At 27.8% G+C, this 60,948-nt stretch overlaps 1 protein-coding gene across 1 annotated transcript; it reads left to right on the forward strand.

Annotated features, from left to right (window-relative positions):
* The first annotated feature begins 5,416 nt into the window (after nucleotides 1–5,416).
* Nucleotides 5,417–50,310, forward strand: LOC107451332 (uncharacterized). Its single transcript, XM_087149916.1, has 5 exons — nucleotides 5,417–6,570; nucleotides 42,952–43,155; nucleotides 45,585–45,647; nucleotides 46,646–46,744; nucleotides 49,739–50,310. The coding sequence occupies exons 1-5, from the start codon at nucleotides 5,697–5,699 to the stop codon at nucleotides 50,158–50,160; spliced, it is 1,662 nt and encodes a 553-aa protein (XP_087006042.1). The 5' UTR covers nucleotides 5,417–5,696; the 3' UTR covers nucleotides 50,161–50,310.
* Nucleotides 50,311–60,948: the final 10,638 nt, after the last annotated feature.

The raw sequence follows: 60,948 nt of genomic DNA on the forward strand, positions 1-60,948 counted from the left end.
GGGCGAGCGTTCTTTTCCCTGAGTTACCACGGCAGTAAATTTATGTTATTAACTTGACCACCATGTCGTGCAAATGTCTAAATGTTTAAAAAAAACTCTTGCCAGACCTTCTTTGTTCACGAGGAAAAGAGTAGAAAAGTTAATGCTCAGGAAGTATTTAAAAATTGGGCATTATTAAAAACGCTTTGTGAATTGGAGGTCAGTTCGATGCCAATATTTTTAAAAATCATGTGTGGATTATATTGCTAAATCTTATATTCAGCATTCCTCACACATGACTCTTAAGATAATGCACATGTTAACATCATATTTTCTTTTTTATCTTCAATTTGTGACTTTAAATGTGTTGATTTTCATAATTGCTTTTTTTTTTCTGTCAAGGACTTAAAAATATATATTATAGGAGGTAATTACAGAATACCTGAATATTCTGTATTTAGTTTGTTCTTTAATTGTTATGTTTCATTTTAATTTTAGTTTTAAAAAAATGTTTTATTATGACCTTTTTTGGCTTATTATTTATGTATTAAATTTATGATTAAATATATTTTAATTCGGTTTTTAAATTCTTTTTTATCTGGTAACAGTTGGAGATCACTCAAATTATGTTTACTAAATTGATATTAATTTATGCCATTGAATGTTTTATGCATTTTAATTGATGTTCTTATTGTTTCTGTCAATCAGGTGTTAACAATTAATTAATTGTGTGGGAATGCGTAGATTTATAATTCGGTAAATTTGAAATTGCAAACTAAGAATTTTTACCCTCCATAAATATGTGCTCGAACACCCCTGAGTTACACGCGTGTAAACTATTGTATTCTAAATAAATATGAGCTTTTTATGCGATGTTTTGTTATTCAAAAGTAAAAAATATCATTTGCAATTAAGATATAAATTGTAAAAAAAATTCACTATCCTGTAGAGAAAAATTGCCGTAATTAATCATACGCGCTAAATTTTTTTTATTTTTTATTTATTTATTTTTTTTAAACAGCTATTCGTGGTGACTATTTGGCAATGTGTATTCCATTTATATTCTTTGGAGAGGAATTAATTCTTGTATAAGCTTGGTACCTTTTTCTAGGTTACGTACAACTTTTTTTAACTAAGTTTTATTCTTTCTAAAATTTTAAGAATGTGGACATAAATCATACTTAAAAATAAATGCAAAAACACTGAATCGATTGAAAAATCTTATTTCACGCAAAGTGATAACATCAACGAGATTTAGAAAAAATTAATAAATAAAATAAAGAATGTAGTATTCTAAATATATTTCTAATTTTTTAATTCCAGTTTCCAAACTATATTCTTTATCCAATTCATGCTCATCGTGTGGTAATAGTTTATGGTAATAGTTAGTAGTTAAACTTCACTTCTTTTCAAGATTTACGAAAAAAAAAATTTTTATTTAAATATTCTTTTAATTATTGGTACTTTTAATTATTTAGTATCCAATAGATTTTACTAATTAATTAAAGCTTCCACGAATTTATGCTCTTAATATTGAGCTAATTCAGCATTTTCAGCATAGAAAAGATAGATACTCATTAAGCATCTATCTCAGGAAATTAATCTATGAAAATGAAATTTTTCGTATGAGGCTGGCTTTTGCAATCCACTCAGCATGATGTATCGCGTCTTAAATATACTTCGTCTCTGAAGAATATTTCGGTTTCTGAGACAAATATTTAAAATATGAAGCACATTCACACGTATCCTTAATATTTTCTCCAGGAAGTTGTGTTTTGGGCTTTGCAGTTGCACAGAAACACTTGCATAGTAATATTTTCGTTTTCATAAATTTTTATTTGGCCATCTCATCATGAATCTCAGATTTTTATTGATTGATGTGAATTTCACGTGAAGTTACCTTCAATCATAGAAAATTTTAAGGCTAATAATTGATTCTATTTTTAAACCAAAAATTGGAGCCAAATATTAAACCAAATATTATAACCGCCGTTGAACAGTTGACCCAATTCTGAGTTTACGAGTATCAATGCTCAAGTGCAAATGCTCAAATGCTCAAGTGTAATTTGATGGCTCGCACTAATTTGATGCGTCACATGCACAATCATAAAAATCTTATCTTTTTAGCTGTAGATTATACGTGAGGCTAAAGCAATCCAAACTTATGAAGAAAAATATATTTTTGTAAATATTTCATATAACTTAAAAATGGATTTTTTTTAATATTTTTATAAAGAAAAAAATTTATCCAACATGAAATAGTTAGCACGTACCCTGAGCAAAAACTGCATTGTTGCAATTATGTTTAATAAGGTGGAAGAAAGAAATTAAGTAACAGAATTTAAATATTTTAATGCAATATACTTTTAAACTTACCTTACGGTATATTCCCACAGAACCTTAACACTATAAAAACTGAACATAGACCTAGAAAGACTGAAGGGGCCAGCTTGGAGAACATTCGATGAGGACTTTTTGATGGAACTGACCCACATTTACATTATATGGAGAGGAAAGACACGAAAATCTCGTACGGTTTGTCTGATGGCAAAGGGACTCAAACCCATGATTCTTTCTACCGCTGTTGATATTTTTACGTCAGCACTATGGTCTTTGTGAGCCGGATGCAAAATTCTTATCGGCCAGCCATTGCAGGGATTCGAACCAGGGCAGCCTAGTAACGTTATATGTCTAGATATAAGTTTCCAAGAGTTATATGTATATTAAGTTATGCGTATATGTCGATAAAAGCAGCAAGAAGTTCTTCAAATTTACTAGTCGGAGACTTTTGCACGGCACTGAATGTGCTAGGGCTTCTTAAAGGCCCATTAACGAAAAAGATAATAGACTAGAAAAATTAATTTAATCTGATTTTATTCACATTTTCGTTTAATCTCTGACATTTTCTACCAATAAAGTATCAAAACTATTAGCATCGACATTAGTTGAGCCACGATAATTACGATAGTTATTACAATTTTTTTAAAGTTCTTAAAAAAATTGATTTTGCTGGTAAAATCATTTAAAAAAAGTCTTTGAGCTTTCCGTTTACGAACAAGTTTTAATTATAAAGGATGAAGTTACAAATATTAACATTAAAATAAGTCTAGATAAGTCTAGTCTGCAACAACTTTGGGATTTTATAGCGAAAAATGTGTCATTGTTTACCTTTTGACTCAGAATTTTTATTAAACGTATTTTTCATGATTTTTTCATTATTTGGCAGTAATCTAGGTCAAAATAATTGAAAAATGTTATATTATAAATGTTAAATAGCATTTTAATAATTTATGGTTATGAAATACAACAGGAAACACCTGTGTCTTTTTCTGCTTTAAAAGTAAAATCCTCAAAATATGGCTCAATTTTAAACAATAATTTTTCTAATTTGCTCTTTTTTGCCGTTATTTGATCTAAGCGAAACAGTTATTCATCATTGAAAGTTCTTTAATTTGCAAAATTAATTGTTGACAAATTTTTGAATATGAGCAAAAAAAATAAATTTTTTTTTTTCATACTTATTTTTTTGGACTTTATATTTTAATACAAATATAATTCCGATAATTCAGCATTTTTTTAATAGCAATTGGATCGGTTTTAATAATTAAAAAACAACAAAATATATTTTTGCTTGTACTTAGAAAAGAAAAAATACACAAAAGGGATACCGATGCATAAACAGTTTTTTCTTTTTAAAAAATTATGTTTCTCCTTCCATGTTCATTTTTTTTTAAATATTATTCTAATATCTTTCAGAATATTACTTTTACATCTTATAACATCTTTTTATGGGTTCGATGAAGAAAAAATAATTTACCTACATAAACAAAAACCACCCTAGTAAAAGTTTTTTTCAAAATTCATAGCAGGTTAAAAGTGAAACTTAACTTAAAAATAAACTTTGAATTAAACTTTGAAAATTAGACTTTGAAACTTTTGAAAAACAAATTCCAATACTATGATTCCATTTATATTTAATTTCTAAGTATTAATCAGATTGTCAATACTATTAGATTCTATTAACTATATCATCTGTATGGCATTAATTATAATTATAATATTTAGACTTGTGCAAGGAAATGTGGTTTCAATTCTATTCATTTTTTTTTCTTTTTTCAGTCATCACACTTATTAACAACCACTTTCTAACCTCATTACGAAGAAAAAATATGTAAAAAAAATAAAAGCAGCAAAATGATGTGAATTAGCATTTGTCTCTCATTTGTTGGGAATTACCGTAGTTTTCCCAGTTTAAAGAAACAATTTTTAGGGTTACAACTCCTACAATCATTTTCTCTCAAAAGAAAGAACTATTCCTTAAAAACTTGTTTATTGATAAATACCTGTATATCATTTTTTTTTCTTCTTTTATGTACCTTTAAGTTAGTCATAGTCGTTGTTTTTGCACATTCAATTTCTTTTTCTTTTATTTATCCAGATCTATCATACTTTTTGGAACTTTATTTGCAAAATAATTTTAATAGTTGTTGAAAGCAAATTAACAAATTAAACATGCATTATTTTCAGTTTTTCTTTTCCTCATATGTCTGAATTAAGTCTTTAATAAAAAATCTTTTTCTCTTAACTTAGTCAGAAAAATTTAAACTATTTATAAGGTATTTAAATAATTTTTATTATCGTAGTGATATGTTCATAATATGAAACTAACAAATAGAAAATTATACAGAACTTTCAAAATTAAAAAATTTAACAAATACATAGTTTATGAAAAAATTTAGAAATGCGAAGAAAAAAATCTTGCTTTAAAATCAATAGTGGAAAAAAAATGTCTGCAATTTTAATCCATGGATTTTAAACATAAGCCTTTTTCTTTTTTTAATCATTTAAAAAACCATTCCTGAGTTAATTAGTTGAATAACTTTTATATGCAATATATTTTTTGTTTTAAAAATGCACATGCGAAACATAAATGAAAAGTTGTAGCAAAGAAATTGATCAGCTATATTTATATTAAATAATTGTTTTTTTCTTTCTTGCACATACATCTACATATTTTATATTTTAGTTAAAAGTTTAATAAGTCAATTTTGCATCAATCTATGTAAGCAAATGAAAAAATAAAACTATTAGACTATTTGTAATTATAAATTCTTTTCTGCGACGCTTTTTTTAAATTAATATTTCTAACAGTCGCTTCGAAATAAAAGAATGGAATAGATTTTAGATAATACCGCCAAATCGGGCGATTTATTGCCAAGAAAAATGAATAACCAACTTGATCTAGTAACTTCAAAGAGGGAAAAAAAATGATAATTATTGTCAAAGGGTAAAATGAGCTGAATGGGGGTGTTGCAAACTTGCGGTAGAGGGCAGTCAGAAGATCACCTTTTCTAAACCGAATAAACAAACCAATCGGGAGCCTGCTTTACGACTTTCCCCCCTCAGGGCTTCATAGTGCATTTGAGAGGGGTGCTTTATTGAAAGGTCTTTTTTATTGGTAGAATGCCGGAATTGACTTCATTTTCTCTTCTTCGTACTCCCCTTAATATTCCTCCTCATATATTGATATTCGATTTTTATCGCTTGACGTGGGTTGGAACTGTTTTGAGAAAATGTACTCTTTTTACTTTAAAATTTATTAGTGTTGAGGCACTTTAATTTTACCTAAAAATAAAAGTTAATCAAACGGAATATATTAATACTTCTCGCATGGATTGAACAGTATTTATAATATTTTATTACACATCACCTGAAATATGGAATCATCCACGTATTGCCAGAATGATATTAGAAATTATGCAGCCCTTTTTTCATCAACTGAATTTACTGACTTTTATTCCAGTTTTGAAAACTCTTTAAACATGTTTCAAGAAACTGACAGGACATTTGAAATCAACTCTCAAACTCAAGCAATGGAGAAAAGGAAATACGATTTTACAAATTACGAAGTTTCAAACAATAGCAATGACTTTGAACTTAATAACTATCCGCAATACTTACCGCCTCTTACGAATCAGAACTTTTTAAAAGAAATAAACGCGGTTTCCCAGCGATGCTTACCATCAAACACAGAAGCTGTCTTTACGAACTTAGACGATTTTAACTTCGAAAAAACATCTCATCCCTCAGTGAAAGAAAATCAATGGTCAAGAACAGTGGGCAGTCCGGATTGTCATCGAAAACGTGGACCACCTCCTCCTTATCGACCTCTTCATAAAGAACCGCCACCACCTTACGCAATCACTCAATCTTGGATCGATAGTTGCAATAATTTTAAAAACTCTATTAGAGATCAAGACATGGAAATAATTAGTGATGACTGGGCTACGGAGGTGCAAAATTCTGACTTCTTTTCATCGGAAAATGATTCCGATTTCCACGGAAGCCGCAGCGAGACGCCCTCACCCTATCTAACCGCAAAATGGAAAGATTCGAAAGCGGGTTTTTTATCGTCGACCGTCGCCTGTGATCCTACTTCGAAGATGTCTTGGAAAACCCCACACTCATTTGTGGATGAGGCAAGCTCCGATTCCGTTCGAGAACTCTCCCCGCCGTCCAAAAAACACTGCTATAGCTCTGAAGATGAGGGATGGAACTATAAAAATAGCCAAATTGTACAGCTTCCTAGAGGTAAGATAGTTTTAAAATATTTCATATTTTATGATATTCGACATCTCGTTGTCTATAACATTTAGCTATATTTTTCGTTATCATAACATTAGTATAGCTAAATGTTGTAATAATATTTAGCTATATTCACATTTGTCAAATTAAATGTTAAAGAAATGTAGCCAAATACTATTTAGCTATATTTCTTTAACATTTAATTTGACAACATTCATTACTTCCGTCATAGAAATCAGTTTATAACTTTTTTTGTTCTAAAATGTTCATTTTATTTTTAATCAGAACTCCCTTTTTTAAATTAATAAGTCAATTGATAAATTAATTGCCCTTAAATTGATAAATTAAATGCCTATTATTATTCAAAAATATGAGTAGACATAATACATAACATTTCAAGCTTATTAAATGTCAATTATAACTGGAAAATAATGCAGTTTTTCTATTTCGATTATTATCAAAATCCCCGAAATTTCATACGTGTGAAATATTTAATACATTATACCGCAATTATCAGGACATTTATATTATTTTGTAAAATCTCCGGAATTTTTTCCAACCTCTGTAGGCAGCTATGCAAATTGTACATCTATCTCGAAATGAGATAATTTAAAATGTTTAATAGCTTATGAAATTCGGCATGTAGTTGTCTACAAGCTTAAGTATTTTTCAAACACGTATTATCAGGTAATGTTTTGATTTATACACATTTCATTGATGAATGCCATTTTTTCGTTTCATTATTTAGTTTTTCAAATTGTCTGTTAATATCAAAAACTATTTATAACTTCATATAGTCATCGTTATCGAGGCAAAGATTATTAATGTGTAATACTCTACATAATTGCGTATATTTCGAATCTCTGCTTCGTCAAAATGAGGAAGTTTAGTTTCATTGGTGCTAATTTGTATTATAATAACTGATTGATGGGGAATTAAAGAATCTAAATAAAATAATTTTTCCAAACTTTATTTTTCGAATTGATTCTTATAATTGTATCCGATAGCATGCAGCGCTTTGACCAAAGTAATGAAATTGACTTATATTATTGACGTTTTTGTGGCCTTGTACTGATTTATGAGATTTAAAGAATAGGAAAATTCAATAGATTACGTTTTTAAGAAATTTTTTTGTAAAGGCGTTAAGATACGTTTTTAATTACTGTTGTATTTAAATTTAAAGTAAATATACATAACAGTGTTTTGTAAAAATAATTCAGTTTACTATTTTTTATGTCATATTGTAATGCTATAACTAATTAACGAGGATTAAAGAATCGAATTAATATTTTAGAAATTAAATTTTAATCACTTTATTTCACATATTGATATTTGTAATTCAGCATAATTTCCTACAATAACAAATAGCGTTTTCAACATAGTGCGGATTAACTTTTATTATTGACATTTATACGGCACTGTTCAATTGATTCATGGGATTAAAAAAAGTCTTCAAGGTCAATCACATATGTTTTTAAGAAGTTTATTATTTATAGTGAATATAAATAATTAAAATTTTGAATAATGTCACTGAATAAATAGTAGTAATTCATTAAAATAATGAAGTTTATTTTTTGGTGCCATATTGCATTGCCGTAACTGATTGATAAAATAAGTATTTAAGCACTTTATTTTAAATATTCATCAGTTTTAATATTTAAAACTGCGTATAATTGCATACAATAGCTAATAGTATTTGATTGTAATGAAGCAATTTACTTTTATTCGTGCTACTTTTGTCAGTATTGAAATTGATAGATAAGGTATAAAGAATCTGTAAAATCAATTAAATAGCCTTTTAAATATTTTGATTAACAGTTAAAAATAATGCAATTGTGTTGAAAAACAACTTTTATGGTGACGCATGAATGTGTTGCTCAAACTGATGGATGAAGTTAAAAAAATAATAAAACAAATTTTTAAATATTTTATTTTTTACAATTATTGAAATTAAGGTGTTGTATATAGTATCTAATAATGTCGCTTTAAAATAATGAGAGAAAAAATAAAAACAATATGGTCAAAAAATTAAAATACATTGTAATAAATATTAAAATATAAAAGTATAGCCAAAAACTAACTGAATATGGTAAAATTTACCGTGTTTCTGACTCGATATAAATACCAAAAAGGACGGTGATTCTTACTAGAGTGCTTTAGTATTGATTTTGAAAAAATTAACTATGTGATATATGGTTTTATAATATGTGAAAAAAATTTGGAAATTTTAGCATATTATCTTAACGCTGCGGTTCCCAATTTTTATGTATATATATAGATATATTTTTTTTTTTTTTTTTTTTTTTTTTTTGTCTGTGGAACAATAAATAATTAACCATCTTCTGGCGGAACCACAGATAAATTTCGTTAGCAACTCTGAACATATTTATTAAAGGCTATTAATTATCTGTCAAATATTTAATGATCTAAATTTTAAGTATTATTTTGAAAACATTTAGAGATGCACGAAGCTTGAAAATAAATTTATAGAATTTAACCATAAAAACTAAGGGAAGTGTGAGTAGTTATTTTTATGTAATTTTAACTTACTCCAGTGTAACATAATTGTTTTATAGGTCCTTATACTTAGAAAAAAATTATAACAAATAAATTATTTAAGTTCATTTAAAAATTTATTTTAACATCTTCTAAGACAATTTCTTATTGTTTTGGAAGCAAACGATAATCTTATTTTAAATTCCTAAATATAATTTCAGCGTATAAAATTATACGTTTTTTGGCCATCTAAAAGTTTTGATGTACGGCATCATGTAATAAAAAATGAATATGAAACCTCAGGCACTTTATGAAATCACCGGGAAAGGTGTTTTTTTATTCCAATATTTTTAAAATGATACAGTACATACAATTAAAACAAAGAATTAATTTCAAACATCGCTTGAATTTGTTATTTAACTTCCTCGAGTTGTTATTAAAACTCGTTAAGCTTAATATTGTGAAATTTAGATAACTTGCATACATTGTATATAGTATATTGTACATATACTAGACATATATTGTACATACGTACATCCATTCAATCGATAAACATGTATTGCATGTATATATACATGCAATGTATGTACATCAGTACATATATTGTACAGATGGATATACATACATTTAACATACATGTATTGTACATATGTACATACTTTCAATGAAGATACATATATTGTATACAATTGCATAGCACATATATTGTATACAATTGCATAGGACATATATTGTACATATATGCTTGGGACATACACGATACAAACAATGCACGTATATTCGTACAAACAAAAGCAAGTACATTGTATATACATACGTACACATACACACGTACCCGCGTAATAACGATTATTTGTAATCGAAGATTTCGGCCATTTGTAACCACGATTCCCTGCTTTTGCTTCTTTTATGATTACAAGTAATCATAATCACTGAATTAAAATTGTTCTTACTTGTATAACTGTGTCTTCGTAAACATGACTACATGTAATTTTTTACTATGTATTTTTCATATTTTTCATTTGTATTTAATCACAATTGTAGACAGTTAAAGTATTCAGCGCCTTTTTCTGTAGAGCAAAGTTATTCATTTATTTTTGACTAAAATGATTGAAAATAATGAATAATTTATTCTTTATTCAAGATATTTCTGACTAATGAATGAATCTTTATTCATTATTCAAGAAAAGTTTGACTAATTATTCATTATTCTATTTCTCTAGAATAATGCAATTTTGTTGACAAAGCAACTTTTATTAAAATCTTCACTTTTAAATTTGTATCACTAAAAAACTTTTGTAAACTTTTCTGGCCTTTCAAAATTAGATATTTTTATTTCAAAAGTAATCTAAATTCCTATTATAAATTTTTTTTTATTTTATATAATTCTTAAATTCAGTTGCTTTTAAATAAAATTGTATATATATTTAAAAGTTTTTAAGTTTTACCTTTTTATTTATTGTTTAATCCCCCATTTTATTATTTATTCATTAATTTACAATAACACTATTGAGGTAGGATTTGTAATAATTACAGATAAAAACATTATTTAATTATTATTAACTTTTTTTTAGTTTATGAATAATTACCTCAACCACTTAAAACTTAGTGTGAATTTGAATCAATACTTAATGTGAAAAGGTGATGGGTAGTTTCTATAATAAATTCCTTCTTTAGTTTGACGGGATTTAGAAATAAATTAATGCTTCCTCTCTGTAAGTATTCTTTTTAACAATGCAATTTTTGCACTCGTTTGCCTCCTTCCCCCCACAAAAAAAAATTTTTCTACTCTCGATCAACAGAAACATCAATTTCCTTTCAAAATGCATTTTATTTATTAACTTCAGTCAATTATTTACAGCTATTGAAAATAAAATGTGTGAAATATGATAAAAAATTAACTCAATATTTAAATTCAAATTCATGAAGCTACTTAGTTTGCCGGTTCACATTATTCAGAACATTTTCAATGTCTTAAAATTTCAGAGTCTTGATTTACTTATTAAACTGTTTGTAATAAAATTGGCATTCTCTTAAATGTGAAAAATAAGTCAAATTACAACTGTAACAAAATTTTCAAAACATTTAAATGTTACTCTCACTTTGATTGTAAATTATATATAATTTAAAGTTAAGAAAATAATTGCGTATTTTAACATACAGTAATCGAATGTTTATTATATTATAAATTTTTATATTAGATATATATATTAAATAAATTAATAGCAATATAAAATTTTAATTGCTTCTAATTGAGTGATTTTATACATTTATTTTGACTAACTTTATGTATTTATTTATTTAACATTTCGTTAATTTCTTATCATTAATATTATAACACTTTTTTTCAACTTTTTAATTCTCAATAATTTATTGCCCTTATACTATTCCTGCTGTTTAAGTTTGTTTGAAATTAAAACAAAACCCATAAGAGTTAAAACTACAATTTCATTAATTCTTTGAATATTTAAACACATAACTGAATTTCGTATGTAAAATTTATTAAAATAATGTTATAAATCTTAAATTTTTAACTGCTTCTCCAAATGTTGTATATGACACAAAATATTTGAAAAGCTTTTTAAAGGTCAAAAATGTGTTTTAGAGTTAGAATTCATAAAAAAAGAAGATAATAGAAGAAAAGGAAATATTAAATGGGATAAAATAATAAAAATAAGTTAACAAAAAAGTTTTTCCAACGATCTCATATTCATCTTCTCAAGGCAAATATCAATCTTGCGAATTGTCGAATTTTTTTTAATCAAAACAGTATACAATACGTAATTAAAAATTATTGAATATTTCAATATTACTCGAACATATTTTTACAGTTATTAGTCAATAAAAATCTAAAATTATTGCTGAAATACAATAACCTATTTGAATTCATAGAGGAGAATTTTTTTATAGTAATATAATTAATATAGGAAAAATTTATATTTTGAAATAAATTTAATTATAAACTTTTCTCCAAGAAAATATTTTATCGCCTCACTAACTTTTTCATTCGATAAAACTCATAAGTCATCGAAATAATAAGAATATTTTTTTTTAAATATTGTCATAAAACTAAGAAAATATTGAATTCTTATTCAAAATGTTTATAAATAACATATTGGAGGTAGCCGCAGTCTAGGAAATATGGTCCCCATAGTTTGGTCAGCAGAGCGGTTCAAAGATTGAGCCCTTTAATGTTAATTTTACTTTTTTTAATATTAATTTTACACTTTTCACCATATCTCGAGAACTTTTTAAGCAAATTGAAAAAATTTTGTACAAAATTATAAAATTCGTTTCCCCAAAGATAATTCCACGCGAAAACTAAATTTCAGTTTAGATATATTATTTTTAATTATTTTATTTAATAATAGCCGAAAAATTTTTCAATAGTAAGGTACACAATTTTTTACACCATTTCCCAGAATGAAATTTTAAATATTTAATTTTACATAGCAAAATAGAAAACTTGGGAAAAATTGGTCGAATAGTTCCTGAAAAATCAAATTTTAAATTACAACTTTTTTAAAATTCCTCAGTAACTATTCAACCGCTTTTGCTCAAATATAGATAACGCCTCTATAACACACTGTATGTTATAACTTATTTCACTTAAATTTTTATCTAGTTTATTTAAATAATAATTCGTTTTTATAAATCAAAAAGAAGCTTTTCATATTTATAAATGACTTAAATCCCATCACTTTTTATTAAATAACGACAGCAGAGTCCCCATCTTTCAAAATCACCATACAGAATTTTTTTGTCAATAACTAAATTTTTAATCAAAACATTAAATAACTTTTAAAATATTCACCATATGACAAAACGATTATCTCCCTATCACGGATAAATGAAATTTTTGGATAAATGAAAAAGGTATTCTTACATTATAAACTTGTGGATATTTTTAGAACATAATTCATATCTTTAGATCAAAACATTTGGAAAAATGTAAAAAATAATATACGTTGCTTTCTTCCTCATTTGACAATCTAAATATTGCTATAAAAATGCAAATCATTGCTGTTATTTTACTTTAAATAACATGTGTATCTATATAACATAAAATCATAATGGTCTGATACCGTTTTCCATTGTTGTCGGCGCATTTTTATTGGCCGGAAAATCACGTGGTAGGATCCAGTTTTCCCCCATTCATTTCCATATTGTTTAGGTTGTCATCAGCATAAAATAAACAAAATTCGTAAAGGTATTCGCGATCGCAACGAACTATAGGGGGCGTTGTTGTATGAGACGCTTACCTGCGATTTCTATATGAACCGTCATTCAGTTACTCTGGAGACGTCGTTAATGTAGCGTGTAGCATTGCAACGTTCCTTCTTTAATGTGGCTTATTAAATTTAAAAAAGAAAAATGCTTGATATTCTTTCTTGTACAACCGAAAACAAAATGGTATCTCTTTTTTATTAGAGAAGGAATATCCAAAACACATCGGAAAAATATTTGTACATTAACAGAAAAAAATATGTATATTCTTATGAGAGTTAAAACCTAATGACCGAGAAATAGTATTACTAAATTTAATGATATAACATGAAAGGCCCATTTAAACTTTACATTCTATAGTTTTAAGAATCATATTACTTCAAAAATTAAAATGAACAAAAAGTATACATAAGCTTCATAATTTTATGAAATTTAATTTTGTAAACAAAGTTTTTTGACAACAATTTTTATCAAAAAATTTCAAGTTTCAATAAAAATCATTATTTAGAAACGAAGAAACGTAAAATAAAGATTGCTGACGAAGCAAAAACAAAAAAACAATTCTTTTTTGTCGCCATTTTTAGTGCTACGAAAATTCGTCTTTGGGATTTGCCAAAAACAAAACAAGATGCAATTTTATTTTTTCAGGAGGGAAATATTTTACCGAAAAAACGAAAATGTACCAATTCCCACAACATGAAACTTTATCTTGGTAAAAGTACGTTTTGGAAATGTTATTTCATTTGGAATCTTATTTATCAGAGTTCATATGGCGATATGATTGTTTTGAATCTATGCTAAACTCTATATCGGCTCATTTTCCACCGAAATCCGATCGACTATTTTGATTTTAAATAAAGTGTTTTATTTTATGAATTGTGCAAAAATTTTAAGTGTAGATTGGCGGCACTTAAAAACCGCCAAATCTGTAGCGGCGGTGGCGTTAATATGTAAGTACCGAATTTTTATTCCATACTTTTCTGAATCATATTACTTCAAACATTGGAATATACAAGAAGTATACATAAACACATAATGTTATACCATTTAATTTTTCAAAAAAAGTATTTTGAGAACAATTTTTATCAAGAAATTATAAACTAAAAAACGGAAAATAAAGAATTCTTAGGATAAAAAAACGATTTTAAGAATTCTTTACATTGAAATAAAAACTTCCATATTGTTTCTTTTTTTATTATTCTTATAGTTCTTAATCAGACGTAAAAAACCATTCTGTAGAGAACCATCATCAAATGAAAAAAAATATTTACAAGCAAATTTTTTATTGTAAAAATCATTGCACTTACCTGATTTATAATTCCCGGAGAATTCCAAAATGATAAGTTCCTTGTTTGAAAACTTTATTCTCAAATAATAGATACATAGTTTATCCCTTCATTACTTTTAGATAACATACTACACAGCAAAATTTTATAATTGATATGAATTTGAATATGTATCTTAAAAACAGAACAGCTGAATTCGAGTTGAAATGATCTATTCTTTCAAAACTAAAAAAAACTTACCAAGAAAACGATTCAAATTAATTAAAAATCAGCACAAATGGCACTATTTCAAGTAACTTGGATAATTTTTTATTGTTGTTTTCCGAATTATATGGAGACAAAAATATATACTATTCTATAACGAAGAAGAATATGCTATAACTATTACAATTCTGTATGTTCTGAATTCATATTTATTCACTGGAATGACGAAAGCAATGTTGACTTCACTTTAATTCGTAATGAATTGAAGACAGAAGAAATGCATTTTACCTTAATACACACATCTGTAACAGTATCCGAAATCGGAAGTCATCAGTTGCAAGTTTGTTGATAATAGAAATAAAAAATTATTGAGGAATTTTTCTTCAAATGTTTGGCATGTTCTGTTCCTGAAAGATTTACTAATATTCTGGAGATTTTTTTCAAGTTCTTCGGCCTTTTCCTTAGGGAAATTTTGCTTCTTATTTGCTGCTAAAAAATGGCGTCTGATTCAGTCAATGACTTTGATGGAACTAAATGAAAACGTGATAAATTAATGTCTGATATTTACAGGCTCCCGCTAGACGGCGTACTCGAGCGTTGCGATCGCGAATTGTTTTCCCTTAAATATTTTTGTATCTCTAATTTAAAGTTATTTTTCAGTACTGCTATTATTAGCGAAAATTTTAAATTATGGTTGAGAACTCAACAAATTTGTTTAAACAATATAATGTATTAAGAATATAAATGCTATTTAAAAAAAATTATAATTAAAAAAAATCACTTTTGTTCACCAAGAGATCTAAATGTTTAATAGATAGTAATATTTGGACGTGGGAAGTAAAGGCGCAAGAGCTTAAGTAAGCAGAATTCCTTTTAGTACATAGATGTTAAGTGAATATATTCTTACTGTTTAATAATATTCTTACTGTTCGAAATCTTACTGTTTAACTTGCATACCTATTTTTCTATCCAATTGTTGATGCAAAAATTTTCTATACATGACTGCCTTATATGGTAGCGTTTTCTAATTTTCAAAAATAAATTTGTATGGTTATATGTATATAAAAACACGTCTGGGAAAACAACCATTTCTCATGGTTATTCTTTACGCTACTATACATATACCTACATAGTATACATACATATACCACTACCAAGTTGGTGTAATTCTCATCACAATAACAATTTTCCAAACTTCTCATAAAATTTATCAACTCAAAGTTTTTCTATATTTTTCATTAGAAAACTAGCAATTCATTGCACTAGCATTTCATTAGCACTAACTTTCTGGTAAAAAAGAAAAGGCTTCTACCCCCGCCATCTTGAATTTTAAGTAAAATTTTAGATTAGCATTTACTTGATATCTTTTAGAACCAACAATTAATAATATGATATACAACATAATGATTGAATTGATTCTCTTACATTAAGAAACCTCTACTCTAGCCATTTTGGATTTTACGTACAATTTTTAATTTGTAATTTCTCGATGTTTTTTGTATTTAACTTTTGATGACATAGTATTAGATAACACAATACCTTTCAAGAAAGGCAGAAAATAAAGAGATTGTTTTATAAGATTAGGAGAAATAGCGCTACATTATTTTTAGAGCTTCGATTTGTTGTTTTAAGTTAGTAATTTGAAACTACTCATTTCTCATTTGTCAGTTTTTAGATTTTTAAGACTTTAATTGTATCGCAGTTTAAACTGAAGGAAGCAGATTTTCTAACAAAATTCTTATAACGTTAATTGTGCAAAAACAAAAATATTTATTAAAAATCTAGAAACAGATAATTGAATACAAATTAAATACTTCCCAAAATCTGTTAATTTCAGAATTATATTATCACAATTTTATAAAAATTCTCAAATACTGATTGGATGATGCTTTGGTATTTTTCATGTACCGAAAGGTACTGCAAAACAGTGTAAATATCCACCATTAGTTTAGTGGGGAAAATTAAATTAAACGGATTAAAAGCATATTTAAAATTTATTATTTTATTACAAACATATTGAAAACTTCTATAACAAAATATATTGCGCATGTGGTCCGTTGGAAGACTTATTGAGCGATTTTTTTTATGCTCAATTCTGACAAACTAAAAACCGCAAAAAATGTTTAAATCGAGTAGGATTAAAGTGTAAATGGCGCCCTTTATCCTTGGAAAGAACAAGGAAAAAAGAAAATTGCTTTACAAGTATCTTATTCTTATAAATAACCTATGGCGACTACAGGTGAAATTGTTTTTTCTTTTATAAAGATCAATGCCAAAGTGCACTTAAAAAATATTCGTTATGTGTCATTAACTGTATTTCAAAAGTTACTTTTTTATAAACAAGCTCTTGTATTGTAAAAAAGACGTAATTATTATCTATAAGGTCATTTTACGTATTTTTTTTCTTTTTTTTACATTCCTTAATGCAAATCTTCTTTATTAAACTTTTCCCTTTGTGGAACCCTTTTTTCCTATTAACTTGACACTTTTTACACAATTTCATAGATCTAAAAGAGGTATAAGTTAATGCATAACTATCAATATCTGTATGTGCACATCCATTTGTTAAAAGTTTAATATGCTTATTCAATTTTTAGAGAAAGTTTCTAATGGCCGTAGTATTTATTCTCTACTTTTTCTCAAATGAGTAAAATCATAGCAAAAGGATTCTACACTAAAAAAAGTTACGCAAAAAAATTTGAACATACTTTAAAAGAATTTGAAACTAAATTTTGTGAAGAATTTTAAAAAAAATTCCCACTTTTGCAAACTCACAGCATAGAGCCGTGATGGCTCAGGGGATAGAGCGCTTGCCTTCCAATGAGGTGAACCGGGTTCGAATCCTAGCAATGACAGGTCGATAGCAATTCCGCATCCTGCTTGCACCGACCACAGTGCTGACCGAAAATATCCTCAATGGTAGCCGGATCATGGGTTACAGTCTCCTTGCCGTCAGGCTAACCGTAGGAGGCTTTCGTGGTTTTCCGCTCCTTGTAACGCAAATGCGGATAAGTTCCATAAAGAAGTTCTCTACAATAGCAGATTCCTCCTAATACTTGATCCAGGAGTTCCCTTGTCTTCGAATTGGGTTTAAAACTGTAAGTGGAGTTAAAATTGCAGCTGAGTTGAACTTTAGTAGTCATAAATTCAAAATTGGTTAGGCTGATCAACGACGGTTATTAACTTATACTCACTTATAAACTTATACATGACTTATATTCGACGCAAATAAACTTATAAATAAAACTCACAACAGCTATGAAAATAGCATATTATTCGCAAAAAGTTCAACACATTTTCCCCTAAATTTAAAAATATCTTGTTCATTTTAAAACTTGTTCACTCCTTCATTTTCCTTACATTTTAAAATATCTTGTTATATAAATTAACATCTTTTTTCTTAGAAAATTCAATTTTTACAGGTAGAAAAGTCCTGAGATTTTGCTCGGATAATTTTTAAATATTGTTCTCGTTTTTACCGAATAGATTAAGTAAACAAATTTCAAAAAGAAATAATTCCGGAGCAGGTTTAATTAGAAATGGTGTTGAGCTCTTTCTTCCACAATTTTTAAAATTTTCGATACATTTTTTCTTTTTCTTTTTTGAGTAAATAGACAACAAGTTACAATCAGTAAATAAACAACAAAAAGTACGTACCGACACCCTGTGAACTGGTACTGTTCACCGTAATTCGATCCAGAATTTTTTGAAAATTGTGAGAAACTAGAATTCCATAAATTTTAAGAATCTAATTCATTTTTATCAGTTAAATAAACAAAATTTTTTAACAGAGAATACCACTTTTTGCATCCAATTTTTATTAAAGAAAACTTATTCTTTAAAGCAATATTTTTTTTTATTTTATTAAAATGCTTTTTTTTCCTAATTATATTTCTAACCGATTATTTTCGTCGGTATCCTCTAAGAATAACACTTTAATTTATTGATGTTAATAATTTTATATGATTAAATAACTTATAGCAATTATTTATTTAACTCTTTGTTACCCAAATGTTACTCTATTATACAAGTTTCTATAGTTTAATTTTTTGAAATTAATTATTTAGTAGCTACAACATAATTTATTGTCAAGTTTATAGCATTGCTGTTACATTTAAATCTTTGAAGTTTGAGGACTGAAAATTAGCAATCAAAGATTTACAAATACTTTAAAAAAATAAAAATTTAAGAATTTGAAAGTTAAAATGCGAAAGTTTGTTGCATATTTATCAATCGCTTCATTCTAAATTAAAGCGAATGAGTTATTGCTTTTCTCAAAAAGCACTTCACAAAGCCTTTTATTCATTGACTTGAGTCTGGTGTACATTTTCTGAGTTGGGTTCATAAATAAAAAGGTAAACTGTTGAATCGAAAAAGTTTATGAAAGTTAAGAAGTTAATCTGTAAAATTAAAATTAAATAATTGTTTCAACAAAAAAAAATTTGTCATCACTTTTATCAATTTTATTTTACAGTGCTAGTTTTATTACGCTGTTAATAGTTTTGGAGCTTGTTGATCTACTTGCATGGTTCAAATTTACTGCTCATCAATATGGCGCTAAGTTGAACTATATGATCGTATTTCTTAAAACTTTATTACGCGATGATTTGGTCAAAATTAAGTAGAAACATAGTTCAATTTAATACCTTATTAAAATTGCATCAAATTTGCACCGGGTTATGATTAAAAGTACCAATATTATGGTTCAGAATTGAACCTAAGTTTCTATGAGGGTAACATTTTAAAGAAATCCGTGCTCAGTGATGCAAATGACACTGTCATTTTAATTTTTTTATTTAATCATTTTCAAACTACCTAGTAGAATGTGACAAAAAGATAACAAGCGTGAGTCACAGACAGATTAATAAAAAAAGACCAAAAATTTTTTTTCGCTAACAAATTTAACTTTCGTTTTTCAGAAGCCCTCGAAAACTTATACCATGAGTCACGGTACAAAATAACTGTCTTTAAGCTCGGAATTTAAGTAAACAATAACAATTGCCGGTTAATAACACTTTAGTGGGCGTGAGAAAGGCCCCACAACTTATGAGGAAACGGATGAAGTTCAACACGTTGTTTCTTTCCTTTACATCACCATTGCGCAATACCTGTTCGTTTTGTTTGACAACGCTAGAGAATCACCTGGAGAAAAATGACTCTGAATGACTCATCCTGACATCATTCTATTCATGGTTGAATGGATTATTAAGCATTACTTCTAAGAATGAAGACCATAATTGACAATATTAAGAAGATTATGTTATGAACGTGTGAATATTTCCTTCAATTATTAATTATGTTCTTATTAATTAATATTCCTTGATTCTTTAATTATCATAATAGCATTATTATTATAATATAATGTTATAATATAGTGTTATAATATATTGTAATAAAAACAATAATAATTAATTATTATTAATAATAATTAATTCATTATAACTTGATAATATTAATTATATTAATTAAATAATTATTGATATTTTAATGCTCTATTATTAATTAATGATAATTAATTAATCATTGTTATTATTAATAATAATTTTTTATCGTTATTACTGAATTTATTATTTTTCATTCATTAAATAAAAAGGGCAGTTAGCTGTGTTATTTAAAAGGAAGTTTTTTGTGAGTAACTTTTCTCTTCTATTAATTTTTTAAGAGTGGAATTTAAAATAGTGTAGTGAATTTCTAACATTAATATATTAAAATAAATTCGATTCATTTATTACATTCAAATAAATTCAAAAGTTTCTAAAATGACTTTGGCACGATGTTGGCGAAAATAGTCGGCAAGATAATACATGAATAAGATGGGTTTTTTTTTTTTTTTTTTGTCTAATATTTTTTTATCGGAAAAAAAATTCCCCAAATATGCAATATTTCTTTCAAACGTTCAGAAATTACGTCTGTAAATCATCACCAAATTTTTAAAAAAGATTACATTAAAACTAACATATTGACTATGCGAAGTAAAAACTAAATGTATTGAAGGAATATTTAATCAAAATCATTATTCACCTAATTTTCCTAATTTTCACCTAGCCATTTACTGATTATTTTCATTAAATTAATTATTTTTTGGGGTACTTACGTATTATCCCGTCACCAAATCTGTAAATAAATTTGGAAATGATTGGTTCAAATTTAAATATTATATCATTTTCTGTATCTCATTTTTGTAATCAATTATTATATTGAAATAAATTCAAAAGTTTCCAAAATGACTTTGCCACGATGCTGGTGAAAATAGTTAGCAAGATAATACGTAAATAAGTTGTTGTTTCTTTTCCTAATATTTTTTAATCTGAAAAAAAAATTCCAAAATATGCAATATTTCTTTCAAATTTTCCAAATGATGACACTGCCAAAAAGGCATTGATAGCATTTTATAGTCATGAAATGGAATTATGTCTGGAATTAATTTTATTTGCTCATAAAATATTTTGATCTATACTTAGCTTTAATTAATAGATATGTAAACCTTTAACTGAGAAAAACTGCATTCAAAATTTCCAATAATGTTTCGGCTAAATAAAAAAATTTTAAAAAAAATTATTCGATGGGGAAAGCGCTAGAAAAAACATGTAAGACAATAAGATTTTTTTCTTTTTCTGAGGCTGTACTTATCAGTAGGTTAATATAAATAATATGATGTAAAGGAATCATACCAATAAAAATACATATTAAAGCCAAATTGGTATTAAAAAAAGAGATAATCCAATCAAATAAAAAATTATTTATTATGATTTGATACCAAAATAATTTATTAAATAGATTTGATAAAAATTAAGGGAAATTCATTTTTTTAATGTAATAAATAAGTGCATAATCAATCTAAAACAAAAAAAATAATATTACTGCTATTAAATTCATATTATTAAATTTAAACTATTTTCCTTTTTTTTTTTTTTTTTTTATACGGGATGGAGTAGAATGTTTTCCCTTTTATATAATCCGAATTTTTTAAACTTTTATTGAATACATATGTATTTTATTTATAAAATAATAGCATTTGATTAGGAGGGGGTATAAAACATCATTGAATCTTAAAAACTCTCCGATTACACAAAATCCCTTCCCGGTAGAAAATAATTGTTGTTTTAATAATTTAAAATGCAGGTAGCTATCGAAGGAAATTAATCAACAACAAAAAAAAACATTATAATTTGATGATAATTTGTGTGTATATATTTACAAAAGTGGGCACAAAACAAGGTCACAATTATGTAATTTTCTAAATATAAAGGTAACTAACAAACAGTTTTTTTTTTTAAGGTCACTGCTCTAAATGAGAATTGTCACCGCAAAAATACGTGCGCTAACTCTTTTTATATGTCAGCACTTATCAATATAATTATCATCTCACTACAGTGACTTCCTGTATATCGTATATTTTATTAAGTTTCCTTGATTTAAAAATAAATAAAAAATGATAAAAATCAATCTCGCCATGTTTGTAGCCGTGAGCGAATTCTGAGTCATTTTTAACCTGAGTTACGAAGAAGAGACTAAAACATAATGACTCATTCCTAAATATCTGAAGTAAAAAACCAGGTGTGCGTGAGAACAAATGATCATTGTTAACTTTTACATTAAACTGCGATAATTTTAATTTTTTTTTGTTATTATTAATTTAAATATTTTAATAATTAGATTAATGAAATTATTTGGTTTAATTTTTATTTCTTGCTTCATTTGTTTGCTTTTTTACCCAGAAAAAAAAATTTATATATTCGATGTTAAAATTAATTCTTGAACAAAGCAATGTTAAAATCACTGAAATCAGTTATGAACCGATAATGATTTATTCTTGCTTTTTCGTAACTACGGGTTACGAAAAACCAACTCTGTTATTCGTAATAACTATTTGAAATAAATAATCAGGAGTTTAAAAAAAATGAAGAAAATGTAAGGACATGACAGTTAGCTCATTATTATTAGAAAAATTGTATGGAATATAATGAAATTTCATTTTTTGTAAAGAATTTGCTCAATTCAATACAGTTGCGATATTTCGCGAAATAGTTAAATGTAATTAGTGTAACGCTGACTTTGAAAACATGATGGGGGTTACGAAGTCACGAAGTCAAAATTCAGGAGAAGCATATGAGAGGTTTGACCTACCTTATTTTTTTCATATTTATTAATTTTATTTATTTATTTTATTTACTTATTTTATTTATTTGCTTTATTTACTTATTTTATTTATTTATTTTATTAATTTATTTTATTTACTTATTTATTTTATTTATTTATTTTATTTACTCGTTTTATTTATTTGTCTTAATTATTTGTTTTATTTATTTTTTATTACATTAATTTATTATCTTTATTTTATGTTTAAGCATTTATTTAGTAAATAAGTATCAAATTACAGAATGGTATGAAATAGTCACATGTTGTTTATGCCTATCATTCATTTAGAACAGTGATTATCAACCTTTTTTATGTGGCGGCACACTTTTAACGATTTCGAAATTTGACGGCACACAATGAAAAAAAAAATAGTTTAAAAGTTGTTTACTTACCTATAATACACTGTGTTAAATAGACTGTGATAATAATTTTGAATGTGAAATAAAATAATATGTACTACAAAAGCACTTTTATTAAGGGATTAATTATTTCTTTCGACAAATTTTTTATTAGTTAGTAACAGTTATTTTTTTTTGCCAGTTATTAATTGTTAGCTTGTTTTTTATAATTATTAACTGTTAGTTTTTTTACATTATTTATTATTTTTTTGTGATTTCTTGTTAATTAGTTTTTTTCTAATTATTAATTGTTAGCTTATTTTTTTGTTAGTTATCCCTTGTTAATTTGCTTTATAACTATTAACTGCACCGTTTACTTTAATGATTAGCTTTTATTTCCGTTGGAAAGTTAATATTTAGCTCGTTTTAGCCTTTGGTAATTATTTTAATAGTCATTAAATTTCCTACTTATTTTAATATTTTTTAACATTGTGTGTCAAAGACAATTTAAACACTTCCTTCTTATTTTTGCTTATTTTAATATTGTCAGAGGTTCGCGCTGTTGTAGCGCGGAAAAATTATAAAAATATATATATTAAAAATTATAAAAGTATAAATAATATTATGTATATAATATTATATATATGTGCACTGTTCTTTGATTTAAACTTTACTCGTAATAAAAGAAAGCATTATAATTTTTATTGCATCATTTCTAATATTTGGCGGCACATTTTAAGAATTTGGCGGCACACAAAAGTGCCGCGGCACAGTGGTTGAGAATCACTGATTTAGAATTAAGTTCAAGCAGAAATCCCTTGTCATATTATTTACTTCGATTTGCTTTATTACTATTTATTATGTAAGATCTATTCACGATATTAAAAAAAAAATAATACTTTGAAATTTTTCCTCGCTTGAAATTGAAAAAAGGAAAAATTAGTATAAACTAAGATCATCAAGAAACAAGTAAAAAGTCGATTAATAAAGCTACCTTTTGATCAATTCAAACCAAATTGGTTTTATGATTTCAGTTTAGATTTGTTATTTTTAATTAATTCACAAATATTAAAAATGTCTTAGACGCAATTTTTGACTGCAAAAAATTTTTAAGCATTAAATTATTGCTATGTAGGTATAACTCTTTTAATTCTCATTAGTTTAAATCTCCCTCATATTGAACCTTTCTCGAGTAAGGAGATTCGACGCAACTGTTAAAAAAAAATTGATAAAAGGGGTAAATTGTAAAGTAAGTGAAAAATAAACAATAAATAAAAAATAATAATTATTTTAATAGATGATAATCATAAACATCTATAAACTTATAATATAAAATTAATATTAGAAAAATTATTTTATTAAGTTAACACAAAAAAATTGGTGAAAGCGGGTTACATGTTTCCTCAATTTCAGAATAATTTCTTCTCCAATGAAATTTATGGAAAAGAAATACACAAAAGTAATTTAATTTATTATTGATTGATTATTCTTCATGTTGTTACTAAGGACAAATTGACAAATAATAAAAGATAGCTATTGTATATAAAGTGTTTAGATATTGTAAAAAATGTTAATTTTCATCATTTCAATAAATATAAATATTTGCATAAGTGTCTCAATTTTAAAAATTTAAAGTCAAAATAGCGGGAATATTTTTTTTAAATCAGAAACTTATTATTGCTTCCCCTCCCCCCAAAAAAAGTAATCGTTTTCTTTTTTAAAAAAATTGAAGAAAAAATTTTTAAAAATACAATTTTTTTTTCTTTTTTTCAATATAAAATTTATTTATATTTATTCCTTAATTTTTCTTATTTTCTTTCCATTTTAATTTGTGTGTGTAGTATGGCTAAAAATACAGTTTGAAACTTAAAACTCAATTATACCTGAAGACTATAGAATATTCAATTTGAATTAAAGAATATTCAATACTGAATATCACCTTACAACTTAACAACGTTATCTTAATTAAAAATTTAAAGTTGAAGTAGTTGAAATATTTTTTTTTATGAGAAATTTATTATGAACCAAAAGAAAGTGATTCTTTTCTATTTTGAAATAAAATTGAAGAAAAAAATCATTAAGAATTAAAAAATTATTAAAAATGTCTAAAAAGAAATTTAATATTTTTTTCTTCTTTTACTTAAAATCCTTTTTTTTTTTTCTCTCTTTTCCCTTATGAGTGTGCATCATATTATAGCTGAAAATACAATTTGAAACTAAAAAAACTCAATCAAACTTATAAACTTAAAATTTTCAATCTGAACTATACTGTGTACAAATGTCACCTTACTACTTAACAACAATAACTTAATGGAACTTTAACAACCGGTTCCAAAAAAATCTAAAAACGTCCCACTACGTTCGAAAACTGAAGTAAAGTATAAAGAAAAAGAATCATACGAATTCCATACTAATAACACCTCAACAACATTGTTGAAGAGATACTGGCTATCGGTCTTCAGTGACGTCAGAAAAAAAAAATAAGTGAAACTACTGTGGGAGAGTCCGTCACGAACAATGCAGATTCTACGCGTGCCGAACATACTTGACTTCGAACCCCCCAACAGAACAGCTCGCACTCTCTCTTTCTTTTTTTTAAACTAGTTACCTTGGTAAGTAGAAGACATTGCCTTAAATAGTAGCAAATTAGACTGCCCCCTGGTCATTTGTTACCGATTTATGATACGCTTTGAGATGGAATGTGAACAACAGTGTTGAAAAAAAGCATATTTTCTTATTTCGAATTTTGCTATAGCATTTTGTGGAATGTTGATAATCCAGAATCCAGGATAGTCAGTTTTAGAACATCTGGAACCTTTTTATTATGGAATTCTTTTAATGGAACATCAGAATAATTTAAAGTCCCGAAATTTTGGTTTTTAAGTTGATTTCTGACTCTTTGGTGTAATTTAAGTAGAAATCCTCAATCGTGTTCTACATTGGTTTATTGGATTGTTGAATTAACAAGACTGGCTAGTGAAAATGTTTTTTCAAATAATCGTCTGATTATAGTTTTCACAAGGGAGAAACTATGTATTAAGAACTCTAATTGCTTGTAAATTATTATTAAATCTATTGCAATTATGTTAGTCAATTGAATGCCACATAATGTCCGATTATAAATACATTATAAATATTCAATTAAAAAATAACTTCAATTTGATCTAAAACTGTTTTAAGCGTACTTTAAAATACTCCAATCATGCTTAAAATGGCTCAAATTATTTGTTGCAATTCACTTAAATTAAAAGAAAATGATGAATTTTTATAATTGAAAAAAAAAATTTTTTTTTGTTTGGTACAATTTAAAAACAGTTTAATGTAAAGGAAAAGATATTATGTTAAGATGATTGTTAAGAAAAACATTGACGTCTTTAAGGTGATTGTTTGAAGAAATTTTACAGTCTCAATCTCTGTAAGAAATATACCATCATTGAAGTGGTTACTAACAGACAATTGACATAAAACAATTTATAATTCCAGGTGATTTTTGGTTATCAACACTTGTTTAAAAAAATAAAAAAATATTGCATTTGTCGAATTATTTGTTTAAAAATCTATAATAATAAAATCAATAGTTTATCCGTTCTGCTTATGTGTCTCTCTTATTACTCCAGAACCGTTGTTTTTTTCACCCTGCGATTTCGACAGCGATAAGAGGCAAATTTTGCCCCAGATCCTAAAATTCGTTCGAAATTTCAAATTAGTTCGTCAAGTTGAGCCCTTTGAAAAAAGGAATTTTTTATTTGTTTAAAATTTGCCATTCATGAGAATGAAACTGCAAAAGATTATTTGCTTTTGCTAATTATGCTTGAATAATTTCGGTGATAAGTACTAATTAAAATTTTTAAAAATAAGCTACTTACTAAAAAACAAGAAATGGTAAAAATTCATTAAGAAGATGTGTGCACCATACAACTACTGATCGAAATAATGCTTAATTAATTTTAGAAATAGTTTCTAAATGAAACAAGAAAAAAGGCTTGGTACTGAAAAGCAAAATTAATGAAGAAATGGTACTAATCCGTTTCGTTTAGGCAGTCAGCAAATATTCTGTATTTTATTTATTTACTTAACTAATTTTAGTGATGGGTAATTGAAATAAAAAAATCAGTTATGTACTAAAAAGCAAAATGAAAGGAGAAATAGTTCTAAGTTGTTTGAGAAAAACATAAAAAATCCCCATGCTATGATTGACATCAATGATGTTTAATTAGTTTTAGTATTAGATACTACTTTAAACAAGATAATAAACCATGTAGTAAAAATCAATTGGAACTATTTCGTTTAGGAGAAACGTAAAACATCGTCATTTCGTTATTGGTGCCAATGATGATTAATTAATTTTGTTAATAGGTACTATTGGTATTATTGTGAATGGTGCAGTTTTAATTGGTTTCAAAAATACTAGCATAAGTATAATTGGTGCACATTAAAACGGCATCAATATTATGCAGTTTTAATAGAGGTACTGTGGAAAGGATTTTTTGCGGCCCTCGAAAGGGATAATTACCAGCGAAAATCGCTTGATGGTAGTAAATTTTGCCTATCATGAGTTGACACTGAATATCGAATGATACTGAATTCAGTTAATCTTTATTTTTATAACATGAACTAGTTAAAACGTGTTTTACTTTATCCAATAACGTAAATCCAACAGGAAAAACAAATAATAATAATAAATAAATAAAGTTTTAGCTCTATTAATTGTGTTGGTGCATGTCTTTCAATTTTTTGCAGAGTTGTTCGGTTCTGATTTATTGATTGTTTACTTTTTTTACACCCCGTTCGAATTTCGGGGATTCAGCTAGTAAATGATTTCAAGTCTATGATAGGTATAAAATAAATTATATATTTTTGATTTCTGTAAGTTAAAAAAACATTATTTATTTTATTCTAGTTTTCACGATGTTTAACTTGTTAATATGTTGGAAAATACTTTTGTAGTATTAAATATTGAATGAGTCTTCTTTTTTTTTTTTTTTAAGTTGTATCATTTGCTCAAAATAACAACTATCAATTTTAAAAACTTATAAAATTATTGTACATTATGAAATGCGTAAGTAAATTCACTCTATACTTAGTTCAAATTATATGAAAAAGAGCACTGGCTGAACGAATCTATTGAAGACCATATCACGTGACATTTGATTGTATTTGTGAAAGATCATCCTTAAAATGAGTATTAAAAAAACACCAGCTCTAACTCAATTTTAACTGAAATATAAAAAAATTTAATTAAGTACTTAAAGCCCGTTAAGAAATACAATTATTCTATTCTATGTGGTAATGTCTTGCCCATCTCTTTCAAAATCTAAAAAAAAAGACAAAATAAATAGATAAACAAGAAATATTCTCACACGTCAAAAGAATGCGTCTCTATCTTTTTGCCGCCAGAAGTGAGTAAACAGTAAGTGACAAATAAAATCTTCTCCTTCTCAGCATGAGTAGGACCCCAAACACCCTTCAGGGGGTCCCCAATCCCAGTCATCCAAAGTGGATGGAATCAAAAGGAAAAGAGCCGCTATCTTAACCCATCCCCCCCTAAGCTGATAAACAGTGTTAGTGGTGACAAAGGTAAGGTAAAAATACCTGTGTTATTGTCCTTTTTTTTGGAAAACTCTCCAGTGGGAGGTCCCCTTTACATCCTGTTTCAGGGGACCACACCAATGCACTTCCTTTGTGTTGGAGGAAAAATATCTTTCTCTTTTGCGTAAAAGTAGCGGATGAGTTGTTAGAATGAGATGTATTTTGCAATCTTTAACATTAGTTTAGTTAAGAGCACTTTTTATTAAAAATTTTCAGTTGATAGCTAAATGAATATCTCAGTGGAGAAAGACCGCTTTGCATGAGCTTACAATTCAGTTATTACTGTTACTTTTAAATGATTTATTTCTTAATACCAGTTCGATGAACTCTAAATGAACATATTTATAAAAGTTTTGCTAAAAATTGTTCAATGGAGCTATTTAAATATTGCGTGTGCGCATTGAAAATTGTAAAATCTTGAACAAAGATACATAATGTGTTTTTGTTTATCTTTCGTGATTAAAATTCAAAATCATCCAAAACGTGCTTACATCGTTATTTAAACTTCCTACTTACCTGCATTACAGGGTTGTAATGTCATATTACAGGGTTGTAAAAATAGAATGACATCGAATACAAACTATTTCAATCAAATACACTGTAACAAATCACGATCAAATTACCACTACTCTTTCAGGTGATTTATACCGTAAAATTCATTTTTACCGGAACTTGTTGCAGAACAAAAAATTTGCCCGTAATTTTTACAATAATAACTACTGTGAAATCATTGAATCACTCTAATTAAATTAATATTACTGTAAAAATTGGGGTATAATATTTTACGGAAAAATTGGATTTAACGGATAATGCATCCCAAGTGCCAGTACTTTACTCGTAATTTTTTACAGTGCAGTCAGCAAACCTTAAATTAATACAGTGTATAGTAATTTATGCTTCCATGCTTGAAGCGTTTTAAAAAAAATGATTTTTTCAGAAAAAAAAAATCATTTCAAAACATATTTTTAGGTCTAAACTGTTGTATAAGCTTCTTAATCTACTTATATCTAACCTTTTTTATTTTCATAAAATTTTTATTTGGAATTCCAATTTCTTTGTGAAACTTCTTGACAACAGATGTGTCTACTTCAGTAACTATAACTGCGAAACATACAACATACCTTCTAACAATAATGGTAACATTTAGTGTAAAATAAAACAATATTGAATATTTTACTTACTGCTCATGAGTCATTCCATAGAAAACATATAATGGTTCTTGTAATTTTTCAGTTTATTTCCCACGTAGATTTAATTTATAGGACAAGAGAATGTTCAAATTAAGTGTATAAACTATGCCTTGTGCTCAACGTAGCAGTCATCACTGTAAAATGTATAATTATTTAAGTATGACATTTCAAAATTTATTTCAAAATTAAAATTTTGTAAAAAAAAAAAATTTAAAAATGACAGAAAACGAATAAAATAAAAATTTATTTTGATTTGAAAGTAATTTTTTTGTTTTTCTGAGAATCATTTACAAAATATATAGAAAGTAAAATAAGCATTTTAATTATACATCGGGTTTGTTCTCATTAAAACTAAAGAAAAAGAACTATGAAACAGTTTGTTTGACTTATAACAGTGCAAGAATTTTTTAAGGTTAAAAAAAGTATATATACATATATATAAATTATTAAAAAGGCGGAAAACAAAATGATGAAAAGATACCATCTCGTCATCAGCTCACACGATTACATCCGCAAAAAGGAGTGCTTTCTGGTATTGTGTTAATATAGTCATGGCAAAATATATCAATCCAATAGAGTGTGGAGCCCTCAAAAAAAGTGAAACAAGACTAGAAAGCATTACGTAAAAAATTGCGAAATAAAACAAATCGAAGCATAAAACAAAATAAAATGCAAGAAAAATACAGAAGAAAACACGAGTCTAATCTATAAAGTGAGTAGCGAATTCAAATGAACTTACACGTATCGGAACCTTTCAAAAATGATTTAAAATATTTTCGTAACAAGATTATATATACATATACGAGGGTTGTAAATTAAATAGTGGCAACTTAACCTTTAAACTCACAGAAGGACGGGCATGCGCAAATTAGATATGGGAGCTGTGAGGTGGGGCTGTTGTCGATGTGTAGAGTGCAAAAAAAAGTCAATTAGCTTAGAAGGGTAGTTGTTGTGTGGCGTTAAAGTGAGGAGTTTCGTTTCCATCGCTCTAAAGCATGCTTTCAAATGGTGATCAGCAGTCGTGGCTTAAAATCGAGGTTGCCCGTGGCAAAAATGCAACAGAATGCTATCGAGGATTAGTGGAAGCCTGTGGCGCGAATACTTTACCGTATAGGACAGTAGCAAGATGTGTTCAAACATCTCGTCTTTTTTCGTCATTAAGCCTTTTGAAAGCATGCTTTAGAGCGATGGAAACGAAACTCCTCACTTTATCGCCACACAACAACTACCCTTTCAAGCAGATCGAATGTTTTTTGCACTCTACGCATCGACAACAGCACCACCTCACCGCTCCCATGTCCTATTTGCGCAGGCCCGCCCTTCTTTGAGTTTTAAGGTTAAGTTGCCTCTATTTAATTTACAACCCTCGTATATATATATATATATTCTAATTTCCGATATTATATATATTATATATAAATAAATAAATTTTCTAATTTCCGATCTTTTCCGTCTTACAAAGTACAAATATTGAACGATAAACTAGAGCTAAACGTTGTTAAACAAAAGAAAAATACATGAGGTATTGTTTTTTTTTTCTTTCTTTTTATTTTCTTTTTTTTTTGCTTTCCATGAGTTTATAACGGATTTAGATCAAACCGCAAATCATACGGATTATTCTCGGGTCAAATATCTACAATGTAATGTTTCTCAGATATTTGGGTCATTTATTTATTTATTTATTGTATTTCTTAAGTGCTTAAAAAAATTCCAAAAAAAAAAAAAAGAGAGAATAGGTTTAGAGAAAGCATTAAAAAAAAAAGAAAGAACGAGTGAAATAAAAAAAAAATAAAAATAGAAATATTGTACCGTTTAAAAAGATTTGATATAGAATTAAACTGGAAAAAGTGTCACGTTTCAAGCGCTCAAAACAAAAACTACACGTGAAATTTTACCCGCGCCGTTTTAATTTCTGGGAATATTATTCCGTTAAAAATAAAATTAAAATAAATTTTTCTACGTATAGTAAAACAAATTCCTTTGATTGAAGGCTTAAAATAAATAAACCGAAATTTCCTATGCAGTTTGGGGGAAATGTTAGAAATTAGGAATTCCTCAAAAATAGCATCCAAAATCGAGATCAGAGAGATTTTGGTCTGAACAAAAAAGTTTAATTAATAAAAATAAATCCGAGATAATAGATTTGCAAAATTTCTTAAAATGAATGCCAAACATTTAAGCTAGAAAATAATTATAATACTTTTTATTGCTGTAAAACTTTTCTCTTTTGAGTTTTTCGAGTTTTCATGTTTGTTTTTCTTCCCTTTTCTTTTATTTTGCTTGTTTTTGGGGTTTTTTTCTTTCAAATTTCATACTAAGTGTTCTAAGGACAATGAAATGCGACAAATCTTTTAAATTATTCAGGAGCCCATATAAGAACATTTTTGGTGAATAACACCACGATTTCCATTTAAACACGAAGAGGTTTTACCTCGCCACTCTGCTTTGGAAATTCAAGAAGAAAAAGAAATGCTAATTTTCTATAGTCTAAATGTCGTCATGTTTTTAAACAAATCATGATCTCTGAATTTTACCGTTCGAATAACGTTCGATTATGTTAATAGGATATTCCTGCAACCAATTCCCTTTCAGAATCCCTACATAAAAAGCGGAAGCCATCAAAAATGCGTGTTTGCTTTTTTTTTTTCATATTTTCTTGGTCAGATATCTCTGTGCCCAATCCCAACATTCCTGATGTGGGGAAAAACCCAAAAGTAAAATATAGAAGAATCTAAAACGTAAGCTGTGAAATAAAGTTAATCTAAAATAATAAAATGTATTTCCATTTGAAATAGCTTAATTCTTTTGTAAATTCTAACCTTTAAGAGATATTTTATTAGGTATATGAAAGACCGTTTCAAAAGATCCGTTTTTGAAGCGAGTGTTCCGGATTTTCGATCCGCATTCATACCATCAGCAACTCAAGACCACGTGCCATTCGCCTGGCACAGTCACGGTAGGTCAGAGGTGGATCCCCAGGTGGCTGAGCACCTATTATAGGCTCACGAAGCAAATAAAACAAAAATTGATCAGTAGAGACTAATTCATCTTTATGAGAATTCAATCCCCTCCATGCGTTACGGATATCCGCGAAAGGAAGGGAAAAAAACGAGTAGTCTTCAGTATAACTTACGATTTAATCCTCTCCGTTTTTCATTTATTGGTTACGATCTCTTACAGTAGAAATGAATTGACAGTTTGGCGTTATTTTTTTCGTAACAATTACTTTTTAAATTGATTATTAGATAACCCTTTCTTAAAAATCAGTTCTTTAAAGAAGACATGGAGTCTTTTTCTTTTTTTTTGTAAAGAAAAAAAAAGGAAAGGAAACAATTTAGAAGCTATACATATCAGGAACACTTATGCGTAGTTGTAGAAAGAGGCAATCTGCAAGTAGCGAAACTACTGTAGTTGCTACTTTTTTTTGCGTAGCTTATAGCGTAGTATGCTACTTTTAAAACAAATTTAGTGTAGTGAGTAGTGCTGTAAAAAAAATTAGTTTGTAGCTACTGTTGCTAACTATTTTAGCGTTAGTTTAATAAAGAAACAAGGTTCAAAAGCAACCAATTTTTCTAATCTCATTGATACAAATCTTCCCAGGTCAGTCAAAGGACGTAATTAGAATGTCCCTTTGGCTGAGCATTAAGAAGAATTTCGTATTACAAATATATAATCTAGCCATAACAAATATTAGCTAATTTATCACTCTGGCCATCGCTTCAAGTGCGAATGCACACTTATGAAAAATCGATACTATTGCAATGAAAGGGAACCAACCTATCTTGAACCACCTTGAATAACTTTTGATCCAATGATTGGATTTTTACGTTTTAGAATTCAATCTTAATGTTTTAATGGGTGATCTCAAATATGCTAATTAACCACTGTAGACTGCTAGCTAATTATTGTATTTAATAACAGTTGAAAAAATTTCCAGTTGTAAGGTATATAATTTTTCTTATATCATTTGGAAAATTGGGATTTTAAATGAGAAACTACAAAATTTGAACGAAATCAGTTGAATTGTTCCTGAGGAAGCAAATGGTGAAAAATTCGCATATTTAAAATTAAATTTCTTGCAACTTAATAAAGTCTTCTTCAACATCATAAAACAAATCTGATTCTTGAAAAGAAAAGAAAAAAACATAATTTCTGTAGTTATTTTTTTTTTTTTTTAGGAGAAAAAAAGGAAATTGATAAAGTCAGTTTTAAAAGAAAGTTAAATAATAAGCGAAAATGCCAAAAGCTACCTTTGGATCCTAATATGTGTTGCATTAATTTCTTTGAGTAAATTTACTTACGTTACTCCAACTTTTTTTCTTAAACTATGATGTAACACACTGAGCTATAAACGAAATAAAACTATCAAAAAGTTAAGGACAATTTTTGAAAAATTACTACACACAAATTGATATTTTAATTGATTCTATCTAATCGATATTCTGAATTGAATATTTGAACTTTCTCTCTTAAAATCGTTTTTAATACAGAGTGTATTTATATATGTATATAATCAGTAGTAAAAAATTTAAAGGTGCGCAAGATTTTAAAAAAAGTTCCTTTCAATATTTATTATTCAAAAGGTTCTGATATTTAAAAGCTTATTTCTTGTTACTATTAAGAAGGAAAAAAACGGAATAAATAAGTTAGCGTTTCTTTTTTTTAAGGATGCTGTCCTGGTCAAATATTGTAGTGAGGGTAAAAAATGCTATTAGTGTTTAAGAAAAGATAGAAAAAAATATCTCGTAATCTAGCTCATAATGATTCGTTTTGTTAAATAATAATAATAAATAAAAAAAAAGATCCAAGGCGAACAATACCAATTATAACTGTTCGTTTTTTACAGTCTATCATAATGGATCAGTCATTTATAATAAATGTGGATACTGGTCTACCAGAGTAATTACCGGTTTCTACTGTAGACGACATTAAATATATTCTACAGTGGCTGAAATATACTGCTTCAGGGTGGAAGGAAGCGATCTTGAAGATTTCTACCTAATCCTCACACTAAAATCAATCAGACGGGTGGGCTCAGTCACGATGTAGCATCAAAAAATCCCCCTGACTTCCTCTTCAAACTCCCTGTTTGTATAGGTCAGATGGGGCAAGTTGCATTATATGTCAGCACGTGTTCCAATGCGCTTTAACCCTCCCCCTGATTATTCATTTCCGATACTCTGCTATACTTAACGGTAATTGTCTTTTGGAAGAAAAGAAAAAAAAGCGTATGTATATATGATAGATGTGAACACTTCTGCAATTGTTCCTACCCTTCAAGATTTTCAGGTGTCTTATTTTGCCTTACAATTTAGAAATGTCCATATTTTAATGAGATAAGCTTCCGATAAAAATTCTCAGCATACCAATGTCAATATAATGGTTGCAGTTCATAAGTCAGCCACTATAAGAAATAGAACTTCTTTATGAAATAGAAATTCAATAAGAAATAGAACTTCTGTAATAAGATCCAGAACTTGATTCTACATTGTTAGAAATTTCTCGGAAAAAATGGTTAAATAACAATTTATTGAAGGGTTATTTTACCATATTTAATCAAAGCAGTCAAATAACCATAAGCAAAATGGTATTTGTTAAGTCTGATTGTTAAGTTTGAGAAAAATTGTTTATTAACTACTTTTCACCTTATACAGTTAAACAATCAGAATTTTATCGCACCAACTAGAACCACCTAATGAAGCTACTTAGTTCTTTGCAACTGCGTACATATCGCAACTGAGCGGGCTTACCTGTCAATCTCATGACCGACAGAACTGGAGTTCGAGTCCTAGTGTTGATACCACAATATTTCCTCCATACCCTTCAACATATGTGTACCCTTTCCAGTGTCCGGCACTCTCCTATGCCTATTACCTTACGAAAAGCCGAGATCCTATGTCTAGTTAAATAATTAATTTTTTTCACGTTTTTGAAAAATGCTAGTTGTAAATGGTTAAAAAACCATAAAGGAAAAAAATGTTCCTTACCGTAAAATTTACTGCTAATCGGATGGACAGACAGCTGCCAGTTATTTTACTATAATTTTAGATTGGAAATTTCAACAGTGTAAAGGCTTTTAGATAAGAGGTGAGTCCATTTCGATCCAAATAGTTTGAAGTATTATTCGAATACGATTCGGAATCAGATTCGCCCAGTAGTCCATCTGCCTATCTTATTAAAACGACAATTATAATTAAATAAATTGGATTACTAGGATTATAATTAAATTTACATCAACATACTTAGTAATTAAACAAATTTTTCAAAAATACAATTTAATAATTGTTTTGATTCTTTGAGATGTGCCGATGTTTATAGTTTAGCCTAAAATTTTATTTTACTCAAATGTAACTAAAATAGTAAATTTTATTGATTAAAATTTTAATTTTAGCTATTAGTGGTTCAATAATTAATCACCACGTTGAAAATTTGCATGTCGAAAATTTTTAACAATTATATTATTTATTTATTTGTTGCGTGATAGTCAACGACTAATAAAAGTACTAGAATGAACACTTCTTGGGTCAGATTCGAAACTTACATCTAAGATTAAAATTTTTAGAATTTTATGTTTCAAAATTTATAATTTTTACAGAAAAAGAAAAATATTTATCAAAAAATCTAAAAGTAGACAAATATATAATAATCAACTACCTCAAAAAACGTTGATTGCAGAATCGCATTAGTACAAAATTATCAGGAGAAATCAATTTAATTTCTAAAATTACGCCGACTATGCTTTTTCCATTCACCTCTTATTTTATATGTTTTGAAAGATACTGCGGATTAGGATTAATATCTAGTATCAGTTATTGGTGAAAGTCATATGAATATGATTAAAAATGTGTCTAGAAATTTTTCTCTCCGTCTGCTAACCCTTCGAATTATATTAGTATTTAGTTCAAACCAGATGTATTGACTATATATTGCATTTTCTTTCTGGTGCATATGCTCCGTAAAATAAAATATAGGCATATTTAACCGCTTCCTTTGCCAATTTTTTCTTCGAAAAAAATGCAAAAAATCAACATAATTTTTTTAATTATTAATAAATACAAGAAACTAAAACAAAAGTAAATGCACAAGTTTTAAGTTGAAATTTTAATCTTTTCGTTTCGTGTAAGAAAAATTGAATTTACCATCAGCTTACTATCCCGACTTATCTCGGCTAAATGAAAAAAGTTAAATATTAGTCTCTGTATGATAATTTTTGAAACGAGGGATAACACAAAGTGATACATTCCAAACGCCATTGAAGTGACCCCCTATTTTTTTAACACCTTTCTTTCTTCCTATGTAAATTCAGCAAACGGATCATAGGTTAGAGTTCCCTTGCCGTCAGGCTAACAGTTTGAGGTTCTCGTGGTCTTCCTCTCCATGTAACGCTAATACTGGTCAGCTCCATCATCGTGCCTCCACGAAGGCTAATTTCTCCCAATACTTGATGCAGGATTTCCCTTATGTTCTGGATTGGGTTCAAAACTACAAGGCTACGGAGTTAAGCATTAGTAGCCGTAAACCCATTAAATTAGGTCGGCTGTTCAACGACGGTTATAAAATAAAATCTATACATACCCGAGTTTACTCGGGATAATCAAGGAAGTGGTTAATACGAGAAAAAAGATAATAAAAAACTGTTGAAATTCCTTATCACTTATAGATTTTTGATCCACCTAAATTTGAAAGAAAATTTTCTTTTTCAATCTTAGCTTATCTAATAATTCGTAAAATGTGTGACAAATTAATATATAATATATTTTGGTAATTTCATTAAGAAAATTGTTGTTGCTATGTGATGCTACTGAAATCTTTTATAGTATAGAGTGAAAATCAACGAATTTTAAGAATTTATTATTATTCGAATTATTATGGACAAGTAATAAGTGTTAATCTTAACAATTCTATTAAAAGTCTTAGATTATTATTGGAAAACAATATGATAAACATATAGTGAAGAAGTTTTTATTACCACACTTGACACTAAAAGTAGATTTTTTCCTGCCATACACTGTTCGAAATTTTGGAGTTTTTTAAACCATGACATGGTTCAATTCAAATTTGCTGAGAACTTAATATGAACTCTAAACTTCATTATCGTATTTATTGTACTTAATTGGGTATAATATGAAAAAAACACAACTATACTTCGATTTAGTAGGAACAACATATGACGCAATGCTAAACGAATGGAATTTAGTTGTTGTTTATTTAGCTATTGTTATTAGTAGTTGTTGTTATTTGTTTTAGTTGTTGTTGTTTATTTAGTTCTATTTAGTTTCAATAACTTTTAGTAACTCAATAACTTAAATAGCGAGCAGCTATTTAAACGATCGAACACTTCGTTTGTTTATTTGTGGCTTGAAGTTAGGCTCGCAGAAAATGCCGTTCATGGGTTAAATTTAGTAGGAACAACACAACCTGTGACGTAGGCTATATTATACCCAATTGGGGCTCAATTTAAACAGAGATCTAGAAGCAAGTTTTGCATCATATTATATTTCAAAGTGCAGATATTATGGTTGAACTTTGAGTCGATTATTCTGAATGCCTGTGTCTACGACGTCTCTAGTCTAAAATATATCTTCTAACATATAAATTGTGAAGAAAAGCATTCTAAATTCCTTCCAAAAAATAGAGGAAGAGCAGCTTTAAAATTCGACAGGTCTTTTGAAAATTTGGGAGGGTCAGTAGCAATGTATGTTACCCTCAACAGAATTCTGAAATACGCGTTTTATTGCCCCCAATTGGAGCACAAACAATATTCTCATTGTGCACAAATGATAGCTTCCACCAGGATCAAATGCGATAATTAGGGTGAAGCAAAGCGTGCTACCAAATTGTGGTGGATTCCTAAATCCATCAGGAAGGTGGCTCAGGTCAAAGGAGTGGCACCTACACCTGCGGGTGGATATTTCACCCCCCTTCTCAACTTTACCGCTTTTCCCACGCTAATGTCTTCTAGCTCCCTTGAACTTTATGGGTGGAGAAAGAACGTAGTTTACCTGAAGATCGGGAAATAGCCCAAAGCAGTTCGATTCCAGATATAGCTTCTGATGGACCGCCTCTCAGTAAATTTGGATAAACTGAAAACTGCTCAAACAATTCATATATGTATTTAACTTAGATGTCGATTAAAGCACTTGACTACTAAGTGCTCTTTTTTTTTCTAAATCTTTAAAAATTTGAGGTAAAGTTGAAATTTCAATCACAGATGTTTTATATTTTTTAATATAATAGGAGCTATTAGAAAGCTAAATTTATTACATCCTCAATTTTTCAGAATATTTTTGGTTTTTGTATTTAGTTATGTTACTTATTTTTTAAGAACTGTTTGCACATTTTTTCAAACGTTAAAAATGAAAAGTAGTACAAGTTTTCAAACTTAAAATTAAAAAAAGAAGCTATGAATACTTATATAAATAGTTTTAATGTTCTTAAATTTGCATCGATGACCATTGAGACATTGACCATTGATGATCGATGACAATCCTTATTATAAATTTTAGATTGCGTAAGCTGTTATATTGTTTGATTCCAGGAAGAATATGGAAATATTTAAGATTTGAAATTTTAAGTTTTTTTACTAGAAATGCAAATAATTCTTAACCCCATATTTTTTTAAATCTAAAAATTCTTTTCCCCTGAATAACTGCAATAATAATAGTAATAAATATTTTTTAACTAGTAATAATTTTTCTTGTGTGCTCGAGTAATGAATTGAAAAGCTGCATTTTAAAAATTTTATGTTATTATTGGTAAAGTATGTTTTCAAGATGCATTTTGCACAATCTGAATAATGCAAAATTGAAGAAAAAAGTTATAAGACACGAGACGAAATTGTTTTTTAAAAAAAAATTCTGATAACACGATAATTGGTTGCTTAATTTTTTTTCTTCCTGATAACATTCCAACTTTCAATAACGATAAAAGAAATAAAAATAAATAAACAAACTATAACAACTATAATTCCAAAAAATTCTCCACCTGTTATATGACTAACGGACATCCTTCTCACGATTCACACTTTTTTCCCACGTGGCGCACCCAAATACCAAGAGATGACGTCACGTTGCCATGGGAACTCCTCCAGGAAGATCCCTCACCCTTATTGGATCGCAATAGATGCATCCAACGGAGCCTGATTGCTCCGTTACAGGAATTTACTCCGCCTACAACGCCTTGACATCCTTGTTTCCAGTAATTACCACATACCATACCTTAGGACAGTGAAGACAAAGTAATGAGTTTAATGATATGTTCATCGGCAGAGTGAAAATGATCCGCGTCTTCCCTTTATTAACTTGAGTCTCGCATCCAACCAGGATATACACTTTCGAGTTTCTTGCCTGGAGCACATAAAGGATGCGAGAACAATTATTTTTTTTTCTTTTTAAGATCCTGTTACTTCTTAATTGAAGAGAAATAAAAGCGAATTCCCGTAATGCTAATAATTACATCGATTTAGAAGAATCTGATTGATTGCTAATGTGTCTGGATTTTACTTTCACTCGTTTGTAGTTATACTTCATCTGTTTGGTTCTGAGTATAGATTTTTGAGTAGTGAAAAGAAAATTCATACATATCTATATTGCATAGGATTTATTATACCTCTAATGATGTAACTGAAATTATCGACATGGCAATAAACTATTTTAACATGTTCTCTGTTAGAATATTAAGTATCAAGCAAATTTAAAGCTTTTAGTGGACGAAGGGGCAATGTGTCAAGAGAAGAAAAAAAATTAGAGATACGCCATTCATATCTTGACATGTCACCTTCATGACCTTAGTACCTGCTTTTAATACGACAATCATTATTTTCTAAAATAGCTCTCTGTTTTATTTTTTTTTTTTTCAATATTAAATACCATCAATATCCGCTAAACCTATTAATTATTAGCTATGAAATTCTATTAATTTATTATAACTAATAATATGGAACAAGAGCTAGAAATAGTAAGTTCGAAAGAGAAAGAAACGTTAAGAAAGTATAGGTTAAGAAATAATTTTTTTTTTTTTTTAAGTAAGCTTGAGGCTAGTGGCTCTTAAAGTATAGTTAAACATTCATAATATATTATAAAAAAACATTTTAGAATTAGTTTTAATATTTTCCACTCGAAAAATTACGCATAAGTTTATTTTCGATAACCAGAAAAAATATTGATATTTTATAACTTACGCCTCTAATTATTATTAAACAATAGTAAATATTATCTATTTAGTGCATAAAAATTATTATACAACATACAAGGAATAGAAAGCTTAGACTGGAAATTCGAAATTAAATTTTAAAAAATGAATTCATATTTTTTTTTTATTTATAAAACTTAAGGTATTCATTCTCAAAGCATAAACATTTGCTATTAGAAATATTTTGGAATTGGATTTAAAATTTTATACTTTATATAATGCACACAAATTTATATTGTAACCCAAGAAAAAGAGGCGTAATATCTTATAATTCGTATCTCTAAATGCTGTTGAAAAAAATATTTAAAGATGAGAATCAACGTTAATTTTAAGTATTTTTTACAATAGGTAATTTATTTCAATTGCTTATTAATTTCCACAGTTGATTTTCTTTCTTTCTTCCTAGTTATCTGGGTACGGTTTCTTTAGTTCGTATCACCTGAATTTTCACAGAAAACCTTAAGTTTTCAAAAGATTTATGACGAAAATAAATAAATAAAAGTATTGTAAGTAATAAATAAATAAAAATTATTGTAACAGTACGGAATAGCACTAATAAATAATGCATAGTCACTATCATGGCTTTTAGCAATTAAAAACAGTTTGGCGTTTCAGTAAAGGTAACATTTAATAATTACACCATTAAACATTTTTTTCTAAAATGTATTTATTATTAATTACTATTTATCTTAATTCTAATTATCAATTTCTAAATTTCGGTAATTTTCATCATTAAGGCAAAATCACCAGTGCAAAAACTTGATTTTGTTCAAAATTTTTGAAATTGAGTTTATTGTAAATTTAGAGTTCCTGTTTTCTTTGCTTTCTAGAAATACTCTACTTTTGTTTGTACTTTAATTATTTACAAATTTATAGCAGTTCTTGCACAAGATAACAACACTGGATAGACTTATGATTTTAGGACTTGAAATCAAAATTTTTTTTCTTCGCATCACCTTAGATACGATATCTCATGTTGTTTTTAAGATAACTATCTACAATTTTTCATGAATGTTTATAATTATAGCACCCATGTTTTGAAATATAGAATTAGAGAAAAAATAATAATTATAATAATAATTTTTATGCATGTTTTTTCGCAGAGACACTTGTGGAAACTTTTGAAAATATGCTCTTTTAACTGCATTGATCCCTAACTCAATAGTATATGCACTTGTTTTTAAGATAATAGTTCAAAAAATAATTGATATCGTTCTAAATGAAATACCCAAAGAATTTTTATTTTTGCTCTTATTTCGATAAAAAAAATAATTTTATAGTGTTTAGTGTGTATGCAAAAAAATGCCTTATTTTTACCTAAAAATCGCCATTTAAAAATAATGATAATAATAATTATAATACTGGTTTTATGTGTTTTTACACATAATAAAACAAATGAACTAGTGTTTTGAACTTTTATATTAATGTTTAAAAAAAAGTTGTTGAAACTTGTCGGATACCTTAATAAATTTACTTCATAATCAAATTGTACAATAAAGTCTAAATTTCAAAATGATTTAAATATAATTATTTTAAAGATATTTTTCTCATTTTTCAAAACGAACTCTTCAAGTCAGCTGAACAATAAACACGTACATAATAATTGTGTGTATGTGAAATCAGATGATAAATTTAAAAACTTTCATAATATTATTATTCCCCTGATGTAGATTTTTTAAACATAACTGGTTTAATTAATTATTTTTATTCATTTATTTTTATTTTTAGATCTCGTAGAATGGAATGAGAAACATGTGTCACTTTGGTTGAAATGGTTCTCCAGAACTTTTTACGACTACAAACCAGACTTGAATCTTATTCCCAGTGATGGTGTTGCTCTCAATAAACTTACCCTGGCCGACTTCATAACTATTACCGGTGATTGGAAAGTGGCCAACATGTTATGGGATGATATTCTTCCTTACAAAAGAGGTAATCTCACTTCGTTATTTCTTTTATTTTGAAGTTTTATCCTCTGATTAGTAATTTTGTGTGTACATTATGTAACGCTTTAATTTCACTCCGATTTTGTCATCAATGAAAAGGTAAATCTATATTTGATATTTTTCGAAAATATTTTATAATTTTATTTTATAACCGTCGTTGAACATCATCATCATCATATCTGGCTAGACAGCCCAGTGCCTTCCTTTGAATTCGAATCCAATTCTCTTTACTTATACACTTGTTCGCCAGTTTTTCTCCTTTATAGAGTAAGGAAATCAGTCTCAACTAAATCCAGCCATCTCAGCCTGGGTCTACGTCTTTTCCTGTTTGTTAGGGGTTTGTGTAATAGGATTTTCTTTAAATTTGAGTCATCATTCCTTCTGAAAATGTGAGCTGCCCAGTTCATTCGATTTATTTTTATGAATTTCACACTATCTGGCTCTCTGTAGATTTTATACAGTTCAGTATTATATCATCTTCTCCAGGAATTATTTATTTTTATCCCACCAAGGATGGCCCTCAAAACTTTTCTCTCAAAAATGGCAATTTTATTTTCATCAGCTTGAGTTAGGTTCCAGGTCTCAGAGGATGGCCCTCAAAACTTTTCTCTCAAAAATGGCAATTTTATTTTCACCAGCTTGAGTTAGGTTCCAGGTCTCAGAGCCATAGGTAAGTATTGGCCTAATTAATGTTTTATAGAGTAAAAGTTTTGTATTTTTTGATAAAAGAGAGGATTTGAAAAAAACGTTTTAAACCATAAAAAGCTTTATTTGAACAAATTAGACGACTCCGAATCTCATTGTCTATGTTATTGTCGGCAGTAACTATTGAACCAAGGTAAGTAAAATTCTGAGCAGTCTGAAACCTGTGGGCACCAATCTCCAGATAGGATTCACTAGAATTTAATTAATCACAGGCATGTATTTGGTCTTATCGGTATTAATGATTAGTTCCCAGAGCCGGATTATACCTTTCGTAGGCCCTAGGCATAGTCCCATATCCCTAGCAGCAAGCTCCAAAGAAAGGAAAGCCTCTTTTAATGCAGGAACAGTTCTTGCAATGATGTCTAAATCATCCGCATACGCCAATATTTGAATAGATTTTGAAAATATGTTGCCTCTGATATTGATTTCAGCATCTCTTATAACTTTCTCTAGAGCAACATTAAAAAGGAGACAGGATAAGGAGTCTCCCTGTCTGACTCCATTATTTACTTTAATTTCTTCAGATAAACGTCCAGATAATTTCGTCGTTGAACAGCCGACCCAATTATGGGTTTAAGACTACTAATGTTCAACTACGTAGCCTTGTCATTTTGAACCCAATCTAGAAGACAAGGGAACTCCTTGATCAAGTACTGAGAGAAATTCGTCTTCGTGGAGGACTTTTCGATGAAGCTAACCCGTATTTGCGTTACATGGAAAGGAAAACCACAAAAACCTTCCACGTTTAGCCTGACGGTGAGTGGACTCAAACCCGTGATCCGTCTACCACTGCTTATATTTTACACCCTCGCAGTGGTCGGTGCGAACTGGATCGACCCGCCATTGCTGGGATTCGAACCCGGTTCACCTTACTGGAAGGCGAACGCACTTTCCCCTCAGCCAAAAACGGCTCCCAAAAATAATCTGTAGGTTGACACTAAATGTCAAAAAACTAATTGGAAAATACTTAATTTGATTTGAGAAATTCTAAAGATCGTAAATGCGAAAAAGCCAAATTAATCAAGCAATTTAATATTATCTCTTCAAAAGAATAATTACATAATTCTACTTGCAGCTTTTGGGAATGAAGATTAAAAGAAAAACTTAGAATATCGTGTGTTCCTACACTTTGAAAGATTCCGGTATAAAGTACCGATACTATGGATGCATCATCTATAAATTCCATTTTACCGTAATATCCATTTCTATCTTAAAATACTATACCGTAATTTTTGCATCAATATTTATGTAATTAGAATGATTTAGTGATTTTAAGAAAATTATTATTGTAAAAATTACGGTATATCAGTTTTTTTATTCTGTAACATGTTCCAGTAAAAATGCATTTTACGGTAAAAAGTACCGGCACCTTGAGTGCCCGTTCTTTTTACCGTAATTTGATTTGGAATATTTTACAGTGTAATAGAGAAATTATGTGTGTATAGAAAATTTTTATATTTGCTTAAAGTTATGTGTTTCATGGTACGTTTCAATCAAATTTTAATCAAGAGCAATATTAAAGCAAGAAGAAAACTAAATAAAAATTTAGCCTAAAAACAAAAATAAAGTCAGAAATGACGGGGTAATGTAGTGACAAATATTAATAATTTGTGTAGGAGAAGTTTTTCTTAAATCCCATATTTACGAAGCTTTTCGCAAAACTTGCATAACTTAGTATGAATTTTATTATAATTTTTTTCTCTTTTCTAGAGTTATTTGGAGGAGAGGAAAAATCGTCAGGTGAAAACGGATTATCTAGTCAAGAACATTTAAGTAAGTAAAGGCATTACTTGTTTGTTTAAAATCATTTGTTTGTTATAATACATGAGTGCCACTTTAAAAAAACTTCATAACTGAACTTATTTTTTGACCAATTAACATGATCAAGCATTGTTTACCACAATTTTCAGAAATGTATAGCTCACTAGCTTCATAATAATGGCACAAATATTAAATCTATGATTTGATTTTTTTCTGCATTTTCTTCATTTATTTTTTCACTGTAAACAAGATGTAAATAGTAGTTAACCTAGTAGATCTTTTTGCGTCAATCACTGGATAATAAACTACTTATTTTTTTATGAAGCATAAAACTCAAACAAACTTAGATACAATAATAGTACAAATTTTATTTAAGCAAGCAGGCGCTGAAGTTCAATCAATCCTATTCTTTCATTACATCACTTCGCAATAATTATGAAAAATGACAATGTTTACATTTAATTGTAATATTTGTATAAAATTACCTAGAAAAATAAGTAGAAAATGTTTGTAAAAAATTTATATTTTTAAGGTAAAAAGGGCATTTTAATTTATGGAAGAAATGTAAAGGAGATATTAATTGATGAAATTTAGTTATAGCAATCATATTCATCTTTCGATTTATTAAAGCATTAGTTCAGTTTTATTTTCATTACACTTCACAATCTTTTAAAAGTTATACACATGCTGAGAATTTACGATGATTTAAACTAAAATTAATGTCGTAAGGCTATGTAATAGCTTCTTTTTACACAAAAAAAATTATTCAGTATCATTTTAGTGATAAATTATAAAAATAATTTATTTCTTATTATAAATGTTGTACCCATAAAATTTTATATTATAATGTAGATAAAATATAATTTTATACTAAATGTTCTTTTTCTGTAAATTATAAATTTTTGAGTATTTGGCAGGAACAGATTTCATTATTTTAAGTATATTCTAATTCAATGATACACTAAGAACATTAAATATTTTAATCACTGAAATAAATATATTCTTTCTAGATACTATAAAAGATAGAAGAAAGGATGAAAATGTAAATACCATAAAAGATCGAATTTTGCAACGATTTGTGACAGAAAAGAAAAACGCAAAGAATGATAGTAAGTATTATAAAGCTTAACTTGATATTATAAAAGATTATAGAAGATTATAAAAAATATATTATAAAAAATATATTATAAAAGGTTATATTACATAAAAAATTAAAGATTACATATTAAAGATTCAATAAATGATTGAAATTCATCATTAATAATTAATATTTGCAAATTTATTAACTAATTATCAAATTTAAGACATAATTATCAGTTATCAAGTAAAAAACTCTTACAGAAATTCATGCTAAATAATTTTTTTAAAGTTTTTCAAATTTTTAAACGAAGCTCTTTTATCAGGTATAAAAATGTTAATCATCATAAATGTTACATTGTAATAAAACGTGTGATGTTCATGCAAGTTCTATGTTAGGGTTATTACTATTATTTTTTAAGGCACGTTGTACTATTGTTTTTTGAGGCACATTGAGGTGTACTATTCTTCTGAACTTAATGTTGAACAACTCAAAAAATCTTTGAAGGAACACTTTTTTTTCTCAAGTTAACACTAAATAGAGCTTTCATTTACAGGGTTATAATTTTTTTTATTTTTTTTTTATAACCGTCGTTGAATAGCCGTCCCAATTTTGGGTTTACGACAATTACTGTTCAATTCAGTGTCCTTGTAATTCTGAACCCAATTCAGAAAACAAGGGAACCAAATCAAGTATTGGAAGAAATTTTGTCTTCGTGGAGGTCTTTTTAATGGAACTAACCCGAATCTTTATAGACGGAGAAGGAAACCACGAAAACCTCCCACGGTTAGCCTGACAGCAATCTCAGGAATTAGTGTATAGATTCCTCCCCTAAATTAATGATTCTTACTTTATATAACTCGTGAAAATAACTCTACTAACTCTTACGTGTATCCTATCTTATTGTTATTGTTTTATTATTTTACACCTCCATAGCCTTGTAATTTTGAACCTAATCCAGAAGACAAGGAAGCTTCTGGATCAAGTATTGAGGGAAATGTGCCTTGATGGAGGACTTTTTGAAGGAATTAAAACCCGCATTCGCGTTACATGGGGGGGGGGACCACGAAAACCTCCCGCGGTTAGTCTGAAGGCAAGGAGACTCAAATCCATTATCCGTCTACCACTGAGGATATTTTATGTCAGCACTGTGGTCGGTGCAAGCCGGGTGCGGAATTCGTATCGACCAGCAATTCCTGGGATTCAAACCCGGATCACCACATTGGGTGGCTAGAGCTCTATCCTGTGAGAAATTCTTAGTGGTTCGTTACGCCAGGATCTGTTTTTGGTTCTACGCTATTTTAATGTAAAGTAGATGTTAAGTTACGCACTTTAATGTAAAGTTGGTGTTAAGATACGCATTTTTTTTTTTTTTTTTTTTTTTTTTTTTTTTTTTTTTTTTTTTTTACGATGAAAGGAATATGAAAACCGTTTAAAACTTTTTCAGAAAATGATTTATTTATTTAATTATATGTTCTTAATTACTTGAAGTATAATTAAAAAAATTCAAGAAAATATGATGAATATGTATAAAGTCTGACTTAGTCTGTTAAGAGATTTTTTTTTAAACATGAAATAGTTGTGAACGTTGTCGAAAAATAAATGTACAGATCAAAGTTATCTTTATATTGTACTATTTAAGGAAACTATCAATGTATTGCATTAAAATTTATACACATTTGTTATAACTTTATTGAAGATATCTGATTTTTTTTCTTTTATTTTAATAATTTTGAATGATAGAGCATAATTTAAAAGCACTATACCTTTAAAAAAATACTAAAAAAAAAAATTTAAAAAGTCAACTTTATTTGTTAAGAAGAAATAGTGCTTAGTAATTTTGAGAATTTCAAAGGATATTTTTTCAAAAATGTAAAGCCGCAAGAAAAGGCAAAAGTAACTTTCACGAGTGGAATTTACAAATTCAAAACATTCTTGAATCAAAAGTTTGGTTGATTAATTTTCAACCAAGTACACCATAAACATAACTCTGAGGAAGGCCAAACATTTTAGCAAATTCCAAGACGGGAAAATCTAGAAGAAAGGTGTGGTGAGGTGTGAATCCTTAGAAATAGGATAACTCTTCAAAATACTTTAAATTGCTGACAATCCTAAAGCTTATTATTTACTCAGTGCTATAGGAATTATATGATACCTAAGATTCCGAAAGTTTTAGTTTAACTGGTTTGGTGTTTTTATGCGATTTTACATTTTGTTTATTGCAATACCGTGAAGTTCAAACTAGTGACTCGTCTTTACAAATGTGTAGAGAAATAAATAAACAATGTTGTTTTTTTCTAAATATATTAGTAAATGCTTTTTTTTTTTTAAGTGTCAAAGTAATTTAACTTACTATTTAATCTGTAACTTTCTTTTATTCCTAAAAGTATGATTTTGTAGTTGTGTGTAATAAGGATCTTTTTAAACATCTAAAAGTACCCAACAATTAAATTGCTTATTACTCTGTTTTATGCTGATTTTAAGCATACATATTTCTTCTAAATGTTAAAAAACTATTTTTTGTAAAAAGAGTAGTAAACGCATTAATTGTAGTCTTTATTATGATAACTATTATTATTATTATTATTAAAGACTATTTTTGGAGATTCCTGATCAGTAAGCACTTTTGTTCCTAGAATAATTTATTTGTATTTTTTGTAAGCTGATCTTGGGTGGATAATTATCAATCATTGTATATTAAATGGCACATGGTTCAATTCAAAAATACTTTTAATAAAAGTAAGTTTTTTCATGAAAAAAACTAATCTTTATTACTATAAACGCTGTAACATTTTCTTGAGACAAATTTTCTTAACAATTTTTTAAACACAACTCAATATAGCAAAATTTTTTCGAAACTATTTTTTTCTTAATTTTATTATAGCATTCTTAATTCCTAAAATTCAATATTAAAAGATTCACAAGATTCAAGTTAGTGTTTTATACAAACTGAAGATTTAAACTTTTTTACGCTGAAGATTTAAACTTTCTTACTCTGAAGATTTAAACTTTTTTTTTTCTACAGATGGTGGACAAACTCCATTATGGCAATTCCTGTTGGAGCTCCTTTCCAAACAAGAACATTCTGATAAAATCGAATGGGAAGGTGTGGACGGTACTTTTAAACTCAAGCTTCCAGATGATGTGGCAAAAATGTGGGGACAAAAGAAAAAGAAAAAAGGCATGACTTACGAAAAACTGAGTCGTTCCCTTCGCTATTACTATGACAAACAGATCATGAGCAAAGTGAATGGCAAACGATTCTCTTACAAATTCGATCTGGATGGTCTCATTCGAGCATATCATCCAACAGGTGTGAGTGATTCGTGTTTTATACAAGCAGATGATTTAAACTGTCCATCTAGAAATTTCCCCTTTACTGCTTTCATAGTACAAAAAGACATTCAAAAAAGCGAAGATGAAGACAGTCCAGAGAGTGGCTTTTGAACTGAAATATTCTGAGCTTTGAGGAGTGCTCGCAGCGAGATGTCCCTAGCAGCAAAATAACTTGGGCTCTCATTGGGCCTATATTCATGAATCTTGGGTGAATAAAGTTTCAAAGAGCCGTTATTTTTCCAATATTGGGCTTATATAGAATTGCCAGCTCCACCCGATATTTTATATCCATTATTTAGGCAATGTAGGTTCGACATCGGCCAATATATACACCCTATATAGGCAATTCTAGAACCAATTTTAAAGAATCCAGGCATCCCAGTATTGGTCCCTTGGTGCATGTTCTTACAGGACCTATATTGAGCCAATTTTGCACCCAACTGAGGCCAAGATAAAATTGTTGCTAGGGGTTCTTTTCGATAAGTATTTACTAACTTATGTGTTTTTGGCAAGCGATACAAGGTACATTTGACAAATACCGTTTGCCCAAGGTGCTTTTTATATTTAATTTATTCAAGTATTTTTAATATAAAGTGCTTTTAAATAAGTATTATACTTTCAACCCAAGGTGCTCTGGAAAATTTTTCACAACACGAGGTGTTATTGAAAAGTTACTTGTAACTTATAACCTCAGGTGGGTGCTGACAAATACTCATGATGCAAGGTGCTTTTAAATGAATACTTTTAACGCAAGATACTTTGGATGATTTCTCATAACACGAAGTTCTATTGAATGAATTATTTGTAATTTTTAACCTCAGATTCTTTTGACAAATACTTATGATGCAAAGTGCTTTAAACAAATACTCAATACATAAGAAGCTTTTGAGATATGCGTATCTTGAAACACAAAGTGTTTGTAATAAGCTGTAGCGTACTTCTAACACGAAATTTTAGTATGACAAGTATTCGTAATGCAAAGCTTCCATTTTGTTAGTATAATATACGATTGTTGTTGATTATGTAGTTGAAATTACCCCGAAAACGATTAGAAATTCTACAAAAATTAAAAATACTATAAATAATTTTATGATGGGATTGTTCTTGATTGTGTAAAATTCAACAAGATTCAAAAATATTATTCAAAGTTTTTGCATAGAAAGTATAAAAAAATTAGGAGTTTAAGTAACGGATAAAGTTTGGGAATAATAAAATAACCCCACCATTTAAACTTTTTTTTTTCAAAGTGAATAAATATTGAAAATAATTCAATCGTGCATTAAAAAAGGATTTTTTTTTTAATTTACACTTAATCTGCATAATAATATTAATTTAAATTAAAATATAAAAAATTTACACAAATGAATAAAATTTTTTTAATTATATAAATGTTGTTTATTGATTCTTTTCCTCACAAAACTTACAGTAAAGCACGAGATTTTACAGATTTCATGAGTAAATGATTTCAGATTTCCATGTATTTTGTATTGAAAACTTTTTAATTGCATTCAAAGTTACTTTCCCTAATATTTCAAGCATTATAAATTTTTACAAAAAAAGGTGGAAATAGGAATCTCTTAACAATCAACTAAATGGGAGGTAGTATTTACCCAGATAAATTCTGAAGCTTTTATATTTTTTATACGTTATTTAAACTATCAGAAACTATTTATTAAATTATGACAAAACATTCTTATTTTTTGGTATTACTGTACTAAATCTGATACAGGAACAACTTTTATAAAAGTTTTTATAGAAGTATTGTGAGAGTGTTAAAAAAAACAATAACTATATTTATATTATTTTCTTTTAATATTTATAGATATTTAGTTTCTTTATAATTTATAAATCCTTTTAATCCCGGTCACAGTTAAAAAGTATTAGTTTATTGGCTTAACGAAAGTTGTTTTTTAATCCCATTTGGTTGAAGGATTTTTTTTTTCAATAGCATGGTCATAAACTTACATTTATTATGATTATTTAACTACTGTTGTTTACAGATAGGTTAGCTAAATAAGATTTTACGCTTATTGATTTGTTATTATGTAAATTCTGTTAGCTTATTCAAAAATGTATTAAAATAGTCTAAATTATAATGAAAGTAGTTTGTTTATTAAAAAAATACAATCGAAAACCAAAATTAAGAAACATTTTTTTTTAATTGTTATAACGTTAGTAATTTTTTTAGCTGGAAAAGTGAGAGAAAATAAAAAGAGAAGGAAATATCATCTTAAAAAATTAATGAATTAAATAAAAAAAAATCGACTACAGTTTTTCTTCAATCATAGAATAATTGGAAAGAATATGATGAACTAAAAATAAATTGTGATGGTAATTGTTTTTCTTCGAATACTGAAGAATTCAAGAAATTTAATAACTTAACTATTAAGTAATTAGTTCTTAATTTATTACAATGCTTCAGAATATTAATCTTTTACATATTTTACATATACATAATAAAATTTAAAGCCCGGGGAGTGTTTTTTTCCCTTTCCTTATTATTACAATGCTTAAAAAACAATGAAAATAGTAACAAAAAATATTCCTTTACTTATGTATAACATAGAATCAATTTTATCATACGGATAATCAGGAACGAATATTGTATTTATAATAAATAACGAATTTCTTATATAAATTCAAGAGCAAATTTTATCATTATTAAAATTACAAATTTTATTTTTATTATTATTAATTTGTGGTGTAGTAGGGTTCAAACATAGTTGATTTTCTTCGAGCAATGGTGAAAAGTTAAGAAATGTTATAAATTAACTATTAAAATATAGTTTTGTACTATGTTTCGAAATATTTGATTTCTTAAACATTCAATAATACTAAAATTCGATGCAATGATAGTTTTTTCCCTTTTTTTATCTTATGAATATGTATAGTGTTGAAAACTGAATATTGCTTATATGTAAACAAGAAGTATTATGTGTAAACAAGAAGAAATTTTATCACATGTATAGAGTGTTTATCATTTGTTAATAAACATTTTTATATTTTTTTAAAATAAAGTAGTTTCCTTTTTAATAGAATTTTGTTTTTATTTCATAATATTGTATATTTGATAAATAGAAAAGCAACAAAAATGCCATCATACTTACTGCTTTTTAAATCCAGGTTTCTATAATTTATGTAACAGAAAGCTATTTTACAACACAGAAGCACAGCTTCTTTCTCCTGCGATATAAAGTTTTTTTCACAAAGAGAGTTTATCGATCCATTTAAGGCAAAATACAAGAGCATACCATACAAAACAATATTTTTTTAGCTTTTATTTAGAAAAAAAGTAGTTTAAAAGACAATTTAAGGCAACACACAGAATCACAACCATCCATGTGAGTTTTGAGTTAAAACGTTTTCTCACAAAAGGTAAAAGACTACTACTGTTACTAATACAAGGTTAAACTGTCTTTCAATATTGCTAAAAGAATTTGGTCCCCTAAAGCTCCAAAACGCTAACTTGAATAAATCAGGAACTGAAAAATAAAAAAAATTATTTCTGTATTTATTTAAAACTATCAGGAAATGACAGGGAGCATCACTTTGGCAATTAACTGCTATTACCACCGAATTTCTTCCTCACGTCTTTCGAAAGCTTTATTTTATTTAAAAAGTACCTCTGAATTTTATTAAGAAAGTATGAAATATATATTAATTATATTTACTAATTACATTTATATTAAAAAATAATATTTATATAAAAAATAATCTAATATAAAAATTATATTTTTATGTTTCAATTTGTTTTTAATTTTGAAAATAGTTTTAATTATTGCATGAGTTTTATTATTATGTGCCGTTATTGGGAAAAGCGAAAAGTCAGATATAAATTCATTGAGAATATTTCAAAATTATGAATAATTATTTAGAATTATTAATCATAAACAATTTATTTCAATCAATAGCAAAAGTCAAGAATTTCTAATAAGAAAACTATGCAAACCAAAATTTGCATTGCTTTACATTATATTTTATTATTGAAAACTGTAATCGTATCAAACCATTTACTGCTTCCTTCAAAAACAAATAATTAGCATTAATTATAATTGAAAAAAAAATAATTTGTAGAAAAATATAAAAAAATATTTTATTAAGTCACGTAAATTTTTGAAGCAGAATTTATACAGTAAATAGAAAGTTAAAAATTTCAATTTTTTAAGCTAGTAATCAAATTGAAAATGAAACACTATTCTAAATACCATTGTCTGAAAACTCAAAAATCGAAAAATAAATTCGATTATAAATTATATGATTACGACATTACAAAAATATCCGTACATTATTTAACTCATCATTAATAATTTTTTTCTTTAAAAATATAATTATAGATAAATTTAATGAAAAATTTATTTTGCAACCTAGGTACATATCACACAATATATACATAGTATATATTATATATATATATATATTATTTTATTAATTATATATTATATTATTTATAATATAATATATATTTATAATATAATATATTATTTATAATATAATATTATTTATAATATAATTATATATTATATTAATTATATATTATATTATTATAATTATATATTATATTATATATTATATTATTTATTTAAAAATTATTATAATGATTTATTCATCTTTTATCACGAAAGGTTTTCAAACTTCAATTCATGTAATGGAAAAGAATTTGAAAGTAAGTTAAGATGATAAAAAAATTAGGATTTGGCAGAAAAATATAATTAGAAAGAAATTCAATGAAAAATAATACTTCACCGTTTAATTCCATTCATTCTGATCATTCAATCTGAATTGATTCTAAAAAAGCAAGATAACCTAAATTAGTGAATTCGAAATCGACTAGAGACCAAAATATATAATATTTCGAGGCAAACGATTTTTAAAAATACTAAGTTGGTTGAAAAAAATTCGGGATCGCAACGACCTATAGGGGGCGTTATTGTATGAGACGAATTCCTGCGATTTCTATTTGAACAGTCATTCAGTTGCTCTGCTGGAAATGTCTTCAGTGTAGCATTGTAACGTTCCTTCTTTATTGTGGCTTATTAAATTTAAAAAAGAAAAATATTTGATATTCTTTCTTATGCGAGCGAAAGCAAAATGCGATTTCTTTTTTTTAAAGAGGGAACATCCAAAACGCATCGGAAAAATATTTATAAATAAACAGAAAAAAAAAATATGTATCTTCTTATTAGAGTAAAATCCTAAAGCCTGTGAAATAGTTATACTAAATTTTATGTTCTAACATGAAGGCCTATTTAAACTTTACATTCCATAGTTTTAAGAATCATATTACTTCAAACATTAAAATAAGCAAAACGTATACATGAACTCTTAATTTTATATAATTTAATTTTGAAAAAAAAAGTTTTTTGACAACAATTTTTATCAAAAAATTTTAAGTTTCAATAATTATCATTATTTAGAAACTAAAAAACGTATAATAAAGAATGCTTATCAGACAAAAAAACAATTCTAAAAATTCCTCACATTAAAATAAAAAAGCTTTCTTGTTTTTTTTATTCATAATCGGACGTAGAAAACCATTCTACAGAAAATTATCATCAAATAAGAAAAAAAATATTTACAAGTAAAATTTTTTATTATGAAAATTATAACACTTACCTGCTTTATAAATCCGGATAATTCCAAAATGATATGTTCTTCATTTGAAAACTTTATTCTCAAATGATATATACATAGATTATCCCTTCATTATTTTAAGATGACATACCACACAGTAAAATTTTATAATTGCAAGATCTCGATATGAATTTCAGCATGTAACTTAAAACAGAAAAGCTGAATTCTAGTTGAAATTTATCATTCAAAATTAAAAAATACTTACCAAATTAAGCTTATTTACAGCAGCGGGGATCTGAACATATTTCGGGAAAAAAAAGTTGCCATTTTGCCGCATTCTGAAAAATAAATGCGTCGCCTTTTTTGAGCTTAAATTAGACTGTGAAATTCTTAAATACTTTTCTGTCATTTAATGTTTACATTGCATGAAGGTGCATGATGTCAAAAATATTCTACCTAATAATTAACAATTTTTTACATTACTTATAAATCAAAAATGGTAAATAACGAATATTTATTCGAATTTTTTTTAATTAAAATTATCTTTGAGAATAAAGTTTTTTTTTCAATTCTAACGATTTATTACTAGAAATATGGTTTAAAAAAAGATAAATTTTTAAAAAAAATAAAAACAACACTTATTCTGTCACTTTTAATGAAGTTAGAACGCTGAAGTTTGGACAATTTTTTCTCTATGAAAGGAATAGAAACACAGCAAAAGTTTAATTTCGATATTTTGTAATTATTAGGATATTTTATAATTTTAGGGGAAATTAGTTAATGTTAGTATGATGACGTAAAAGAACTCTAACTATAATATCGAACAATTTAAGTAAATATTTTTTTTCCCCTTTAACAAAATGAGGTCAGAATATTTAGCTTAGATAGGTGAAGAAGATTTCACGACAGAATATTAAATTTTCTGATAGAGTCTTCCACAATTTCGTAATTTTAGGGATAATTAACTTGAATATTCAATTAGTCCAGTTGGCAGTAAAACTAAATAACACATTATACAAAGATAGAAGTCTCAAATTCTTAGATGTGTGTTCGTAATGAATTAAATAGAAAAACTAAAGAATAATAATAAGTAAATAACTAAATAAATTTTTAAAAAATCATTTCGATATTTGTAATTATTTGTGTAAATAGGGGTAAGTTAGTCAAACTGACAGTAATGCTAAATAAAACGTTTTCATCAAGATAGAAGTCTGAAATTTGGATCCTGTGTTCTTTGCAAAATTATTAGGAAAACTGAAAAATTTTCGCTTAGATTTTCTGTAATTATTACGATATTTTATAATTTTCGGAGTAATTAGTGTAAGTTTTCAATAAGTCAAGTTGAGAGTAATGTTAAATAAACCCATTTTACCAAGATAAAAGTCTCTAGCGTGGATTCTGTACTTTTCATGAGTTATGTTATATCTTATTTTTGAATAGAGAAAAAAAAGTAGATTTAAGGAATCAAGAATGATTTTTCAAAAAAAATAATTGCGTTGTGAGAACATTTAACTTTAACTAACAAAATTTATCAGATATAACAAGTAGAAGTAATTTAAGTTAATTTAAAACTATTAGCACATTTAAATTTACAGCAATAATAATCATGGTGATCTGGAAGATAAAAGCAAATTAAATTTTAAGGATTCACATCCAACAGCATAATTAATCCAGACTAAATATTTTTATTCAAAGAACTTAATCATAATTCAAATAAGTTTACAATTTAAAAATGAGTTGCTTCACTGCTACATAACTTACATTTTAGTTCGACAGGTTATTTAAAAATAATCATTTCTCTTTAGTTACGTCATACCAAAATTATACAACAATAAAAGAAATTACGGGCACATAAAAATATATTAAAAAAAAAAGGTAAAGGACTTATCCTAGAAGCGCGCGTGGCCGGCCACCCCGCATCCTTCCACAGTTCACGTTCGATCTCAGTCGTCAGCAGCAGGGCATACCTAAAATCGAACTGCCGCTCTTTCCTCCCGCTCATGTATTCCTCCGCACCGAAGGGTGGCGCTACTATCGCTTTGACTATTCACACCTGTGAATGAATCCATCCTCAAGTAGGGGTGAAGGAAGGAATAATGGAAGGTGTTGAAGGATAGGGGTGTAAGTGAAAATCAGATGTGGTTGTTGATTAAAGTAAAAAAATATAGATTAAAAAAAAATGAGATTATTTAAATTAAAACGCGGTGCCCAAAAAAAGAATTAAATAAAATTGTGCCCATAAATAATTAACAAAAATAACTTAAACATACCATCATAACATTCCATCCCGGTAAGGAGAAAAAAAAAATTCAAAGAAATTTTTTTTTTTTTTTTTTTTTTTTTTTTGATTATTACTTATTTGAACTAAACCTAAACATAAAATGATTCAATGGAATATCATGACGGTGTGTATTTGAGAATCGAGTTGTTTAAAGGTCTAAAAGTTACAGGGGCATCTTCGGTTCCTTGAACCAATCAACACAGTTCAACATAATTCAAAGCTTCTCAATAGACTTTCTGCAGTAAGTCCAGAGGAAAGATTTTGTTACTCGTGATGTGTATTCTTGTGTGTGTTAGGAGTTTTTCCTTCAGAAGCCTCCCATCTGTATACTGTCTTTTATCACATTCCATGTCTTAGCTAGCTGATCACATGGCACTTTTCGATACATGTACTCTCACTTCAATAGTACTCTCACTTGGATAGAACTCTCATTCATGACTGTCACTTTTCGACACTATATAACTTAGCAGAAAATCATCTACCGACCAGGAACGGCAAAGGGCCCTTTTGCTGCCCCAGGCAGTAACGTTTCTTGCGTAGTAACCATCGTTGCTTATGGAGTGTACGTTGCTTATGGAGACTAACGTGATTTTAGTTCTGTTTCTCTGATGAGACATTTTGTACTTCCAAACACACACTTTGAACACAGTGAAATGTCCAACAGTTACATATTGTTAAATACGCTTAACAGTCTATTTAGTTGAAACGTCTTAGCAGGTAATGTCCAACAGTTACATATTGTTAAATACGCTTAACAGTCTATTTAGTTGAAACGTTTTAGCAGGTAATTATAAATCCATAGTTGCACTTCCTACCATCTATATCCCCAAACAACTCAATTCTCAAAATCACAAAAACATTGAAAAATTTAAATGACCAAAAAGAAATTTATAATTTACTCTCTTGCCAAGGATTTTAGAAAAAAAAACTTATACAATTCATGTCAAAATTGATCATAACTTTTGTGAGTTTCACTCACAGAATAAAAACTTGGCAAAATATCCTTAGATATATTTGCGACGATAATACATTGAAAACATACATAAAATTTTATATAAAAGTTAGATATATCATAGAAATATAAAAACAAAGTCACATTTACTTTCTATGTCTGAGATTATAGTTATGGGTGTTATTTCTATTAGTTGTCGTTTTATTAGAATTATCAGTGTCTTGTTTGTTTGCATTTGTATCACAAAGGTTAGGGAATACAATTTTCTCTGGTATTTTCGCTAAGCGATCTACGTGCACCACCTGTGTCCTATTGGTGTCACAAACATCCTCAATTTCAAAATTTACAGGTGATTTTTGACTTTTAACCCTAAACGGACCTTTATTGGGCTTAGCAAATTTTTTTGTTAACCCTTGTGACAGTTGAGGAGTGTACACATATACAATATCGCCCACCTGGATATCCTTTATTTTGCTGATTTTGTCCCGCCTTTTTTCTTGTTTGGAAGCAGACAGCTCTAAGCTTTCTTTGGCACATTGAAATGAATTTTTCAACCTTAGTGACAAATCATATGCATATTCATGGTGGTCAGCATAAGTAAATTTCGCATCATTGGTTAAGATATCCTTAGGAAGTTCTATTTCACGACCATACAGTAAGGATGCTGGGGAATAGCCTGTAGAAGAATGGATAGCACTACGATGAGCCATTAGGGCGAAAGGTAAGTGTCTATCCCAGTCATTATGTGTTTTATTGACAAGGTGGCTGAGTGAATTAATTAGCGTCCCATTTAAGCGCTCGACTACACCATCACTCTGTGGGTGGTAGCTGGTAGTGGAATGTTTTTTAATGCCTAGATAGTCATATACCTGAACTATTGCCTTCGATAAAAAGCTGGATCCGCGATCGGAAATGATTTTAGATGGGACACCATGACGAGAAATAAATTCTTCCAAACTACGTGCCACTGTGTCAGATTTTATATCGGAAGTCGCAAATGCTTCCGGGTAACGGGTGAAATAATCACTCATTACTAAGATAAATCTATTGCCCGAGTAAGTTGTAGGGAGAGGGCCTAAAGCATCGATTGCTATACATTCTATAGGTTTAGTTGTAACTGGTATTCTCTGCAAAGGGGCTAACCTGTTAGGTTTGTGGGCTTTTTTCCCAATACAAGAATTGCAAGTTTTTACATGGTTCAAAATATGTTTGTACATTTGGGGCCAATAAAAGGACGATTTTACTCGTTTCAAGGTTTTTGTAAATCCCTGGTGAGCAGTAGTGGGTGAATTATGACATAAATTTAACACTTCTGTCACTAAGGTTAAGGGAAGAACTAATTTATCAATGCTTTGACTTTTTCCATTTTTAGGGGTACAACATAGGGTATCATCTTTAAGGAAGTAAATTACTGGCATCTCTGACAAAATATTACTACCAGTTTCTATTAATTTAAGAATTTTAATACAATGTGGATCTTGTTTTTGATGGATCTTCAATCTTTCTAACAATGCTGGGGAAAATTGAGTGCTAACAATATTATTAGTATTTTCTACATATCTAGATAAGTAATCTGCGGTCAGATTGGATTTTCCTGGTTTGTGAATAATTTTATAGTCAAACTGTTGTAAGGTCATCACCCACCTCGCAATTCTAGATGTAGGGTCTTTTACATTTAAAGCGTAGGACAAACTAGCTTGGTCACAGTATACCGTGAAATGTTTTCCATATAAATACTGTTTAAAATGGGTAACACCAAAAACGACACCTAACATCTCTTTCTCAACTGTCGAATAGTTTATTTCGGGATTTTTAAGTTTTCTACTGGCATATGCGACGGGATGGAAAAATTGATGTTCATCTTCCTGACACAGAACGGCGCCTAACGCATATTTAGATGCGTCAGTAAATATTGTAAATGGTTTCTCGAAATTTGGCAAACTTAAACAAGGCTGTTGTGTTAAAACAGTTTTTAATTTATCAAACGCGGATTGTGTTTCCGGAGTCCATTGAAATTTACAATTCTTTTTAGTTAGTTTAGTTAATGGCAATGCAATTTTTGCATAGTTTTCTATAAATCTGCGGTAAAAACCGG

The sequence above is a fragment of the Parasteatoda tepidariorum genome, chromosome 8 (assembly GCF_982258835.1).
Source record: "Parasteatoda tepidariorum strain Cologne lab strain chromosome 8, Ptep-v5.0, whole genome shotgun sequence".
Taxonomy (NCBI): domain Eukaryota; kingdom Metazoa; phylum Arthropoda; class Arachnida; order Araneae; family Theridiidae; genus Parasteatoda; species Parasteatoda tepidariorum.

What these genes read in the sequence shown, in the direction of transcription:
- LOC107451332 (XM_087149916.1), top strand. Translation starts at nt 5,697, where the DNA reads ATGGAATCATCCACGTATTGCCAGAATGATATTAGAAATTATGCAGCC. An exon ending in TATTCTTCCTTACAAAAGAG is followed by an intron (nt 43,156 to 45,584) that starts GTAATCTCACTT and finishes TCTCTTTTCTAG; the next exon opens with AGTTATTTGGAGGAGAGGAA. An exon ending in ATCTAGTCAAGAACATTTAA is followed by an intron (nt 45,648 to 46,645) that starts GTAAGTAAAGGC and finishes TATTCTTTCTAG; the next exon opens with ATACTATAAAAGATAGAAGA.